At 40.2% G+C, this 72,089-nt stretch overlaps 1 long non-coding RNA gene and 1 pseudogene across 1 annotated transcript; one reads left to right on the forward strand and one right to left on the reverse strand.

The window, feature by feature from the left end:
• The first annotated feature begins 4,036 nt into the window (after positions 1-4,036).
• LOC109068525 lies at positions 4,037-22,144 on the forward strand. The gene is made up of 5 exons (XR_006154560.1): positions 4,037-4,543; positions 5,219-5,546; positions 7,974-8,059; positions 21,060-21,162; positions 21,259-22,144. It is a non-coding gene; the product is annotated as an uncharacterized LOC109068525 (long non-coding RNA).
• A 24,772-nt stretch (positions 22,145-46,916) lies between these two features.
• LOC109060956 lies at positions 46,917-49,818 on the reverse strand (annotated as a pseudogene).
• Between the last annotated feature and the right edge of the window lie 22,271 nt (positions 49,819-72,089).

The raw sequence follows: 72,089 nt of genomic DNA on the forward strand, positions 1-72,089 counted from the left end.
AACTGACACTAGTGATATTGGTTTGGTAGCAGTCTTGGCCCAAGATAGGAAGGACGACCGTTTGATCTGATCACGCAGCTCTAACCTGGGTATGTAACCACCCAAAACCATCTTCACATCTGATCTGATGGTCCATTCACCTGCAGGAGTTTGATTTCACTGTCAGGTATCATATGGGTCAATGCAACATTGTACCAGATACCCTCTCACACAGTTTTCCAGATACCTCGCCACTCACTATGCTGTCACAGGTAAAATCCCAGGACTCATCAACCACTGTCTCTGCATTTCCTGTTGAATGGTTTGACATTGCAAAAGCCCAACAGGAAGGCGCAGAAATTCAAAAACTCATCACAAAAGCCAAAATATCCATTGACCCAGATCCCACTCACATTCATTACTTGTTTGTTGGATTTCTGTTCCACAGCATGCCACAAGGACTGAAAGGGCCCAAACTTCAATTAGTAATTCCTACCTGCTTAAGACAAAATTTTCTCAACTAGGCACACAACAACAACCCTCTAAGTGGACATCTTGGCAGACTCAAAACTCTGTTAATACTTGTAGACATTTGCTACTGGACTACTCTATGATCAGATGCGTGGAAGCATTGTAAGGAGTATCAGGTATGTCAGCAGCACAAACCATCTATTACAAAACTAGCCGGCCATATGCAGTCTACACCAGTAGTGGAACCCGGACATATGCTGGGAGTTGGTCTCATAGGACCATTTCCCAAAAGTCCAAAACAGAATAAGCATCTTTTGGTAATTGTGGACTACTGTCCACTGTTGTGTGTCACAAAAGCTCCAAAGATCGCACGCATCCTGGTGGAAGACATCTTGGGGTACCCTGATGTATCTGGTATCTGACAGAGGTTCCCAGTTTACTTTACAACTTCTCTGCCTGGTCTGCAAACAATGGAGTGTCATTCAAAAACTAGTCACTACTGCACACCCTCAAACAAACCTAACAGAATGAGTAAACCATACTCTCAAAACCATAATCGCCTCATATGTTCAAGAACATCACTGCAGTTGGGATAGATGGTTGGCAGAGTTACGCTTTGCAGGAGAATTTAGGATTCACTCCAGCCGAAGTCATGCTCGGGCGAAAGCTGAAAGGTCCTTTAGAGAGAGCAATTATAAAAACACCTGACCCAGACAACCTAGCATACCAGTTCTGGAGAGGTACGAAGAGTTGTCCAGACCAAGATCCAGACCGTGCAAAGGAATGTGGAATTAGTTCAAGAAAAATGTCACTACAACAACCTAAGAAGACGACAAGCTCTCTTCCAGGTTGAAGATTTGGTTTGGATTTGTACTCATCCTCTGTCACGGGCTAAAGTGTTTATGGCCAAACTTGCAGCAAAATGGAAAGGTCCTGCCAAAGTGATCAAATGCCTTGGTCCAGTAAATAACGCTGTATCTTTTGTTGATGACCTTAATCATTTAGATTCTTTTCATGTTCAAAACTTAAAGCCTTTTGATTGCACTGTTGAAACTCTTTCCAATTAGTAATAAAGTAAAATGTAACAGTTGCCTCCTGTTACAAGGTTTATTTTGGGTGTTATGCTCATTCTGACCACTAGGTGACACAAGTAGCCTCACTTTTTTACTGTATAAGGACAGGAGGCAGTAGAGAAAGACGTAAATTATTTTCCCTGCGTTCCATTCAGAAGGGCTCATCCCTATGCCCTAATCCCTTCAAAGGATTTATTCTCCGGAGTGAGAGCTTCGAAGGGTTAAAGGGTGTATGGGACCAAACAACTGTTTCTTGAAGTGCCCTTCTGTGTCATCATCACGTGCCCACACAGAGACGCCATCATGATGAGAATGTTTTTTAAATTGGTTATTTGTAGTAGGAAATGTCCATCAGTTGTAGACTTCAAAAGCCTTCATTCTGAAGGGCCCTTTGAAGTGGCCAATTTTGAACACTTTGGTTTGGAACGACATTTCAATATGGCAGCCATGATTGTTTTCATTCTGAAGTGCCCTTCGAAGGGTGATATATCCTGTTTGGAAGGCACCGTTCTTTTCTCCCTCTTTTCCTTCCTTCCCATTAGTGCTTCACACTCCAGTCCAGTTGGTGGCGGTAATACACCATAAGTTAGCTTGTCAACCACCATTGAATCACAAGAAGAAGAAGCAGATTTCATTTGAATCCCTTATGGCTTCTTTGTTATACAAACAATCCTGGTCTGTGAAACATTTATTTTAATAAATAAGTTGGGGGTAGAAGGGAGGGTGTTTAACTGGATCAAAGATTTTTTGTTTGAAAGGAAAATTCAGGTAAAAATTGGGGTAGAGATGTCAAGTCAATATACGATTGAAAATGGTACGCCTCAAGGTAGTGTTATAAGCCCATTGTTGTTTATCATAATGATTAATGATGTATTTGTACAGGGACAAGAAGAAATTGGTAGATCTCTATTTGCTGATGATGGGGCAGTGTGGAAAAGAGGAAGGAATGTAGAGTATGTTATTAGGAAGGTGCAGGGTGAGATTGATAAGGTTGCAGAGTGGGGCTTGGATTGGGGATTTAGATTTTCAGTAGATAAGACAAAAACAGTCTTTTTCACCAGGAAAATAATCCAAGAAGACAAGAAGTTAAGGTTATATGGTAGAGAGATAGAACGGTTAAGCTCATTTAAATTTTTGGGGGTGACATTAGACTCAAGATTAACATTCGCAGAGCACATTAGGAGAGTGGAGGGAAAGTGCAAGAAGGTAGTAAACGTGATGAGATGTTTAACAGGAAAAGAATGGGGAGCTAGTTGCTCTTCTCTTAAAAGTATATATGTGGCGCTAATAAGATCAGTATTGGATTATGGTAGTATAGTGGTGGGAGCAGCGGCCAAATCCATGATCAAGAGATTGGAGGTGGTACAGACCCAAGCACTGAGAGTATGTTGCGGAGCTTTCAAAACATCATCAGCCCCAGCCTTACAAGTAGAAGTGGGTGAAATGCCGTTGGAGTTAAGAAGGGTACATTTGATGGCAAATTATTGGGTTAGTCTGAAAGGGCATAATGACAACCATCCCACAAAAGCATTATTGAAGGAGTGCTGGGAGAATGGTCGAAATGTAAGGGAAAACTTTGGGAGGATTGGAAATAAAATAGCTGAAGATTTAGATATAATTAATGTGAGATTAAGTCCTACAGTAGTTTTCCCAGCATTAGCTCCATGGAAGATGATATGGCCAGAGGTAGACTGGTTTGTTCTAGAGGAAAAAAGGAAAGCGAGGGAGGAAATTAATGTAGTGAGTGTATTTAAGAATCGAGTAGGAGAAGAATATGGTAACTTTATTCAGATTTATACAGATGGTGCAAAGAATCCAGAGACAGAAGTTACAGGATTTGGAGTAGCAATACCAGGTCAACAAATTGGAATTAGTAGAAGAACATCGGATAAGTTAGGGGTTTACACTGTAGAAATGTTGGCAGTATTGGATGCATTGCGGTGGCTGGAAAAGATGGGACAGGTAAAGGCGTTGATATGCTCGGACTCGTCTTCAGTTCTTGGAAGTTTAAGATCATTTATATCAAAAAGTAGACAAGATATTTTGTATGAAGTACTTCAGCTAAGCACAAATTTAGTCAGTAAGGGCAGTCAGGTCAAGTTTATGTGGGTTCCAGCACATGTGGGGATCAGGGGAAATGAGATGGCAGATAAACTAGCAAAAAGGGCATTATTGAAAAATACTGTAGAATTGCAAATTAGCCTTAGCAAAACAGAGGTTAAAAGCATAGTGTGGGAGAAAATAAATAAAATGTGGCAGGTAAGGTGGGATAGAGAGGAGGGGGGGGAGACAGTTATATCGTATTCAGAATAGTGTCAAAGGAAATAGGTTGGCAGGTGGAAACCGAAGAGAAGAAATAGTGATAACAAGGTTAAGGTTGGGTCATTGTTTGTTAAATAAAACTCTTAAGTTGATGGGCAAGCATCAAACAGGATTGTGTGAAGAATGTCAAGTGGAGGAATCAGTAGAGCATGTATTAATAGAGTGTCAGAGATATCTAGAACAAAAGAGGCAAAATGAGTATTGACTTGAGGGAGATGGGAGTACAGGAGCTCACTCTAAAAAGTTTACTGGGTGGTAATGGTAGTGCGCAGTTTAGAGTACTGATGACTTTTTTGAAGGAGACAGGGCTATATAGTAGGATTTGAGATAGTTACAGGGAAAGGAGGGAGGATATTTGATTGGATAAAGTAGGGTAAAGTAGAATTTGTATATAAAATAGGGTAAAGAAGAATATGTAGGAATTGTTTAAAGTAATGAAGTTATAATGGTGGTAATGTAGGAAAGAAAAGGGGGGTAATATAATTTTTTTTTTTTTTTTTTTTTTTTTTTAATATATATGTATATATATGTATATATAATTATGAAGGAGTGTAGGAGATTGAGAAGAAGAGAGTAGACCTATTATCAGGTCCACATTCCGGAACAGAGGGGGCGGTAATGCTCCATTAAGTTGGATGCCAACCGCCGGTAAAAAAGAAAGAAGAAGAAGAAGAACATTTATTTTGCAGCTTAACTAAGTTTGCTGTTCTGTTTTCACACTTTGCTATCTATATGTAATTTATGGCCACTTTTGTTAAGTTTAACCTTTAGTGGAGTTTACTGTTTTATGAATTATGTTTGTTTGGTTACTGTATGGACTCCTCATAGTTGTAATCTTTTCTAGATATTTTTTATTTGTTCCAATTCAGGCTAATGTTGAATGCTAACAACTATGAGGAGTGGATGTATAACTTTGGTGTTACTTTGAGTGTGTTATCACACCTCTCCAAGGATTATACCCAAAGATACCCGGCCTACCTCTGCAATTATTTCTACATTGCATCTGTCGTACCTGCTCATTTATTCTGGACATTGGGTTGTTGTTTTTTTGTGACTGTTTGCTAGGGGAATTTGTATATTTATGAAGCGTTTAATATGGTGTTTGTGAATATTTGGCATGGGTAGTTTAATACAGATTGTAAAAAGGATATCCCATGTCTTTTTTTTTTTGCCTTTATCAAAACTTTGTTACACTATTGGACCTCTAGCAAAAATTATTCCCACTTTTACTCCTATAATAGGCCCGGTTTCAAATAGTCGTAACAGTTATAGTCTGGCTTCAGCATTGACATTTACCCTGTGAAAGTTACACCGTGTAAAAATAAATACAGTTTAATCTATTTTTTTATTATTAATTCTTTTTTGTTACAGAGAATGGAGTAAACAGGTTTGTTTTCATCAGTATTAGCATGACCTGGAAGGATGCTCAGAGCTACTGCAGACAGTATTACACAGACCTGGTCATCATTCAGAATCAAACTGAGCAGAACCAGCTGAGTGTGATGAAACCATATACAAGTGCTTGGATTGGACTGTTCAGAAATGTGTGGAAATGGTCGGATGAAACAAATGTCTCCAGTTCCTCCTTTACTAGACTGCCTTTACAATCTGGGCTGCAGAGTCCTTGTGGTGTTTCAGATCCTGGTGGTATAATCAGTTATCAGGTCTGCTCAAACGTTCTCCCTTTCGTCTGCATGCAACGTAAGTTTCATATCTGGACCTTAGCTGCTAATTGTTCATTACGAGCATTAGAAATGAATTTTCTTCTGGACCCCATTTGGTCAGCAAGTGTCTTTAAAATATATATGTTAATTTGCCATCATGCTGCTTTAATCAGTTGTCACATCCAAAAAGTCTGAACATTACTTCCAGCTATTCCTGTTCCTAATACTGGACTGCATAAAAATGTTAAAAAGATTCAGCCTTAGCCCTAATCCAAAAATGAACATTCTGTCATCATTTACTTAACCTCATGTTGTTCCAGACCTGTGTGAGTTTCCCACATTCTTCAATATTATTCTTTTGTGTTGTGAAATAAACTTATACAGGTTTGAATAAACATCAGGGTGAAAAAATTTACAATTTTCATTTTTGGGTGAGCCCTGCATTTAAAAAGATCTGACTGCAAGGTGCATTCAGAAAGAGCTAAGAACAGATTTTATAAAAATATATTCATTAAAGATTATTATTAGGGTTCCCATTTTAATTAATTGATTCAATGTTTATTTAAAGTTATTTTAAATTAAAGACATTAATGTTGCTTTCTTCAAATGACCAGTGGCCAGGAATAAATACCACTTTTTACTAGTTAACTAATTAATCACACATTGTTTTCTAAACTTAATCACGATTAATCCCACATAACAAAGTTTTTAAATATGCTTTTATATTGCAATTTCGTATTCAATCTATAAATGAATGTAGAAACAATATAAAGACAGTATATTTTTAATATTTGTTTAACGGCATCTTTTTTGTATGACTGAAGGTGAGTATCGCTGATACCAACACTACAGAAGTCTCTAGGAAATTGTTCTTTTTTTTTCTAATATTTAACCATTGACTATAGCCATTTAACAGTACAGTTTAATGGAGACCTTTTTTAATCAATTGCATTTATTAGACTTAAAACAACAAAAACTTAATTTATTGAACTTAAAACAATCTTCACATAAACCCATTATAATAAATTATATATTTACCTGTGCCCTTCAGCAAGTAGTAAATATACAGTTATTTGGCTGCTTTTAAAGGGATACTCCACCTCAAAATAAATTTTTTGTCATTAATCACTTACCTCCATGTCGTTCCAAAACTGTAAAAGCTCCTTCATCTTCGGAACACAATTTAAGATATTTTGGATGAAAACCTGGAGGCTTGAGACTTTCCCATAGACTGCCAAGTAAATTACAGTGTCATGGTCCATAAAAGTTATGAAAGTCGTCGTCAGAATACTCCATCTGCCATCAGACGTGCAATCTGGGTTATATGAAGCGACGGGAACACTTTTTTGTAAGCAAAGAAAACAAAAATAATGACTTTACTCTATAATTCCTTTGTAAATGGTCTCCTCGGTGTCTCTCCATATCATGTATGCTGTGTATGCTCTTCTGTGTCATCCACACCACAAGGATGCACTATTTCTACATGTATTTAGCTTTGATTTGAAATAAAACAGCGCATCCTTGTGGCGCAGATGACATAAAAGAGCATACACAGCATACATGATATGGAGAGACACAGAGGAGACTGATGACAAAGGAATTATTGAATAATGTTGTTGTTTTTGTTTTCTTCGCTTACAAAGTGTTCCCATCGCTATATATAACCCAGATTGCATGTCTGATGGCAGATGGAGTATTCTGACGACGACTTTCATACCTTTTATGGACCTTGACACTGCTATTTACTTGGCAGTCTATGGGACAGTCTTAAGCCTCCCGGTTTTCATCCAAAATATCTTAAATTGTGTTCCGAAGATGAATGGAGCTTTTAAGGGTTTGGAATGAAATGGGGGTAAGTGATTAATGACAAAATTTTCATTTTGGGGTGGAGTATTCCTTCAAAGCCACTGCTGAACGTGACGCGAATCTGACACGCATGCTCATAGTTTCATTTGCACTTTAATATAAAATAATACAGGCTATAGAGGGCGGTATTTATAGTATTTATGCATGCAATTGACCCTTCACAAAAACCTGCTCTCCATAATTACTGTTTCTATGTCCAACAAGCATTGCCGCTCTCACACTACACATCATGTTATCAACAGTAAAAAATACATGGCGTAGCAAAGATTTCTGACATATGGTCTGATGACATATCATCACAGTACTGACACGACTCAGATTACTGATATGATTTCAGTTTATTCGCTCGTTTGACTAGCACCTGTCACTGAGGCAAAGTGAAGTGCACGTCTGAAAAGCCTCCCATTTGATGTGGTCATAAAGACGTTCTGCATTAAAATAAATGCAAGTCTTGTAAAGAAAAAAAACTGGAAAAAGCCAACCCTAGATCCGGCCCTCCATTAACTGCTTTAAATATCTTTAACGGCATTACATTGGAAAATGAATCATCTGCGTTAAAACTCTAATTTTGACAAAAATACTTTTTATATTCTAACAGGTGCAAAGAAACAGATTGTAAGACTGAGGGTCAAATCTGGTCAGAATCTCAATGATCCTGCAGTGATGATTGTTATCTTACAGAAGGTAAGTATTAAACAATTTCTGTTAAAACAGATAATGGATATTCTGGAGTTTCACATTTCAAACATATGATACTGTACAATGTAGTGCCCTATGAAGTATTAGTGGCACGTGTCCTATGTTATTATCTGACATAAAATTAACCATAATTTATAATTAATGTAATTTATTTTATTTGTCTGAAGGATTTGTAAGAATTCAGGTGCCTAGTAGAGCCTTTGATCACTAACACAAGAAAGACACAAGTGTAATAAAACTAACATGATTTATTAACAATAGACATGCAAGATGTAAATACCACAACTATTAGTGATACTAATAAATGCATAATCACTGCTGACAGATAATAAACAAATAAACATGAAGAAAGTTACTAAATTAAATCACAGAAGCAAATAAATTATATGAACACAGGATGGATACATGCAATGCTTGTTAAAGAGCAGGTCATATGGTATTTTAAAGTGTCCCAATATTGTATTGGAGTCCCCTACATCAGGTTTAAATGCATCTAAGGTCAGAAAACATTGTAATTTTCTCAGAATATACATTTAATTTAGAGTCATTTGCCAATGATTAGGAAATGATTCGGAGCAAGCCCCTCCCTTCCTCAAGCCTACTCTGCTCTGATTGGTCAGCTGGCCAAACCTGTTGTGATTGGCACAGAGATGAGTCCTTGAGCCAGTTAGCCAGCGCTACCATTGACAAAGCACCTTTACATAAAACAATAATATAGTCAATCCGTTCTTATAATGACATAAAATACAAAAACACTTATGCAAGCTAATCGTGCCCACAGCTTAAGTTTAGCTGCTAAACTGTGAACACTAGGTGGATACGTTAGCCGAGTGCTAACGTGACTAACTGATTAAACAATACAGTTTGTAAACCAAAATATGTCTACTGTAATGTTTGAAGAACGACAGACAAAAGACGCTTGGTCTTAACTTTTAATCAGAACGCAGAACAGTTGTATCACTGGAGCACCATCCGAAATCACTCATCTCTCCCGCATTAACCCTGTAACTGCCAGTGCAGCACAATAAACAGCAATTTCACAAGTTATTATAAAGTCTGTGTGCTACACTACATTCTTTATTATTAAACAAAGTAATTAGAACAACGTCAGTCTACAATAATCTACATATTCTTAGGTTCACTGCGAATTTTTAGAACTACTTCAGTAAGACAGTAATATCGTGCTTTACCTGGAAACCTAAAGCTGCACTAGGTATACATCACATATTGGCACAAAAAAATTATATTTTGAGCACTCAATTGAAAATGTACACCTAATGTATCAATCGTACTACTTACTGGTCGTGGTTCAGAGAGCTTGTTAGTCCAAATTAAGAAGATAAGAAGCCAACGAAGATAAAAGCCCAGATTAGAGAAGCAGTTCTTGATAAAATGACAAGCACACAACAAAAGGCTCGAATTGTATTTCTGTGGTATCCTTGAACACCGCGTCTTCTCAATATGATGTAAACGCACTGGAAAAAAAAAAAAAATATGATGTAAACGCACTAATAGCCTCTGTTCGTATTTCGCGAGCAGGTGGGGATTATGCAAATGTGTTACCCAGTGACGTACACCGGTAACAGGCAAAGAGTCGAAAATATAACGACTCGTTACGGCGATTCAGAACCGACTCTCTCTTTTGAGAGACAATATCTTTATTTATCATGCACTTTTTTGATTAACAACTTTGCAGATTGTTTTCATTTAAGGATAGCTACGTTATAAACTGCAAAAGAGAGATTTTTCAAAAACCCATATGACCTGCTCTTTAACTGAATGTAGCCATAGAAGAGAATTGTGTGGTAATGCTTCTTATGGGAAACCACTTTTTTGCTTGGGCAAAAATTGATAATAAATACCTGCTTATTTATCTTTAAAAAAAAGTATTATTGCTACTATTTGTAACACTGAGCCCAGGTAAATGAAATTGTCACAGTTATCAAATCAAATCACTTTTATTGTCACATCACCACAGCACATGTGCCTTGGTGAGTGAAATACTTGGGAGTGTGCTCCAGACAGTGCAGAAACAATTTACATATAGACATACAGACTTATTCAGATGACAATGTGCAGTATACATGTACTCAGTAGACAAAGTGTAATATTAGACATATTTACAGTTAGCAATACACATTATACACAGTATGTACACATTCTACATGATGTAGACATACAGGTGACTCTCAATTAATTAGAATGTCATGGAAAATTTAATTGATTTCAGTAATTCAACTGAAATTGTTCTTTTAATTGTGATTTGTGATGTGATGTGATTATGGCTCACATTTAACAAAAACAAATCTCAACAATCTCAACAAATTAGAATACTTTATAAGACCAATAAAAACATTTTTTTTTGTGAATTGTTGCCCTTCTAGAAAGTATGTTCATTTACTTTACATGTACTCAATACTTGGTTGGGGCTCCTTTTGCTTTAATTACTGCCTTAATTCGGCTTGGCATGGAGGTGATCAGTTTGTGGCACTGCTGAGTTGGTATGGAAGCCCAGGTTTCTTTGATGGTGGCCTTCAGCTCAGCTGGATTTTTTAGGTCTCTTGTTTCTCATTTTTCTCTTGACAATACCCCATAGATTATCTATGGGGTTCAGGTCTGGTGAGTTTGCTGGCCAGTCAAGCACACCAACACCATGGTTATTTAACCAAATTTGGTGCTTTTGGCAGTGTGGGCAGGTGCCAAATCCTGCTGGAAAATGAAATCAGCATCTTCAAAAAGCTGGCCAAAATTTCTTGGTAAACGGGTGCAGTGACTTTGGTTTTCAAAAAACACAATGGACCAACACCAGCAGATGACATTGCACCCCAAATCATCACAGATTGTGGAAACTTAACACTGGACTTCAAGCAACTTGGGCTATGAGCTTCCTCCAGACTCTAGGACCTTGGTTTCCAAATGAAATAAAAAAAACTTGCTCTCATCTGAAAAGAGGACTTAGGACCACTGGGCAACAGTCCAGGGCCCGGTTCCCCAAAACGTTCTTATCGCTAAGTAGTTCTTAACCTATTCCTTAACCTCTCTCTTAATGTTATGGTACGATTCCCGACACGTTCGTACGCTAAGTATATATTCTGTAAGTCACACTTTCGTAAGGTTGGTCTGGACCATTCGTAAGCTCTCTCTTAGCGTTGTTTGAGCTCGAGACGCTAGTCGCCGCCATTTTGCAGCAGTCTTTAGAAATCAGCGCAGCGCAGTACAAGTCCAACTACGGTATGTTGACAATGTTGTGGCTCAAAAATTATTTTATGTTATGGACATTTTAAGACTAATAATAAAATATGTTCGCAATGGATACAGGCCCAGGGGCGTGTCTAGAGCATTTTAAATGGGGTGGCCAGTCTGGGGCAATTGGTCAAATAGGTTGTCGGGGGGGACACCTGCATATTTATGTGGGATTCGCTCTCGAAGTAGCAGTGATTGACACAATGATGACCAAAGCAATAGACGGGAGAAAATATGTGAAAATGGGCATTAAGACCAGAGCACCCTCACTAATTTTAGAAGCACCATCAGTGATTATTTCTGGAACCTGGTTAATACGCTTTTATTGCAAAACTATATACAAAAAATAAAAATAAAAAAGCACTTAATAAAACAATTGAATAAATGCATATTTATAAGTTAAGCACTTAACTAAAATAAGAAGGCTATTAATAAAATAAATAACTAAGGCTGACTATAATCAGCTTGCTTCCATTTAATGAGATAAGCCTACTCCTCATCTGAATTAGAAAAAAGGCGCTTCTAGTCTTCAGTGATGCAAGAACGTTTGAGCATACACGTAATCACTGAGCAAAAGCAGATCCAATTCATAAAAGAACAATGTATATTTAAAAGCACACATCCAGTTTTGTGTGAGTGAAGGAAATCCACTTGCGAGTGGAGATTCGTGCTCGCGCATTACATGGATCACGTAACATTATGCGCTCTAGGTATGTCAAATATCACGCTATAGAAACAGCCTAAAATTAAGTATAAAGAGGAGAAGAAAGCGGCCCTAGGCAGCTACACATGCCAGGATCCGCCACTGCCAGATGCAGTTAGAAATTTACTAAAAACAAGTCTATCGCAAGACATCTGGTGGTGGTAAAGTTGGGTGTGGTGACCTGGGGTGGCCAGCCAAATTTCAGGGGGGGCTGGTGCCATCCCTGGCCACCACGTAGACACGCCTCTGTACAGGCCTATTTATGAAGTTGACTTTATTTGGTATCAGAACTAATATGGTGGTAATTAGCCTATAGGCTATTTCGTAATGTCATTTAAGCGTTTAAATTGGCAATCACTTTTGATAATTAAAATCTGGCAAACAATTTGGCTCTAAAGATCTATAAATGGGTAAGCATGGTGGTGTCCAGTAAGCGACCAGCTATGGCAGCGATCTAACGTGTCCTTGTATTGAATCAAAGACGGCGCTGGCCGCGGAGCCGTTTGGTCCATGTCAATTTTTTTATTCGGCAAAACTTAAGCCCTTTTGACATTTTGACTGACGTGCTATATTTAAAAAAATCGCCTCCCAAGACAACTCATTATGGAGCTGCTGGACCTTCTCAGACTTGCGGTTGCCAGGCTAACGCGGGGCGGAATTTTGCTTTAAGCCCTGAAGTCCAGCTGCTTGCAGCGCTAAGGTTTGGTTTTTTTTTTTTTTTTTTGCTACAGGGAGCTTCATCGAGGGCGTGGGAGAGGGCTAGGGCCTAAGCAAGACCTCGTGTGGAGGTGCGTCCACACTGTCACCAACGCCCTTCTGCGCCATGCAGGGGAATTGGGATTGTAGAGTACCTTACCATTAATATAAAAGTGTATTACATAATTTTTAGAAGTCGTTATACCCATGTCAAGAAGCGGCACAAGTGGCACAACGGGATAAGGAGGGTGGATGATTAGCGAGGGATACCCGGTTCTTCTACCCGTCACAACATATAGTGTAAACATATTACTGACAATTTGATTATTTAATTAATAGTCTATATTTTACGGATAACTTAAACTGTTAAAATAAATGTTACTGGAATAATTTGAGGAATGTTTCATTTGCATAGAATGTGTTGTCTTTCTTAACGCCGTAATGCACCTTCGCGTGAAGTTGAAAATCGATTCCTGAGCAATCGATGCCAACTAATTCAGCACCTTCACTTGGGACAGCGCCTTTGTAACGTCGGACGTAAGAAGCAGCGTGTAAAGAAGCTTCCTAAGGGACACTTCGGGGAACACACTTAGGAACATAAACAACTTTGGTAAGATATATCTTTCGAGTCTTCTTACCGCGCTAAGAGTGAGCGTTATCGGGAAACCGGGCCCAGTTCTTTTTCTCCTTAGCCCAGGTAAGATGCCTCTGATGTTGTCTGTGGTTCAGTAGTGGCTTAACAAGAGGAATACGACAACTGTAGCCAAATTCCTTGACACGTCTGTGTGTGGTGGCTCTTGATGCCTTGACCCCAGCCTCAGACATTTCTTGTGAAGTTTACTCAAATTCTTGAATCGATTTTGCTTTACAATCCTCATAAGGCTGCGATTCTCTCGGTTGGGTGTGATTTTTTTTTCTCCCAGACTTTTTCCTTCCACTCAACTTTCTGTTAACATGCTTGGATACAGCACTCTGTGAACAGCCAGCTTCTTTGGCAATGAATGTTGTGGCTTACCCTCCTTGTGAAGTGTGTCAGTGATTGTCTTCTGGACAACTGTCAGATCAGCAGTCTTCCCTATGATTGTGTAGCTTAGTGAACCAAACTGAGAGACCATTTTGAAGACTCAGGAAACGTCAGGCATGTCACCATATTCTAATTTGTTGAGTGAATTGGTGGGATTTTGTTAAATGTGAGCCAATATCATCACAATTAAAAGAACCAAAGACTTAAACTACTTCAGTCTGTGTGCATTGAATTTATTTAATACACGAGTTTCACAATTTGAGTTGAATTACTGATATAAATGAACTTTTCCACGACATTCTTATTTATTGAGATGCACCTGTATATACACACAAAAAATGCAAAGGTGCAATGGATTATAAATGAACTAGATACATAAAATGTCATGGATGTGCATTGGATGGTATCAAGTGGTAGCAGACAGATTATTGTTTTAGGTGCAGTGTGTACATATAGTCCAGTATTGAACTGTGTTGGAGTTAATGTGCAGTGCGTGGCATACTGTATAGTGGGAGTATGCTATAGGGTGCTGTAGAGTATATTAGTTCTGACTGTTCATTAGTTTGATAACCTGAGGGAAAAAACTATCCCTCAGTCGGCTTGTGCAGGATCGGATGCTGCGGAGACGTCTTCCTGAGAGCAGCAGAGAGAGAAGTCTGTGGGACTGGTGGCTGGAGTCTCTGATGATCCTCCGGGCTTTCCTTATACACTGCCTGGTGCTGATGTCCTGGAGGAAGGGAAGCTCACCTCCAACAATGTGGCAGGCAGTTCGCACAACCCTTTGCAGAGCTTTGCAGTTGCCAGTGGTGCTGTTTCCAAACCAAACGCAGCCAGTCAGGATGCTCTCCACAGTGCAGGTGTAGAATGTTCGGAGGTTGCTGGGACTCATCCCAAACTTCCTCAGCCATCTCAGGAAGAAAAGGTCTTGATGTGTCTTCTTCAGCACTGCATTTGTGTGAGCGGACCATGTGAGATCCTCATTGATGTGAACGAGGAACTTAAAGCTGTTTACCCGCCCCAAAGGTGTCTTGTTGATGGTGTTGGGTGTGTGTTCTCTGCTCTGTCTCCTGAAATCCACCACCAGCTCATTGGTCTTGTTAATGTTGAGTGAGAGATGGTTCTCCTGACACCATTTAGTCAGGGTGCTCACCTCCTCTCTGTAGGCAGTCTCATCGTTGTCAGTGATCAGGCCTATCACCTTGTGTCGTCAGTGAATTTGACGATGATGTTGGAGCTGTGTGTGGCTGCACAGTCATGTGTACAGGAAGTACAGGAGTGGGCTGAGGACACAGCCCTGTGGAGCACCAGTGTTGAGGGTCAGTGGGGATGAAGTATTGTTGCCCATTCTGACCACCTGACTTCTGCTTTGCAGGAAGTCCAGGATCCAGCTGCACAGAAATCTGTTTAGTGCCAGAGTCTGGAGTCTTGCCGGTGCAACAAGTGTGGCAGGCACTATGGTGTTAAATGCTGAGCTGTAGTCAACAAACAGCATTCTCACAAAGTTGTTCTTATTTTACATATGGGAGAGAGCAGTGTGTAGGGTGACAGCAATAGCATTGTCTGTGGAACAGTTGTACGATATGCAAATTGTAGTGGATCCAGTGAGGCAGGCAGCACAGAGCAAATGTAGTCTCTGATGAGTCTCTCATAACACTTGAAGATGGGTGTCAGAGCAACGGGCCTCCAGTCATTCTAATATGTGATTTTATATTTTTCTTTGGTATGGGCACAACGGTGGATTTTTTTGAAGCATGAGGGAACAACAGACAGAGAGAGGAAGAGGTTGAAAATGCCTGTGAAAATCCCAGCTAGTTGGAATGCGCATGCTCTGAGCACAGAGCCTGGCATGCCATCAGGACCCGCAGCCTTGTGGATATTCACCCATCGGAAGGATCAGGTTACATCTGCGACAGAGACTGAGAGTGCACTCACCTCTTCTGCAGCAGCCGCGGGAGCGCTCTCTGTGCGGGCAGTTTTGTGAGCCTCGAAACGGGCATAAAAATTAAGCTCATCCGGTAGAAAGGCAGCAAGGTTCACAATTGCTGGTTTATTCCCTTTAAAATCTGTCATGTTAATGATACCCTGCCACATGCCTCTTGCACTGTTGGTGTTGAATTGTTTTTCAACTTTGTTTTTATATTGCCGTTTGGTGGCTTTGATAGATTTCCTGAGATCGTAACTCTGAACTTTACTCAGCCCACCATCAGTGGTGTGGTTTTGCCATGGGTCCTTCAGTCTCCATCGGCATTGTGGCTAGATGATCCCTTGTCTCCACCTCCAGCCTATGAGTCCTGTACTCCGCCTCGCATTTGAAAAAGCAACATGCATCATAAAAAACATGAGTTTTTATGAACCTCTTGTCCCACAGAATACCACATTTAATAACATGGTTTTTATTCCAAACTTACTTAGCATTGCATTATAAATGTGCTTTATTATAATGAAAATTATAAAAAAGAACTTAATAAACCATATATTGTTGTAGTGCCTGTGTTTCTTAGTCACACTGAATCAATGAATCTGAAACAGTTAAATTTTCTGTTTCCTGGAATGACCTTACCTTTCTTCTGTGGGGCATATTTGGAGTTTCAGTGCGAGAGTGCCGTCTGGCCTTCGGATGGAGATTTACTATTTATCACAGAACCGTGCTTCACTTTTGCGCAATCATGATTGCAATTTAATTTCGATTCATCGTGCAGCCCTACTGCAGTCTGGATTCCACCTGGCTCCTCCTGCTCCCTGTCTTCTCCCTGGCTTCTCCCTCAGTCTTTATCTGCCGTGCTTCCTCCTGATTCCTCCATTGCTCCTCCCTCTGTCATCACTGCACTGGCCATCTGCCTGTCTCTCTTCCTGCCCTTTGACCTCCACCTCGTCCTCCTCCCTCCCTCGCTCCATCCCTCCTTTTGTCCGTCCTGCCATGGCGTGAGGTTGTGCCTTCAGGATGGGGGGAGTCCTGTCACTGTTATGTTCTGTTTGTCTCTGTCTTCATGGTAGAAGACAGCACACAACTTGTAGTTCTTCATTCCTCATGTGTTCCATTGACCACAGTTTCCTGTTTGTGTGTGATTATGTCATTTAGTTCAGGTGTGCCTTGCTTATTGTCCTCATTTGGTCTGTGTAAATAAGTTCCTGTCTGTTCAGTTTGAGTTTATTAGTTCTCGTTGATTGTTACATGTGTTACTACCTTCCTCTATGTGGATTACCTATCTGTGGAAGACTGTTAACCTTTTATTGTCATGTCCATCATCCATCCATCTTCTACTGGTGATGCAGATTGTGTACAGTGGGGAGGGTACAGAGTTGCGTTCCAGTAGTCAGTGATACACTGACCTGGGTGATGCTGAACTTCCATTGTGCCAAGAGCATCCTTACTATATGGTCCAGGCATCTGGGCCAGTTCAGAAACTCAGAACTTGGTGTATCTGTTAATGTCTCCTTACCCATTAAGTTGGAAACACAGAACGAAGCACAAAGACTGTGACCTTTGAAATCTATCAAAATTGGATAGCAAACACTTCTCTAAGATTTCAACAACCTTACAAAAGAGAGCATCAGACTTTTATGACTGAAGTTTGATGATGAAGACTCGGTTGACTAAGGCCTATATCACTGAAGCCTATATCAAGCAATACAGTTGCCTGACAGTCATTGCGTAAGACTAACTGACAGACTGCTGATGACATTACCAATTATCTCCCTGATAAGGTGCCAACCATCAGCAACCAGATCTCCTCAACACTCACTAACTGCCAACCTCCACCCACACACGTTCCACTCTTCTCTTCCTTTTTTTCACTAGTGGATAAACAAGGTCTCCAAAGTTCTCTGTACCAGCCATTCTACAACCTGCCTCTTAGTCCCAATCCCCTTCTACCTACAACAGCAGATCTCATCAATACTGCTGCCTTCTCTGACTCACATAATCAACATTACTACTGACAATTTACCCACTACATTTAAGCAGGCTCAGACAACCTTATTGTTTAAAAAAACAACATGCAATGTTGTCTTATCTTAAACCTGTTTAAACCTGAGTTTTGAAAGAGCTTTTCTCTCACAGAACAACCAACTTGACAATAACCAGTCCGACTTCAAAAACTGACATTCTGTGTAGACTGCCTTGCTGCCTGTTGCTAAAACACTTTGACCATCATCTGTCCTGATTCTGCTGGACCAGTCTGCTCCCTTTGACACTGTGATCTTCCATTGACCATCGGTTCCCCCTGTCCATCCTTTCTGACTTGGACATAACAGGTGTTTTGTGGATTCAGTCATAACTTGCATGCATATATTTCAAGGTTTCACAGAGAGGAGGGGTGTCTGAATCACATCAGCTAATCACAGGGGTGCCTCAAGGTTCAATTCTCACTCCTCTTCTTTTCTTCATTTACATAACCTCACTGGGCATGATTATGAAGACACATAGCTTCTTCTACAATTGCAATGCCGATGATACACGGCTATATCTGTTGTTTCAACGTGATGACCCACTGCTTCAGTTCATGTCAGGATCTGCCGTTCAAGCATCTCAACTTGGATGAAGAAGTGCCATCTCTAGCTCTTGTGAAAACAGTGCTTCTTGTAATCCCTGCAAGCCACAACATTACTGTTCAGCTGTGGGTCTACAACTTTAATGTCAAACAGGACAGCAAACAACCTGGGGTTGTGTTTAAAGACTCACTGCTTTTACATTTCGAAAATGGCTCTATCTAGTAGGTTTGTGCTTTACAAGATTAGGAAAATTAGACCCTTCCTGACAGAATATGCAGCAAAGCTCCTTGGTTAAGCTCTCATCATTTCAACACTGGACAACTACAGTGCTCTATTGGTGGGCCTTCCAATCATCGTGACCAGGCCAATGCAGTTGATCCAGAATGCAGTAGCATATTTGGCCTCGACTCCTCCTGATGTCACTCCAATGGCTCCCAGTTATGGCCAGAATCATTGTAAGGCTTTGACAGTGGCTTTCAGGACTCCCACTGGAACTGTACCTTCTCATCTCAATTCACAAGTGCATGCTCTCTCTCACCAGCTACAGTCAATGAACAAGCAGCACCTTGTTCTTTCCCAAAGAGGCACAATGTCATTTTCTAAAACCTTCACCTTCTCTGCTTCTCTCTGGTGGAATGAGATGCTAACCTATACCCAAACTGCTGAAACCGCCACAACTTTTCAAAAAGCAGCTAAAGCAACAGCTTTTCAATCAGAATTGAATGATTCTGCAATCCTAAACCAATGCAATGCAATTTATCTTTTCTGCATTTCTTCTCTCCTACGAAAAACTCATTTAAAGTGCACAGCTGGAGTGCTGTCACCAGAGACGCAGAATGTGGCCGAACAGGGACAGAGAGGACAAAGTCAGATATATATCTGCAGTCTGACACTGTTCTCCAAATTAGTCTGTCCTACGGTAGACAGGAGAATATACTGTATGATTCAACATGAGAGGCCCAACGTGCTGCATGGGGACAGACCCTGTTGTAACCACAATATTGTGGTTGTGTGTATTATATATAAACCACTATTTAGTTTTAAAGAGAGAGTTCACCCAAAAATGAAAATTCTGCCAATAATTACTCACCCTCAAGTTTTCAAACTCGTTAGACCTTTGTTCATCTTCAGAAAACATGTTTTTGATGAAATCCAAATGTGCAGAGACTGGAACGGAAGAGCAGGAATCATTGAATGAAGTAAATTTTTGTTCTGTTTAATTGCACACAGAAAGTATTCTCAGATTTTATCAAGAATATCTTTATTTGTGGGGAGATCATGTGACTCTTCGACAGCGGCACACGCACGGTCCTTCACTCTGCTAATTCTGATAGTAAATTTTTAACCACTTTCTACTACTTCATCATGAGTACTTCAACGGTCAAGGACAATCGGAAAAGAGTGATTAAGCAATCGCCAATAAAGAAAAAATTCAAAGATTCCACCATCACTAAAGAGCTCGACGGCACCATTGCTAACGGTATCAAGCTAGCACTTAAAGAGCAGCAAAGTACTTTGGATTTGGTTGTGGCCTCGACAGTAAAAGATGCGAATAACTTACCGATAAAGTGACGAACATGGAGGATAGGAGCAGGAGAAATAACATGTGACTGTTGGGTTTGCCAGAGGGAGTGGAAGGCTCCGATCCAGCCAGCTTTCTCAGAGCTAATCTTTCCAAGTGGATTCCTGCACTGGAAGGACGCGATATTGAGATCAGCTCACTGCCACAGAAGAAGCATCTTAACTGCCCAGGAGAGGAGAATAACAAGGTGGACATGGACACTTAAATTCCTGCTGTGATCTTCTATCCTGCAATTTTGTCTAGTGACTGATAAGCTTTGAAATCTTTTTTTTTTTTTGTAGCTAATGTAGAGAAGGTTTGAATAAGTTACTAGCTCTTGACACTGGGCGTTTTGGGGACAGGTTTTGCACTGGTGTGGATCGGTCACGTATCCAAATAATTTGTATTTATTTTTTTCTCTTAGGCGGCACTATATTCTCGGTAAAGTGCGGTCTGCTTTGGTTCAGGCTCAAAGTTGTTTGTCGTTCCTTTTTTGTGCTACTTTTATTTTATACAACAGACATTAATATCTTTATTTATTTCCTTTGAATTTTAAAAGGTTTGCGAACTGGGGTGGTCTGGTATATAGAGTTAATTTAAGAAGATCTCATTTTGTGCGGGATTGTATTGTGCCATCTTCTGGTCAACCATCTGTTTCCTCGGTGTGTGGTGGAATTGTTGATTGCATTGCAATGCCTTTTCTGTCAAATCTGTTTGGAGTTGGGAATTGTTTGACCTTAATTTATCTGTCGACTTCAGTCCTCAGTTTGACCTCTGAAAACTCGGCTCATCGTCTTATATATTTCAGAGTTATTCGTGGAGCATGCATAGTGGCTCTGGGTGTGTGGATGATGCCTGTTGTTGTTTTGGTGTTTTGTGGTGTTTGTTGTGTGTATAAAAATAAATAACTTGATCACAAAAAAAAGAAAATATTTATTTGTGTTCTGAAAATAAACAAGGGTCTTACCGGTTTGAAACGACATAAGGGTGAGTAATTAATGACGAAATTTTCATTTTTGGGTGAACTATCCTTTTAAACTAGCTGAGTGACCCCTTCATTTAAGATTTTTTTCCCCCACATGCTGGCAAAATCTTATAAATGTTGTATGTATTGTTGTTTACTGCTAGAAAATTTAAAGTCATAAGAATCACTGTTTTACTTAAAGATTTAAATGGTATTCAGATGTCTGTCATTTTAGTAACAGTTTTGCAAACCATAGAGAAAATTAAAAGAAAATAGCTCATCTCATATTTGATTTTTCTTTAGATAAAACAGAAGCTGAAGGAATGGGGTATAGAAAAGGAAACAAAAGTGACATGGAGAGTTCAGGCAAATGGATATGTGTTTTCACGAGTTACACATTTTTAAGGTAATTTATCACATTATTAGAATTTGCAAGAAATAAGTGTGATGTTCTTCTCTGTAATGGATTTAAACGGATTACACTCTCCATATGTATCCCTAGTTTCTGCAGCAGCAGTGATGGTCATGGCTCACTTTAACTCCAGCTGTGTGCTCAGAAGTGTCAACCCTGTGGCAGGACGTATAAAAGGAGTAATTCTGTGCTGGTTGTGAATATCAGCAGTACATGTAAAATGTGTTCATATGATTGATATTGTAAACTGTCAACAACCTTAAAAGCAGTTTAATGCAGTTTTTATTTAAAATATTTAATTTAAGGTTTATTTTAGCACAGTTGTGATTTCATTTAGTAGGGGATGCAATTCTGTTTCCTAGTAAAAAAAAAAAAAAAAAATCTTATTTTATTATTAAATGACTAGTAGTGTTGTGAAAGATACTTTTCTTTATACTATTCCATAAATAAATCACTTACAGCAATCTTAATACCAAGTCCCTTTTTACAGATGCAGACCTAAATTGGGCAAATTCAGAATTTAGGAATTGGCCTCTCTTCGATTAATGAGTGTGAATTAGAGCTGAACTGACCGCAACACACAGGATGTTGAAGTGTATAATACTCTAGAAAAATAAGTGTTCTCTTAAAAGTAAAATAAATATGAAGAAATTAATTACACACACAGGCCTTCATATAAAACAATATACTGTAAGTTCACTCAGTTCTATTCGTTCCTGTTTATGATTTGAAAAAAAGGTGGAAAATTTCTGAAACTTTCTAGATTTTTTTTTTAACTTTCCATGATTTTTTAGAAGCTTTCGAAAAATGTCAGGAGGCTTCTGTAAATATTTGTGTCACATCAAAACTTTTTCAATCTTAAGAAAATACATATTGTAGAAAGGTCTGGATGTCAAAAGTCCATATTTGGTGTGTTTTTTAGTAATGTTGCGAAAGAAATTTGTGACTGGAAAATGCATTAAAAAAATCAGTGGAGTTCAGGTGTCATCTGGTGGCTATTTTTGGTATACTGGCTAAAGAAAAAAATCATTTGTTCATTTTTTTCCTCATTAATGTACATACACCACCCCATATTGACAGAAAAACACAGAATTGTTGACATTTTTGCACATTTATTAAAAAAGAAAATCTGAAATATCACATGGTCCTAAGTATTCAGACCCTTTGCTTAGTATTTAGTAGAAGCACCCTTTTGATCTAATACAGCCATGAGTCTTTTTGGGAAAGATGCAACAAGTTTTTCACGCCTGGATTTGGGGATCCTCTGCCATTCCTCCTTGCAGATCCTCTCAAGTTCTGTCAGGTTGGATGGTAAACGTTGGTGCACAGCCATTTTCAGGTCTCTCCAGAGATGCTCAATTGGGTTTAAGTCAGGGCTCTGGCTGGGCCATTCAAGAAGTCAAGTCAAGTCATCTTTATTTATATCGCGCTTTAAACAAAAAAGATTGCGTCAAAGCAACTGAACAACATTAATTAGGAAAACAGTGTCAATAATGCAAAATGACAGTTAAAGGCAGTTCATCATTGAATTCAGTGATGTCATCATGCAGCTCAGTTCAGTTTAAATAGTATCTGTGCAATAATTTGCAATCAAGTCAACGATATCGCTGTAAATGAAGTGTCCCCAACTAAGCAAGCCAGAGGCGACAGCGGCAAGGAACCAAAACTCCATCTGTGACAAAATGGAGAAAAAAAACCTTGGGAGAAACCAGGCTCAGTTGGGGGGCCAGTTCCTCCTCTGACCAGACGAAACCAGCAGTTCAATTCCAGGCTGCAGCAAAGTCAGATTGTGCAGAAGAATCATCTGTTTCCTGTGGTCTTGTCCCGGTGGTCGTCTGAGACAAGGTCTTTACAGTGATCTGTATCTGGGGCTCTAGTCCTGGTCTCCGCTGTCTTTCAGGGCTGTAGAGGTCCTTTCTAGGTGCTGATCCACCATCTGGGCTGGATACATACTGGATCCGGGTGACTGCAGTGACCCTCTGACTTGGATACAGACTGGATCTGGTGGCTACGGTGACCTCGGAATAAGAGAGAAATAGACTAATATGAGCATAGATGCCATTCTTCTAACGATGTAGCAAGTACATCGGGTGTTATGGGAGGTGTTCCCGGTTCCGGTTTACCTTATTAATGCAGCCTAAAAATCCTTTAACGGAGTTGGATATTAGAAGTGTATTAGTATGTTATGTGTAAGCCAGGTTAAAGAGATGGGTCTTTTAATCTAGATTTAAACTGCAAGAGTGTGTCTGTCTCCTGAACAATGTTAGGTAGGTTATTCCAGAGTTTGGGCGCTAAATAGGAGAAGGATCTGCCGCCCGCAGTTGACTTTGATATTCATGGTATTATCAAATTGCCAGAGTTTTGAGAACGGAGTGGACGTGGAGCTTGAGAGAGAAAGGTAATGGATTGAAATGAGAAGGTTTTAGAGGATTCTAATTGGAATTTCTATCATATTTTGGAACCGTTCCTATAGGATTCCGATAGGAATAGTCTTATAGGACAAGACCTAAATATCCTGTAGGATCATTCCTATAGGATTTTAATGGGATCCAGTTGGGTGACTGTTTATATGGGATTTCTATTTTTTTATTTTATTCCAAAGGTACACTTTTCCATTGTATTTGTTTTATGAACAAATAGTACTTGCAGTTTGTTTAAACTGACCCTGATGTAGACATTGTTAATTGTATGTTGCACAACCTTCAGTAACATTGTAAACAACATGAGAGGTGATTTGTGCAGCAAACAGCATTAGTGCAAAAATTTCTAAAGCACTGATAATGGATTGATCTCACACACACACACACACACACACACAGTATGTAGCACTTGTGTCTTCCAATGTAAATATCCCCATGGACCAGTTCTAGACTCTAAAGGAGTGAGGAGGAACATATAAAGCGTATACAGGAGACCAGAAATTGAATATAAAAATTACACTTTACTGTAGCAATAATAATAATAATAGCAAATACAATCACAACACAGAACAATAAAACATCAAACAATATGTAGAATTTGATATAGTAACTCAGTTTAAATTCCCTTTGAGGTGTAAAATACTGTTCCTTTCATGCAATAAATGTAATAAAGTTCCGTTTGTGTGTAATGTAAAAAGAGAGAAAAAACTGAAAAATATTGTATCAAATATATTCCAAAGCAATCACTAATGCTCTGTCAATTGAACATATGCACGATTACTTCCTGGTTTTAGATAAGCCAGCTCAGTCATTTTCGGTCAATTGTACTGTGCTTTAAGGGGAGTGCCCTTTGCTCAGGTTTCTCTACAAAATCCATTCACAATTTGAAGAACATTTTTGTTTATCTATGAGGACCAAACTTCCACATTTACCATTTCAGGAATGACAAACACGGGTGTTAAATGTTACGCAGGTAAATCTGCTAAATTGTTCTGGACTCATTGCTATGATTGACAGTAATAACGGAAGACAAGCCAATGTCAAAATAGAGCGGTCCATTAAGTGATTCAGACCTAAATTCAGCGTTGCAAAACTACAACAGTAACAAGTCTGTGTTGACTGAATATATTTAGCATCTTTTACAGTTAAAGATAAAACTTTAAAAAATGTAGTTACTAAATTGAATCTAAAAATATTTCAAAATATTTAATGCATTATTTAATTGTTATACCATTAATATTTAACTTATTTCATTTGTAGTTCCTTATACGCTGTCTGTGTCTGGGCATTATTTTTTATTAAATGACATGAGACTTTGTGATTCCTGCACTTGCTATACTTTATACTTCAGTACAATAAAAGTAGACAAATTTGGAGTTAAATTTTTTAAAGTGAATTGTACTGCACAACTATAGAGTTGAGAGGGCAAATATTATAAGTGTTTAAAATGTGTTCATGACTATGAAGGTAAGTAATTGATTATCAATCATACCATTATGATGTCATTTGGGAGATTGCATCTCTAACATTAGCCTAAACCAGTGGTTCTCAAAGTGTGGTACGAGTCCCTCTAGTGGTACACAGAGGAATCACTAAGTTAATTATAGACCCCTTAATCGCCTACGTCACTGTGACATCACCGCTCTAGCTGGAGGCAAAACATAAGGAAGAACTCATAGCAGGCGCGCTAAAAGTTTGAGGTTTTGACTTTAAAATGTCGTCTTGTTGTGTTTTTGGCTGCCAGAATAGAAGGAACAGCACTTTTGGTTCAAAAACTAAAGTTTCACCGGATCCCGGCCGACATTCCTTCACAGAAATCAAGAAGACAATTGTGGTTGAATGCAATACGGCGTACAGACTAGACAGAGACGATCATAAATAATGCTCGTGTTTGCAGTGTACACTTCATATTAGGTAAAATAATGTATGCATATGTACTGGTGTGTTGGTTTTATCTAGTACAAATCAGCAAGTTTATGTTTTATAGGTGAAAAGTCGCCAACCTTCAGCGCACTAGCTAGCTTAAATGTTAAACAAACATACAGCGATAGATCTGTGTGCCATCCTTTGAATGGCCTCTTAAAATAATCCACATTGCTAATCATTTTTTGTTGTTGTGTTTTTTGCTTTAGACAATAAGCCTTGACAAAATTCCCCAAACCACCCGAAAGTAATTCATATGTTGTCTAGGAAATATCCAAAACCTGGTTTAAAATGTTTCCAATGAGAACAAGATACAAGAACTACACCAGGCTTAGCTAAAAATAAATAAATTAATAAATTAGGCTACCGTAATGTTATCCACTCGTCATTATATTTTGGTCAGATAACCAGTTTGGTCAGTGATCTGAGTGATCAACTGAATTAATTGATAAATGTATGCTAACTCCCACTTTATTATTATTATTATTTTTTTGTCACGGTCCCGCAGAGTCAGTGACTGTACATATTCGGACAGTTCCGAACCTTCTTCTGCATCCATGTTTAATAAATCCCTCCTAAAACGTGCTAGTTTACGATTGTCAACATTGCGTCCGCGCCTCTTTTTGCCTCCAGCTAAGCCCCGCCCACCCGGAGACGTTGCAATGTTTACAAACTTTTAAGGGGTCTATAAATTAATGTTAAAACACAATACATTTCATCTTAAATGTAAAAACAACTTTATTCAAATAAAGATTAAGTACAGTACAGTTTTTATTTAACTTTTAGGTACAACACATTTTAATTTAATCATTATTTACGTTTTTTTATTTACCTGTATGTAAGCACAGTGCAGTGTTAATGTTCAAACTGTATATTTACAATGTTGAAGTGGCTGACAACAGTAAATATTCTTATTAGGAATAAAACTGTCTGTTTTTTTGTTTGATGGTTTTTTTGTTTGTTTTTTTTTTACTGTGCAGAGCTGTAGTTGAATAGTTAGGCCTACTATGCTACTGAATCTTAATGCTGGTTAAGTTTGAGCACCACTGGCCTAAACAGTTACTATAGTGTTTAGTTGTCAGTATTTTAATGTCATTACATGTCTAGGTAATCACCTGGGATTACCAGCCTCGGCATATAAAAGTATTTGTTGTTAAATAACATAAAACATAATGCCATCATCTATCATTATTGTTATGCTATCATTATTTATCATGTTGCAATGTTTTTTTTATTTTTATTTTTTTTTCAATTTCTAAGAACTAGGCAGGAGAGGTTTCTGTACCTATAAACCACAACATTAAATCAGCTTTACCGGAAGTTTATGAGCTGGCCTATCTTTATGCGGAAGTTATAAAGAGCGCTCAGTGCACATGGTCAATTGGTTACCAGGCAACGCAACAGGTCCTCTCGCTGACAAAAAGGCTCGCCATATTATTCTCTTGTCATGCGCGTCTTCTCTATGTACACACACACATATTACGGGAGAATTGTTGTCCCATGTCAAACTTATTAACTGGAACATAAAACCTGACCTGGACAACAGAACATATTACTCCATTAATACAAATAATTAAAGTATAGCGCTACACAAAAACGTAAACCACAATTCAAAACAGCTCAAAATGGTGTCAGAACAGGCATTTTGTACTCACTACTCCAGTGTTTTATACAATTAAATTTTATTATAAACAGCTTACATTAATATTTCATTAATATCAGTTGTTAAACAATTTTGCTATGTAATGGCAGACTCCTATACTAATCAGCAGATACAGTAACGAGATCATCAACTCACCAACAGATATAGTTAATTCACTCAAAATTGTTTGTTTAGGATGCAGCTCAGATAAGTATCGTTATTTCTTCCTTTTAACCGTCTTTAAATAAACTTTTAACGAGTTAAACAACGTTAATCACTCGATTTCTCAGCTTCCTCTCCTCTTTGACCGTTACTGTTCAAAGTATGCGCGCTACAGTTGCACGCGCACTACATTCGGATTTCTTAAAGGGGAAGCGTACCATTATAGATGTTTGTGTTTCTATGAATTTTTAGTCACATGTAATACACTTATTCGGACATTATGAAATATCATATTTATTATTTTTGCCTTACTGTATTAGGAATTTCAGTTTTTATATTTGTGTATATTCATGTAGGCTGCATTTTTATAGGTTACAAGCACACACACACACACACACACACACACACACACACACACACACACACACACACACACACACACACACACACAGTGTTACTCTAAAAAAGTTAAGTTACTCTTAAAAAGTAATTAACAGAATCAAATAAGATCCTGCAGGACAAAGTGAATTTCCATTTAAAAATACAAATCAATAAAAGATCCTACATGAAAAATTTAAATCCCATTAAATAAAACACAATGTCCAATAAGATCATCACGAGCATCAAATAAAATCCTACAGGACACAGTAAAATCCCATTAAAATAAATCAGAATGTCCAATAGGATTCTAAGAATCAAATAAAATCCAATAGGACAAAGTGAAATTCCATTAAAATGAATCAGAATGTCCAATAGGATTCTAAGAATCCAGTAAGATCCAAAAGGATTTAAACTGAAATTCCAATAGGATTTTTTGACAAGGGGGAGGACTATAATGTAACAAGAGCTCGTTCAAATACTGAGGTGCTAAACCATTCAGGGCTTTGTAAATAATAAGCAAGATTTTAAAATCTATATGATGTTTGATAGGGAGCCAGTGCAGTGTTGAAAGGACCGGGCTAATATGATCATACTTCCTGGTTCTAGTAAGAACTCTAGCTGCTGCATTTTGGACTAACTGGAGTTTGTTTACTAAGCGTGCAGAACAACCACCCAATAGAGCATTACAATAGTCTAACCTTGAGGTCATAAACGCATGGATTAACATTTCTACATTTGACATTGAGAGCATAGGCCCTAATTTAGATATATTTTTGAGATGGAAAAATGCAGTTTTACAAATGCTAGACACGTGGCTTTCTAAGGAAAGGTTGCTATCAAATAGCACACCTAGGTTCCTAACTGATGACAAAGAATTGACAGAGCAGCCATCAAGGCTTAGACAGCGTTCTAGGTCATTACATGCAGAGCTTTTAGGCCCTATAATTAACACCTCTGTTTTTTCAGAATTTAGCAGTAAGAAATTACTGGTCATAAAGTTTTTTTATATCGACTATGCATTCTGTTAGTTTTTTAAATTGGTATGTTTCGCCGGGCCGTGAAGAAATATAGAGCTGATTGTCATCAGCATAACAGTGAATGCTAACACCGTGTTTCCTGATGATATCTCCCAAGGGTAATGTGTAAAGCGTGAAGAGTAATGGCCCTAGTACTGAGCCTTGCGGTACTCCATACTGCACTTGTGATCGATATGATACCTCTTCATTCACTGCTACGAATTGGTGGCGGTCATATAAGTACGATTTAAACCATGCTAATGCACTTCCATTAATGCCAACAAAGTGTTCTAGTCTATGCAAAAGAATAGTGTGGTCAATAGTGTCGAACGCAGCACTAAGATCCAATAGCACTAATAGAGAGATACAACCACGATCAGATTATAAGAGCAGGTCATTTGTAACTCTAAGGAGAGCAGTCTCAGTACTATGATACGGTCTAAATCCTGACTGGAAATCCTCACAGATGCCATTTTTCTCTAAGAAGGAATATAATTTTGAGGATACTACCTCGTAGAAACTACCTTGCCACTCTGCCATAAAGCCCTGACTGGTGGAGGGCTGCAGTGATGGTTGACTTTCTACAACTTTCTAGAACAGTCACGGAGTTGTTGTGAAGCCACTCCTTCGTAATTTAGCTGTGTGCTTAGGGTCATTGTCTTGTTGGAAGGTGAACCTTCGGCCCAGTCTGAGGTCCTGAGCACTCTGGAGAAGGTTTTCGGCCAGGATATCCCTGTACTTGGCCGCATTCATCTTTCCCTCGATTGCAACCAGTCGTCCTGTCCCTGCAGTTAGAAAACACCCCAACAGCATGATGCTGCCACCACCATGCTTCACTGTTGGGACTGTATTGGACAGGTGATGAGCAGTGCCTGGTTTTCTCCACACATACCGCTTAGAATTAAGACCAAAAAGTTCTATCTTGGTCTCATCAGACCAGAGAATCTTATTTCTCATCATCTTGGAGTCCTTTCATATGTCTTGCACTGAGGAGAGGCTTCCATCGGGCCACTCTGCCATAAAGCCCTGACTGGTGGAGGGCTGCAGTGATGGTTGACTTTCTACAACTTTCTCCCATCTCCCGACTGCATCTCTGGAGCTCAGCCACAGTGATCTTTGGGTTCTTCTTTACCTCGCTCACCAAGGCTCTTCTACCCCGATAGCTCAGTTTGGCCAGACGGCCAGCTCTAGGAAGGGTTCTGGTCGTCCCAAACATCTTCCATTTAAGGATTATGGAGGCCACTGTGCTCTTAGGAACCTTAAGTGCAGCAGAATTTTTTTTGCAACCTTGGCCAGATCTGTGCCTTGCCACAATTCTGTCTCTAAGCTCTTCAGGCAGTTCCTTTGACCTCATCGTTCTCATTTGCTTTGAAATGCACTTTGAGCTGTAAAGTCTTATATAGACAGGTGTGTGGCTTTCCTAATCAAGTCCAATCAGTATAATCAAACACAGCTGGACTCAAATAAAGGCGTAGAACCATCTCAAGGATGATCAGAAGAAATGGACAGCACCTGAGTTAAATATATGAGTGTCACAGCAAAGGGTCTGAATACTTAGGACCATGTGATTTTTCAGTTTTTCTTTTTTTTTAAATCTGCAAAAATGTTAACAATTCTGTGTTTTTCTGTCAATATGTGGGGTGCTGTGTGTACATGAATGAGAAAAATGTTTTTTAGCAAATGGCTGCAATATAACAAAGAGTGAAAAATTTAAGGGGGTCTGAATACTTTCCGTACCCACTGTAAAAGTGTGGGAGTTGGGAGGTGACAGTTAAGGGGTTAAGCACAACTGATGAAGCTAATTAAGTCCTTCAGAATTATTTGGGAACTTCATGATGTGTGTGCTGAAGCAGGTTTGGAACTAAACTCTGTAGGGCTGTAGCCCTAAAAAAAACTGAGTTGTGCCTACTTTAGAATCTTTCTACTAAAAGCCATAAATAAAGTATGTCCCAGTTCAAGCACAATAACACAGCCAGCATAGGCAGCGTTTCATTCCCTCATCTCAAAGAACCAAAGTTATGTAAGTAAAAGTAAAAGTTACTTTCAGATTTCCGTTCACATGAACATATACATGATACTTTACAACCTTGTTGAGAGCAATGCCATTGCTGGTGTCTCTCACAGATTACAGCAACTTATGAGTGAACAGGTAAGTCGTTCAGTTGGTTCTTTTTGGCAGAAAATTACACATTACCTGTAATGTTTTCTGCGCTACTATAAACCACTCAGCAAAGCCCTCTATAGTGTCGCCAAAGTGGCCAGATTGGTTTAAAGGGGAGACTAGGAGGACAATCATCTTGCAGACTTTCATCTCTGTCAGGTTCAGGACAACAGGGTTCCCGATGGCGAAGCCTATCTACTTCACCATCATAGTAGTAGCAAGCTAAGTTTATAGTGCTGCACAGCTCACAAAAAACTGAGGCCAGTCCCATCAATGGTTTTTAGAAGCTTGGCTTAATAAACTTCTAAACACGGACATCGTGCTTAAAGCTAACTTCAAACCTTGTTGTCTTTCTTTTTCCTTTGAAACATCCACTTTGTCAGATCAATATAAATAAAAGATGTAAAATGAAAATTGTATTTATGGAATGAAATATATAGTTTGAACTAAATAGTGTCAACATTGAACTGACTCAAGCTAAATAACAAACAACATTGCTGGTTGAATTTATCTCATATCAAAATTGCTGAATTTCATATCTCCACCCCTTTTCACCAAAGCAGTGGATGTGAGAGTAGACCTGCGCAGCGCCAGAGATAACGAATATTGGCAGATGTACTATATGCTGAGTATAATGCTTTAAATAATGCTATATGAGTAATTACTTTATTAGTGAGAACTTGGAATGATAATGCATAATAATAAATTATTTAACAAATATTATAAAACTGGATAGCATATCCTGTCAGAATTTTATAAATATTTGTAATAAGTGACAATATTGTTTTGCAACTTAAAATGAATTTGTTTAATTTAAAATATTTCACATATTAAACATACTAAATCCTGTATTTAAGCATTGCACATTTACATTTAGTCATTTAGCAGACACTTTTATCCAAAGTGACTTACAAATGAGGATAATGGAAGCAATCAAAATCAACAAAAAAGCAATGATATGCAAGTGCTGTAACAAGTCTCGTTTAGCTTAATGCAGTACATGTAGCAACTATCAACTATTGTTTCAAAATTATTATATTGCTGCCTTAAAATGGGCTGGAAAATAAAAATCACACACAGATTTATTACTAGTGGCAACAGCAATAATCAAAAGATAGACATTTATTATTAAGCAAGAACATGGACAAAATACAAGACAATTTGAATTTATTTGGGTGAATACAGCATAAACTCATTCAACAAGCATTTTAGAAATAAATAATAACATTTAAAATTAGTACTTTAATTTAAGTGTATTCAACTGTTCCCTATCTGTCTGTCACTATGAGTTATGTCGAACGACATATGGGGTCTCACTTGGGAGGCCAATCATCTCTGAGTTTAAGAGAAAACGCCAATGAAAATTGGCTAGTGGATTTTACATACCTGAGCCACTCCCCGTGCCTACGGGTAAAAATAGGCGTCAGGTGCATCCAGTCATTCTGATTTTTGCTTCGGAGCAGAGTAGTCAATGTCATTATTCGCTACAAAGCCATTTAATCTCGTGGAACTGTTCCTGGTTGATGTGACGGCACAGTACAGCGGTGTCCCTGCAGCGGTGAGTCCCCTGGTCGCTTCGGCTAAAAGAGCAGTTTCTTTCCTAAAAGAGTCACGGACGATTTGCATCTTTTTCAAGATGCCGTTTCGTCCGTGTCCTTCTGGATGCGATCGTTTCCTGTCCTCGGTTGACGGTCACAAGCATTGTCTGCAGTGTCTGGGTGTCCAACGCACTGAGGCAGCGCTCGTCGATGACACATGCATCTACTGTGGGCATATGAGCATGGCATCGCTGCGATCCCGTCTCTCACTCCTCAAGGGGAGTGCAGCAGACCCCTCTGTTGCCACCCATCCCAGTTTCTCTGGCTCGAGCAGGGGACCGCCAGCTGGTGCTCTGGGAGATCTGAGGGTGACAGTGAGAGCTTCTCTGCCAGGCCACGCCCCATGGACCTCTCATTCCTCCCGCAGCGCATGTCCTGTGCGGCTGGCGATTGATTCTGCTGGGCCGTCACACGGCCGCCCCATCGTGTCTTTCGGTGTGAAGCCCGAGGATCAGATGTCGATTGCAGCATGGGGGATGGGCTATCGGCCTCTGAGGATGAGGATTCGGCGGGGCTGTCCCCTTCGGGTGTTGTCGCTGCTGCCGAATCTGACTTAAAGTTGTCGGCCATGCTTGCCCGGGCAGCCGTGAGCATCGGGCTGGAGGTGACTACACCGCCCAGCCCTGAGCGCTCTCAGCTGGACGATTGGTTTCTCGGCATGGAGCGCGGCTCACAACCGCGTTCTGCTCTGGTTCCTTTCTTCCCGGGGGTGCATGAAGAGGTGAGCGGTGAGAGCGGCGCCCCCCGTGTCACATCCGGCCGCGAAATCCTCTAGGAAGACAAAAAAGTGGCCCTGACACGGGCAATTCGGAGATGTGGGAGACTGTTCTTCAGGAGCTGGCGGAGACAGCGCCACTCCTTCCCCTGGAGGAGGGCCGGGTGGAGAATCTTCTGTTTTTTCTTTTCTTTTTGTTCCCACATTTTCAATAAAAGAGCAATTTCCCTTTTCTCCGAGTTGCTAGTCTCGTGGGTTGACAATGAGTGACGCACTGCCTCCTCATTCTCACCCACGATGCCCCCTTTCGCCAGTGGTCAATGCGATGCCTTCTGGGCCATCCGACACAAATCCCCATCGCTGCACCACTGTATGTCGACTGTCCTTTTGGTGCCACTTGTACGGAGTTTGGGAGCTGCCCAACCCGTCGCACTGGCTCATTCGGATGGTTTGACTCGGTTACGCGATTCAGTTCGCCCAGTGACCTCCCAAGTTCAATGGCATTCTCGAGACTTCGGTGGCAATCCGGGACACCTCTGTCTTGCGTAAGAAGATTGCTGTCCTGCTGGCGAAGGATGCAATCGAGCCGGTCCCTCCAGCTGAAATGAGGAGTGGGTTTTACAGTTCTTACAGTACCCAAGAAAAGCGGTGGCCTTCGACCTATCCTGGATCTGCGAGTCTTGAATTGGTCCCTGCACAAGCTCCCATTCAAGATGTTGACGTGGAAGCGTATTATCCAAGCCCAGGATTGGTTTGCAGCGATCTACCTGAAAGACGCGTACTTTCATGTCTCGATCCTCCTTTGCCACAGACCGTTTCTGCGGTTTGTGTTCAAGGGTCGGGCATGGCAGTACAAAGTCCGCCCCTTCGGGCTCTCCTTGTCCCCCCATGTCTTCACGAAGGTCGCGGAGGGCGCCCTTGCCCCACTCTGGGAAGTGGGCATCAGGATCCTCAACTATCTTGATGACTGGCTCATCATGGTCCAGTCCCGAGAGGAGTTGTGCAATCAAAGGGACCTGGTGCTTCGGCAACTCAGTCAGTTGGGGCTTCAGGTCAACCGAGAGAAGAGCAAGCTCTACCCTGTGCAGAGAATCTCGGTATGGAGTTAGACTTGGCGAGGATGATGGTATGTCTCACCAACGAACATGCCTAGTCAGTGCTGAACTGCCTAAGTTCCTTCAGATATAGGACAGTGGTATCACTGAAAAATTTTCAGAGGCTCCTGGGGCATATGGCATCCGCAGCCGCAGTCACGCCGCTCAGATTGCTTCATATGAGGCCACTTCAGCACTGGTTGCACTCCCGTGTCCCAAGATGGGCATAGCGCCGCGGTACACATCGTGTCACCATCACACCAATGTGTCGCCGCCTATTCAGCCCCTGGTCGGACCTTGCCTTTCTACGTGCCGGCGTGCCCTTAGAACAAGTGTCCCGGCATGTTGTTGTCATGACAGATGCCTCCAACACGGGCTGGGGTGCAACGGGCAAGCAGCTTCAGGGTCCTGGACAGGACCTCGACTGCTTTGGCACATCAACTGTCTGGAGTTGCTGGCAGTGGTGCCTGGACCCTCACCCTTTTGGTCCCCTTCGGTACCAAGGTCAGGGAATTTGCGATGGGGCTTTGGGAAGGTTACGACCTTAAGTGTAGCTTTGTGACATGCTGCGGATTGTCGACAATTGCAGCGCCACAGGGTTGTGACGGTGTCGCAGTGACCAACAGATAGGGAACGTCTCGGTTACATACGTAACCCTCATTCCCTGATTGAGGGAATGGAGACGTTATTTCCCCATGCCACAACCTTGAACCAATTCACTGTTGACAGGACACGTTCTCGGTTCCTCAGCGTAAAACCTGAATGAGTGGATGCACCTGTCGCCCATTTATTCCCGTAGGCACGGGGAGTGGCTCAGGTATGTAAAATCCACTAGCCAATTTTCATTGGCGTTTCCCAAGTGAGACCCCATATGTCGTTCGACATAACGTCTCCATTCCCTCCATCAGGGAATGAGGGTGTAAGGAAATATTAGCTCATTTATTTTGAGAAGAATCGAATCTAAAGATTCAAATTGCTCTAATTGAACTGATTCCAAATTTAATTAGTTTATACTTCACCAACGGTTCGTCCAGCAAACATAAAATTCAGTATATCCTTTCAATTCTGTTTATATTATTTCGTGGCTTAATGAGAATACAAACAGAATGATCATTTATAAACTACGAGCTAGGTAGCATAGGATCTGGGGAAAGTTTAATCTTAAAATACACCACACAAGACAATACTTCTTTTATAAATGAAACAAGAATTTATTGAGCTACTCTATTACATGGATCTAAAACCTAATGGACATACACATACATACATACACACACACACACACACAGTTACTGAAGAGGATGATAACGGAATTTGAATGAAGTCCCAGGAGTAAGTTATTCGTTAGATTGCACCAAGAAAATCACAAAAGCAGAGGTGTGTCTTATCTTTACTGCTTAAGATCAATCTGCACTTATTTCAGCAAGAAATGAAGTTTGTTTGTTTTACTTGCATTTGCGCTGAAAAGCGGAGTTGGAGATTCGCTTGTTGCCCCGTCTCAGGGAATCCCCGCACCTCGGATTGGTTGCAGATCTGTCGTTTGGATGACGTCTTTTGGGAAAACCCTCCTGGTGATTGGTTGGTTGCCTGGTTACGTAGAAGCTTCGATTTCTTCTGAGAGTTTCGCTGCTTGCAAGACTTCGAAGATTCTTGGCAGTCACGAAGTTTCAACGGAGTGTTTTGAGTTCTGGATGACAAGAACGCTAGCAGTGTTGGAGTAGGTAGTTCAAGCCATGGCGAAGAAGGAAGTGTGCGCTGAATTAGTTCAGGCATTGGGGTTTTATCCAAGCAGATTTGGTCCATCCCACGACGCGATCTTCCAATGGGATGCTGTTGCAGAACTTAGACATGCCCCGTACTGTTTCTCTTTGTACATTGATTAAGCATCCTGTGACATCGTCATGTGAGATGAACTCCATTGTGGAACTTTGGTTAATACCTTATAGTGTCATAATATGCACCCAATACAGAATTTGGACATTTCATTAGCTCCAAGTTTAAGCAAATAACGTGAGCTTTCGTTCAACACTAAACTTTCCATATCTTATACACAGTTAATAGCACTATCTGCTAAAACCAGTAAAACATTGGTTACAGTTGCACCAATTACATTTGAACACATCAAACATATAAGACATAAAACATATTATTTGTGAATATAATTAAACCTTCAGATTTTTCAATGGTTGTCCTTTTGAGATTATTTATTGAAAAGTTCAGTTTGTAGAAAACTTCACAAGCAAGTAGGAAGCAGAGTCATGGGATGTATCCTGTATGGACCCTTTGTGTTGAGGGCCATTAATTATTAATGATTCCTGTGGGGCCGCAGGGGTTTCCATACATTCATGAGATGATCATGAGATGCTTCTTGATACACAGGGTCCTTGTATCTTGTGAAAAGAGTTAATGTCGTCAACTCTTTTAATTGGAAAACAACAAGGCTGACAGGAAACCAACTCAGTATATCGATGTCACATGATTAGTTTTCTGATGAGCGGGACAGACGTCCTCTGTTGTAGAATCATGCTATCACTTTGTTTAAATGCTGAGATACAACTGAGCATTGTTTCCCCTTTAGTTAATCATTAATGGTGTTCAGATTGTGCAGATGGGAGGAAATATGCTCTTTTAATTCCTTTGTCAGAAGTAGCCGATTCTGCAGTTATTGGTGTGACTGTTCACTGAGGTCCTACAGTCCCCGTTTTGCACGGTGATGTTCCTGGTGCGAACATCGAAGGGCACTGGAACAAGAGACAGACAGAACAGGCACACACAAGACACAAACAAACATCTCCATGACTTGCTGAATTCTGGTGCAGGACTTGGGTAACTTGGGATAGATGGTTAGGAACACTTCAACTGACATAGGGGTGTGTTGTTTAGGATTAGTTGTAATTGGGTTTTCGATCGATCTAACTGTCAGTGGTTCAACGAAGCGGTATGGGCGTAATCTCACTCAAGTTGATTGGATTCTCCAATTCGGGTTCTTGGTCAGTTTTATCATGTCGGAAAATGCACAGGACGCCAGACGTGTACTTACTGAAAGCCTCTTGTACGTCGTTTACTCGCTTGTGGAGGAGGAAGGCTAGTATCAAGGTCACAATATATTCTACGATAGTAGAGATGTGAAGCGCTGTGTCAGCTACAGACCAAGACCGAATGATTGACTCACCAGTGGGTGGAAGGCGAGCTATAGCTTCTAAGGCTGTATTCACAGGAGTCAAATCAATAAGTTGCATTCCTTACTCCCTGATCCTTTCTTCCGGTTCTGGGTCAAGGACGAAGGAATGCTGTTTGAAGAACGGAGAGATTTCGAGTTCAGCCTGATACTCGTCGTCGATGAGGTGATACAATGCTAGATTGTCAATATGGAGGATGGTAGCAGTATGCACTGGGGTGTTGACTAGCCATTGTTGTCTGACAATTTTGGCTTGGATTGCCTTAATTTGGATGATGATGGCTTTTCACAATGATTTACTAAAAAGAAATTGGGTGAAAGGAGTCAATCCTTTCTAGACCTGGATTTAAAGTTGAGTCAAGGGAATTTCCTGATGAGGACTAGAAGGGAAAGGAAATTATAGTAAGGGAAGAAAAGGAAAAACACAGAGAGAAAGAGAAAAGATAAACACAAAGAGACACAAGGACACTGACTGAGGTTAAGAATGTAAACCGAGTGTCACATGTGTGGAGGACTCCTCTCCACTAGGGGTTGGTCCTAGCAGTGCTGTGGAGGAGCGTGTGTAGGTGTTGTGTAAAACCAAACTATATGTTGCCTTAAAGGATAGTTGTATTTAGTGTGTTACAGAGCATGGGATTGTTGGTCTGTGTCAGTCAGTTTGATCCTCCCCCTTTTCCGGTCGGTTGGAGCCCTGGTGCCTCTTTATCTGGTTTCTATGGACCCATCGAAGGAGTGGCTCACTGCGCCCTCATCTGATTTTGATCCGATAGACAACAGGTGAGAGCTTGTCCACAATCTCGTGGGGTCTTGTCCAGTGAGGTAGGAATTTCTTTGACAGGCGATGAGGAGCATTCTGCCTTGGCTGGGCGAAGCTGTAGTACCATACTTGGTCTCCTACACCGAGTTCCTGGTGAGAGGCCTTTTGGTCGTAGTAGGCCTTCTGACCTTCCGCGCTTTTTTGGAGGTTTTGTTGCGCGAAGGAGAAAGTCGCTTTCAGGTGCTGATGCAATTCTTCCAGGTACTGGTAACGAGGTTCAGGTCACCCGGTTGGTACAGCAGGTGTAACGGTAGTGTCATTTGCCGTCCTGTCATCATTTCGAACGGGGGTACTCCGGTAGACCGGTGAGGGGTGGCCCTGATGGCTATCAGTACCAGAGGAAGCTTGACATCTCAATCCTTTTGACTGGTGGACACATACTTCTTCAACATGCTTGCCACTGGAAATTGGGTGATGGCTTATATGAAGCTTGGCCTGTATGCCCAGGAGTTTCCATACTTCCTGCATGACTTTGGCAGTGAAGTGGGTTCCTCGGTCAGAGTTGACTCTTAAAGGCAGTCCAAATCTTGAGAAGATGTGGTTCATTAACAGGCAGGCTGTTGTTTCTACTGTATCGTTGGGAGCTGGGAGACACTCTACCCACTTTGTGAATTCGCAAACCACGGTGAGGAAGTATTTGTATCCCCGTGTCGACCGTGGCAGGGGTCCTACCCAATCTATTTGGAGGTCCGACCATGGGAAGGTCATTCCTTTCCGTTGTAGTGGTGCTCAGTGGTTTGGGTTTGCCGGTTGGAACTGGCAAAACACCAGGCATCCATTTACGTATTCTGCCACGTCTTGCTGCATGCCAGGCCAGTACGCCACTTGCTTGAGCGTTTCATAGGTGGCCTTGGCACCATGGTGTCCAGCGCATGGTGCATTGTGGGTGTGTGTCAGCATCATCCCCCTTTGGCCCTGAGGACCTACGAGCTTTGGCGTAGTTAGGGGTTCAGGGACATATGTGAGAACACCGGCTTTAAGATGCAGCATGTGCTTGATTGAGTGAAGTTGGCGGAGATCAGATAAATTGGATAGGTCAGAGGTGGAAATGGTATGAGTGAGTGGGTAGGAAATGTGAGTGGCAATGGTTTGTAGCACTGGATTCGATGCTTGGAGGGTGAGGAGATCCTCAGCGGTGAATTAAGGTTAGAGTTCAATGTGGGAGGAGGTGGGGGTTTGCGCGCCAGTGGCGTGCTGGCGGCGGGTTATGGCTGCCACTGATGGGGTGGGTGGGAGTACAGGAAAGTCCAGGACTCTATGTGTAATGCACCTGCTTTGGCGAGGGCATCAGTTTGGTCATTGAGATCGTTGTCTTGTCCTGGTTGACGTGAGTGACCTTGGACCTTTTTCCAAGTCAAGTCATCTTTATTTATATAACGCTTTAAACAAAAAAATATTGCGTCAAAGCAAATGAACAACATTAATTAGGAAAATAATGCACAATGACAGTTAAAGGCAGTTCATCATTGAATTCAGTGATGTCATCATGCAGCTCAGTTCAGTTTAAATAGTATCTGTGCAATAATTTGCAATCAAGTCAACGATATCGCTGTAAATGAAGTGTCCCCAACTAAGCAAGCCAGAGGCGACAGCGGCAAGGAACCAAAACTCCATCAGTGAGAGAATAGAGAAAAAACTTGGGAGAAACCAGGCTCAGTCGGGGGGCCAGTTCTCCTCTGACCAGACGAAACCAGCAGTTCAATTCCAGGCTGCAGCAAAGTCAGATTGTGCAGAAGAATCATCTGTTTCCTGTGGTCTTGTCCCGGTGGTCGTCTGAAAACAAGGTCTTTACAGGGGATCTGTCTCTGGGGCTCTAGTCCTGGTCTCCGCTGTCTTTCAGGGCTGTAGAGGTCCTTTCTAGGTGCTAATCCACCATCTGGGCTGGATACTTACTGGATCCGGGCGACTGCAGTGACCCTCTGACTTGGATACAGACTGGATCTGGTGGCAACGTGACCTTGGAATAAGAGAGAAACAGACTAATATGAGCGTAGATGCCATTCTTCTAACGATGTAGCAAGTACATCGGGTGTTATGGGAAGTGTTCCCGGTTCCGGTTTACCTAATTAATGCAGCCTAAAAATCCTTTAACGGATTTGGATATTAGAAGTGTATTAGTATGTTATGTGTAAGCCAGGTTAAAGAGATGGGTCTTTAATCTAGATTTAAACTGCAAGAGTGTGTCTGCCTCCCGAACAATGTTAGGTAGGTTATTCCAGAGTCTGGGCGCTAAATAGGAAAAGGATCTGCCGCTCGCAGTTGACTTTGATATTCTAGGTATTATCAAATTGCCAGAGTTTTGGGAACGGAGCGGACGTGGAGGACTATAATGTAACAAGAGCTCATTCAAATACTGAGGTGCTAAACCATTCAGGGCTTTATAAGTAATAAGCAAGATTTTAAAATCTATACGATGTTTGATAGGGAGCCAGTGCAGTGTTGACAGGACCGGGCTAATATGATCATACTTCCTGGTTCTAGTAAGAACTCTAGCTGCTGCATTTTGAACTAACTGGAGTTTGTTTACTAAGCGTGCAGAACAACCCCCCAATAGAGCATTACAATAGTCTAACCTTGAGGTCATAAACGCATGGATTAACATTTCTGCATTTGACATTGAGAGCATAGGCCATAATTTAGATATATTTTTGAGATGGAAAAATGCAGTTTTACAAATGCTAGAAACGTGGCTTTCTAAGGAAAGGTTGCTATCAAATAGCACACCTAGGTTCCTAACTGATGACGAAAGAATTGACAGAGCAGCCATCAAGGCTTAGACAGCTTTCCAGGTCATTACATGCAGAGCTTTTAGGCCCTATAATTAACACCTCTGTTTTTTCAGAATTTAGCAGTAAGAAATTACTCGTCATCCAGTTTTTTATATCGACTATGCATTCCGTTAGTTTTTCTAATTGGTATGTTTCGCGAGGCCGCAAAGAAATATAGAGCTGAGTATCATCAGCATAACAGTGAAAGCTAACACCGTGTTTCCTGATGATATCTCCCAAGGGTAACATGTAAAGCGTGAAGAGTAAGGGCCCTAGTACTGAGCCTTGAGGTACTCCATACTGTACTTGTGAACGATTTGATACCTCTTCATTCGCTGCTACGAATTGATGGCGGTCATATAAGTACGATTTAAACCATGCTAATGCACTTCCATTAATGCCAACAAAGTGTTTTAGGCTATGCAAAAGAATAGTGTGGTCAATAGTGTCGAACGCAGCACTAAGATCCAATAGCACTAATAGAGAGATACAACCACGATCAGATGATAAGAGCAGGTCATTTGTAACTCTAAGGAGAGCAGTCTCAGTACTATGATACGGTCTAAATCCTGACTGGAAATCCTCACAGATGCCATTTTTCTCTAAGAAGGAATATAATTGTGAGGATACTACCTTTTCTAGTATCTTTGAAAGAAAAGGGAGATTCGAGGTGGGTCTATAATTAACTAGTTCTTTGGGGTCTAGTTGTGTTTTTTTGATGAGAGGCTTAATAACAGCCAGTTTGAAGGATTTTGGGACATACCCTAATAACAATGAGGAATTAATAATAGTCAGAAGAGGATCTATGACTTCTGGAAGCACCTCTTTTAGGAGCTTAGATGGAATAGGGTCTAACATACATGTTGTTGGTTTAGATGATTTAACAAGTTCATACAATTCTTCCTCTCCTATAGTAGAGAATGAGTGGAACTGTTCCTCAGGGGATCTATAGTGCACTGTCTGATGTGATACTGTAGCTGATGGCTGCATGGTTACAATTTTATCTCTAATAGTATCGAGTTTAGAAGTAAAGTAGTTCATAAAGTCATTACTGCTGTGATGTTGAGAAATGTCAACACTTGTTGATGCTTTATTTTTCGTTAATTTAGCCACTGTATTGAATAAATACCTGGGGTTATGTTTGTTTTCTTCTAAAAGAGACGAAAAGTAATCATATTTAGCTGTTTTTAATGCTTTTCTGTAAGATAGGTTACTTTCCCTCCAAGCAATACGAAATACTTCTAGTTTTGTTTTCCTCCAGCTGCGCTCCATTTTCTGGGCTGCTCTCTTTAGGGTGCGAGTGTGCTCATTACACCACGGTGTCAGACTCTTTTCCTTAACCTTCCTTAAGCGTAAAGGAGCAACTGTATTTAAAATGCTAGAAAAGAGAGAGTCCATAGTTTCTGTTACATCATCAAGTTGTTCTGAGGTTTTGGATATGCTAAGGAATTGGGATACATCAGGAAGATTACTTACAAAGCAGTCTTTTGTGGTAGAAGTGATGGTTCTACCATACTTGTAACAAGAAGTGGAATTTACAGTTTTAGCTATATGAAGTTTGCACAAAACTAAATAATGATCTGAGATATCATCGCTTGGCTGCATAATTTCAACACCATCAACATCAATTCCATGTGACAGTATTAAATCTAGAGTATGATTTCGACAATGAGTAGGTCCTGAGACGTGTTGTCTAACCCCAATAGAGTTCAGAATGTCTATAAATGCTGATCCCAATGCATCTTTTTCATTATCAACATATTATCAACATATTAGATATTAAAATCACCAACAATTAAAACTTTATCTGCAGCCAGCACTAACTCGGATGTAAAATCAGCAAACTCTTTAATAAAGTCTGTATGGTGCCCTGGTGGCCTGTATACAGTAGCCAGTACAAACATCACAGGGGATTTATCATTAACATTTGTTTCTCTGGATAATGTTATAATAAGCACCAATACTTCTAACGAGTTATACTTGAAGCCTGCCCTCTGAGAAATCCTGAAAACATTGTTATAAGTTAGAAGCAACACCTCCCCCTTTACCTTTTGGACGTGGCTCATGTTTATAACAGTAATCTTGGGGTGTAGACTCATTTAAAATAATGTAATCATCAGGTTTTAGCCAGGTTTCTGTCAAACAGAGTGCATCTAGATTATGATCAGTGATCATATTATTTACAAAAAGTGCTTTCGTAGAAAGGGACCTGATATTCAATAAGCCAACTTTATCATTTGTTTATCCGTATTGGATCTGTTTTTTATTTGTTGAACCTCAATTAAATTGTTGCTCTTAAATTGGTTTGGACGTTTTTTGTATTTTCTAGCCCGGGGAACAGACACAGTCTCTATAGTGTGATATCTAGGTGAAAGAGTCTCTATGTGCTGAGAATTAACTGACTTCTGTGACTGGAGGCGGCTAGCAGACGGTCGGTTTAGCCAGTCTGTCTGCTTCCTGACCTGGGCCCTAGTTAGTCAAGTACAAACTCTAAGACTATGTGCCATATTTCTAGAAAGAAGAGCTGCACCACCCCAGGAGGGATGAAGACCATCTCTTTTCAACAGGTCAGGTCTGCCCCAAAAGCTTGTCCAATTGTCTATGAAACCTATGTTATTCTGCGGGCACCACTTAGACATCCAGCCATTGAGTGATGACAATCTGCTATGTATCTCATCACCACGGTAAGCAGGGAGGGGACCAGAGCATATTACAGTGTCTGACATCATGCTTGCCAGTTTACACACCTCTTTAATGTTATTTTTAGTGATCTCCGACTGGCGAAGTCGAACATCATTAGCGCCGGCGTGAATAACAATCTTACTGTATTTACGTTTAGCATTAGCCAGCACTTTTAAATTTGTTAAGATGTCAGGCGCTCTGGCTCCCGGTAAACATTGGACTATGGTGGCTGGTGTCTCTATTTTCACGTCCGTACAATAGAATCGCCAATAACTAGAGCACTTTCATCAGGTTTCTCAGTGGGTGCATCACTGAGTGGGGAGAACCTGTTTAATGTTTTGATCGGAACAGAAGAGTGGTGTTTAGACCCACGACTATGCCGCCTCACAGTCACCCAGTTGCCCTGCTGCAAAGGCCCTGTTACCGGAACCGAACAATGTACAGGACTCCCTGAGATAGACGCATCCAAAGCCATATCTAGAGCCCTCACATTCTTACTGTCCTAAATTAAAGTTTGGATGCGTGTCTCTAATTCTGAAATCTTCTCTGTCAGTCTAACTATTTCCCTGCATTTATCACATGTGAATCCCTCATCACCGACAGAGATAGATAAACTATACATGTGGCAAGCAGTGCAAATAACAATAGCAGGAGAAGCCATTACTCAACGTGCTTGATGAAAGATTCTTACCACAGTTGTTTGATGAACTTGTGAAACACGGAGAGAGAGAGTAACGAGAGAGAGGAGAGGAGGAAAGAAAACAGCCATAGGCACAAATGGAAACGCTAATGACAAGCTAACGAGTGCTAACGCGATGCAGGTGCACTGCACTCACGGATTTAAAATAAAAGTGAACGATCAAATTAATCAGATTAGATTGATAGATAATATCAGAAATATGGTGGGAATTAAGTTATATTTTATCACTTTAAACAACAGAGAGTGATAGTAATATAAAGATTCTACAGAGAAAAACAAAGCTACACGGAGCTACGATCACAAAACAGCAGCACGGCAAGCAGGAAGCAGGAATAACACTGTCCAACAGCGACACCCACAGGATTCCAATAAACGATCATGTCATGTTCGGTGACAATGGTATCGCATGCTTGGAAGAGTTTCTGATGTTTGACAGGCTTGTTGTTAGCTGTCTTGAATCCATTCTGTTTCCATCCATTTAGACGGACATAGTTGGAGTCGGTACAGATGAGGAGTTCTTTGATGTTGTGGATGCAGCAAGTTGTAGTGTGATGTGGATGGCTGCTTTTTCTGCATATTGCGATGAGTGAGGGCCCAATTTGATTTTTTGCGGTGGGCGAGGGTTGTCGTTGAGCCATACCACAAGCTTTCAAGTTGCCCTGTTGATTGTAGGAACAGCAATTGACAGATGCTGGGGGCATGCCTTCACACACATTCTCCTCAAAGTACCTGTAGTTTGTCAGCTGCAGTTGTGCCGGTTCTTTTGGTTCTGCTGATGTGTACAGCATGTCTGCTGAACAGTTTTGGCAGACTGCTAGCCCGTTACCTTGAGATGATTTGTGGTTTTGGGCATGTCTTGCCTCGACGTCCCGTCCTTGGAGCGTCATTAGCCATATAGCTATTGGTTACCATGCTATTCCTGATTCGTTGGGTGTTGAGGAATGTCACTGGCTGGTGACACATTTCTATGATGACTTTTTGTGCTCCAATGTAGTTGGAGAAACGCTTGAATGGCCCATACATTGTAAAGCAACGCTTTTTCACAGTCTGAGTATTTGCATTCTGGGGGATGCAATGTTTTGCTGGCATAAGCGACCACTCGTCTTTGTCATGGAGCTGGTAGAGGCCTGCACTGAGGCAATGATTGGAGAATCCAGCTTCCAGATAGAATTCCTTTTTTGGGTCCGATGAGCAAGCCAACGTAGTTTACCTTAGTTTTACACCACTGTCCTTTGTGAAGGGAAATTTTAGCTCCTGCTGTTGTCAGCTGGTTCAGGACGTGGTCAATTTCTTTGAGGTGGTCTGCCACATTTGAGCTTTTCATAAGGACATTATCCACGGAAACAAGGTTGCCTCTTGCTCTGGCGTCAGGGCATGCTTTGTTTAGAAAGATGTTGAATTCTGCTGGTGAGTTGGCATAGCCGAAAGGGCACCGTGTGAAGGTGTACTGTCGATTGACAAAGGTGAATACCAGTTTGTGTTGGTCATCAAGGTGGACAGGGATCGTCCAAAATCCTGAGGCGATGTCCAACGTGGAAAGTATCATTGAGCCTTTGATTTTGGGAATTTCTTGGTCCGACTGAGTCATAGGCCATCGCGATAAGGGAACTTGTTGGTTCAACTTGTAATAGACGATGGTGGGCCACCATTTGCCTTTGGGCTTTAGGACTGGCCATATTGGTGCAGAGTAGGTGCTGTTACAGGGCCGGATGACCCCCTTTTCCAGCATGGAGTCAATGATCTCTTGAAACGATTCGTATGATGCTATCGGAATTTTGTACTGCTGCACAAATGTGGGTGGCGCATTTGGATGTGTTGGGATGCGCACCGTGTGGATATCAGTCAGGCCACAGTCCAGTGAATCCTTTGCGAACGAGTCCTTGTATTTGCACAGAACCTCTTTAAGTCCTTGGTGATCCATTTCGCTGGGGAGGGCATCTGCCTCGCTCAGGATTTGTTGGACTTGTGCATTGAACCCGGCGTAAGGTTCCTCTATTGAGTCATTTGAGGGACTCTGGGCCTTGATGGTCACCTGTGCAGGTGATTCTGTTGCAGGCTGTGTTGAGACAGCATAGAACTTAGAAGTCTGTTGTTCCATCGTAGGTCTACAGTGCAAACCATCTTGGAGGTAGCTATGGTTGTTGACCATGGACTGAGAGGGAAGCGGCTGTGCTTTGAGACGTGTGGTAGGCTCTGACATCTCTGCTTCGAAGTTTTGAAGAGCTTTAAGCTGATATCAGAGTTTTCAGTCCACAGGGCTAGTGCTGCATCAGACACTGGTGTGTCTTGGACGTTTATGGCAGTCTTGATTCGAAGAGAACCTGAGTCTGAGTCAGACGCTTGCAATGAGCAGAGGAAAGGGTCTTGGTTCTTGATGCTTGGAGTTGAGCTTGCTTTTTGCTTTGACCTTGCATTGTCAGTCAGTGAATGGGGGGCAGTGTCTGTTGCTTGACACTGCGTCTCGTTGGGGTTTACTGACTGGAAAGGCAGAGGCTTGCGGACTTGAGTCCAGATCTTCAGGTGCTTGAAGTCTATTAAATGTTCAAAGCGATTGAGCAGGTCTTTCCCAATGAGGAGTGGATGTGTGTTGAGTGGTGAAACGTACACTGGGTGGATGAGATTCATTGGTCCCACGGTTAGGTGAATTGGGGCAACATGTTTTAGTTGTAGGCCTGTGTTGGAATATGCGTGGAGGCTCAGCTCACACCTTTGAAGTTTGAGGGTGCTATTAGACCTCTTTGTTCTTTCTTGGACTTCTTCAAGGAGTTCGGTCGACATTAGAGTGATGCCGGCTTCTGTGACGAGAAGGGCTTCGACTTTGATGTGGCGTTCAATGATGATGGAGAGGTAAAACTTTCTTGCTATACCGTTCTCAATGAGGTCACCTAAGAGCTGAGGGACTGGAGTCTGGGAGGAAACAGGTAGGATGTCAGGACTGATCTGGTTTTCTTTGGAGGTGTGGCAGACAGCCAAGACAGCACTTTCAGGGGCTTGAGAGGTTTCATCAGCAGGGGTTTGCTGGACGCTGCTGTGATCTGGAGCATCAGGTGTTGAGTTAGGGACTAACTCTGTTGCTGGGTTTTCAGGTAGGATTTCTTGTCCATCTGAAGTTAGGGTAGTTACAGTTCTCTAAGAGTAAGGTGAAGGAGTGCTGTTCTCTGTGGTTTGTTGGGTCAGGTGGTCGCTGTCTTCTCGTCCGGCTGATAGTCAGGCTGAATCTGGTTTCTCTTTCTTTTCCCACTTCCGGTCCTCCTCCTTTTGTTGGAAGAACTCTTTCATCATCATCATCATCATCATCAGTTCTTGTGAGTCAAAGCACGGTGAAGTCTTTTGTTCTTGCATGGATTCAGTTTGGGCTCGATAAGCTTGGAATCTTTGTGAGTTTTTTTGTCGATTCCTTGGGCTGGTTGCTCCAGGGTGTGTTTGTCATTTTACCTTGGAGGCTACATTGAATTCCCATGAGCTTTTTCCTATTGAGTTTCCAAATGAGCTTGCCTGGTTCCACGATCTTTCCCAATGTCTCTCATGAGGTCTTGATTGGTCCCATGAGTTTTCCCAGTGATGTCCAGGTGAGTGTTGTCGTCCATGCGGTCCATCCCAGTGATTGTTCCTTCGTTTAGGTCGGGTACCCACATGGGAGTCCCGTTCTCTGTTGGATGAGGATGCATTCCACTCTTTGGGTGTTGGCTTGGCATGATCTTGACATTGGGCGCCCTCTAGGGCCAGCCCCTGACTCTGAGTGTTGAAGTCCAGAACTGCCATGGTTTTGATGCTCTTTTCTGAAGCCATCTTCTGTTTACAGTAGGCCTTTTGTGCCAAGTCTCACAGTTGTTGAGCACTCATTGTGCGTGGACATGCAAGGACCAAGATGGTGGCTTACTCCACGGTGAAGATTTCTCAGAAGGAGAGTTTTAAAATTTATGTCTTCCTCCATATTCTGTTCATTGCGAGTCCCGAAGTACGCTTGTCTGAGCCAGCTGTAGAACAATTGAGAAGATTCCTGATGACCTTGTTTCATCTCCAGGGCAGCCACTAGTCCTTGTTCCGACTCAGGGTCAGCAAACTCTTTGATGAGGGCTTCTCTGAGCAGGTGGTAATCAGTCTTTGTGTGGGCCAGCTGTCGGTCCAGGAAACTGCGAACCTCTGAGCTGGATGTTGCTCGGATCAAATAAAGTCTATCTTTGTCGGTGGCACTGGGATTCATTTCCAGATGAAAGTCGACATCTTGCAGATATCCTTTGATCTCTTGACTGCCTGGCACATTTGGGGTAAATTTTCCAATGTTCCTGGCGAGTTTGTCGAGGTCCTTGAGGTCCAGACCATGTGATGATCTGTGGCTGGCTGGAGCAGTTTCTTTTTGCTTTGTCGTGACATAAAGTTCTTCGAGGGGAGCAGGTGGGTGTTTCAGCACTGCCCCCTCCCCCTTTTGATCATGTGTCAGTCCAGGAACAGGGGACCCGGGCCTGCTTGGCAGGGGTGAGACTGGTGCCCGTCGCGTTCCTGGTGGTTCAGAATGCAGCTCTTAGGCATGTCTGAGTTCTTCTCTGAAGCTGTCTGACTCCTCTTTGATGTAGTCCAGCTGTCGTGTTAGGCGGCTGATCTCATTTCTTGACTCACCCAGGTGAGTTTCAAGGGCTTTAATTCTGCTGTTCTTGTCTCTGAAGTCGGCCTTGGCCTTTTCCAGGAGCTGTTCCGCATACTGTAGCTTGTTGGAGAGATCAGCGTAGTCTTCCTTGACTTGTTCCATTTTTTTTGTAGTAGCTACTAGTGTCTCTTTTAGCTGGGTTATCTCCTCCTCTGCGCCTTGTTCCACTTCATTGGGTCCTTCCCGTCATTCCTGAGCCTCCAGTTCTAGCTTTTCGACGCGTTGTTGTGCACGTGTTAGCTCCTGCTGGAGATGGGAGTTGTGCCTTTCTCTCAGCTTGAGGGTGGCGATGAGTGTGTGGCTTAAGGAGCCGGTGATCTTGGCTAGTTCTTTGTGACTGTAGCTCTGACTTGGATCTTGTCTTGTGAGGCTTGTTATGTTTTCATCCAGCTGGTCCTGTGTCTGATGCTTCAGTGTTTCAGCAGCCTTAGGTAGGAGGCTGTCTGTTGCGACACTTAGCCAAGTTTCGAGGTCCTCCCAGTGGCCAACAGGGTCTGTTGTGCGAGACATGTTTTGACGCAGTGAGGGAGATCTAGAATCTAGACTGACACAGACCTTGAAGAGGAGAAAACAAAACAAGACAAAACAGAGGTGTAAATGTGCAATGTGGGTTGATGTTGAGTGTGTAATGGGCAGGTGAGTGTAGTTCTCAGCAACTGTGAATCTCTGGTGGGCGTGCTTCTAATTTGTAGTCTCTGTGGGGAAAATTAAGAAGCACACACAGGTAGCACAGCTAGAGAACAGAGGGAGAAAAGAGTGGTTATAATTTGTGGTATGAACAGAATAATATTTGGCTGTTTCCACTTTTCCTATAAAAAGAAAGGTTTTTTTGTAAGGAAAGATTAGAGCCAATGGTTTTTTCTGGTTACAGAATGAGTACAATAAAATTTTCTTTCTTCTTTTTTTTTATTTATTAATTTTATTTTTGTTAAGTTTGATTTAGAAGGATGCTTCTAGACAGGGCTTTGGTAATGGGGATTTCTAAATACCAGGACTGTGATTGCTATTAAAATTCTTCCAGGGCGGATGAAAAACAATAGCAATGACAGTATTGGTTTCTCAGCTGGTAGGATTGACAAAAAAACACCAATCAGAGCTTTTCTAGCTGCGTGTTCAATATTTGGCGGACACCTATAGGTTCCTTTGTTGGCCTACTTTAGCCTTAGGCGGGTAGGATCCCAGGGTGAGAAGGTAAGGTAGGATGAGAGTCAGACAATTTTGAAACGAAGTGTTCAAGTTTCACAAAATTTCGTTAAATGTTTCTTAAGTTCTCTGCTTTTATGATTCTCACAGGTACAAACCCAAAACGGCAACAGTAGTCAAATCAGAAGAAGACAGCTGAGAGTCAGAAGAAGAAATGTTTTGCTCCCAATGTTAGGAAAAATGACAAAGTGGTGGGGCTGTTGAGTCGATACACCTAGGGGTTGGTGTTGCTGTGTTAGCAGGATAACACTACTTAACCTAAGTATTGAGGAAAACCCTAAATTTTCTTTTGGGGTTTGCCACTGACAGGCTTAAGCCAAATGGGGAAACCTATGAAAATTTGGGTTGAGTTAATTAAATAACTGACGGAGAGAGAAAATAAGGCCTAACCGGTAGAACCAAAACTTAATTGCAAATGAAATTCAAATTTCAACTTAGAAAAGTATTTCCTGTTTAAAATTAAATTATGTTATCCTTAAAATTGCTAAGAGCAATTCAGATTAACTTAATAAGTATCTTGAAACAGGGTAGCCTAAACTCTGTTTAACTATGGAATAAATTAACATTTCTGAGCAATATTGACAGTTCAAGGATTAAAATCTCTAATGTTGTCATGAGATTATAAAAGCAATTATAATTCAATTATCAGCAAATATTGTTGCTATGTGAAAGCAGGAACTGAACTTAATTTATGAAATTAAATAAAAATTCAAAATCTGTAATTAATTATGAAATGAAATCAAAATTTCAAAACCATAATTAATTAGATTAATAATATCTGCTGATGTCATTAAAATTATAAAAGCAGTTATAGCTGAATTAATCACAATGTAACATTAAAGTAATGAGGATGAGAACCATCATTAATCATTAATAAAACAACAGCGTTTCAACTGATAAGAGTAAACAAGCTAATGTTTAAGTTTGCATCAGTCAATGTTCTTTTCAGCGGGAGGAGAGGAGAAGAGAGAGATTAATAAATGTAAAAGAGAGAAAGAATGAGGTGAGAGTGAGTTAAAGTTCAGATGTAACAGATGTAAAGTCACTTCAACACTTCAAATACTTCAAAAACACACTGCATTAAACACACAGAAATGCTATGCGCTAACCACTAGCCTTCAAGGCGACTAGTTTTGCATATGCTTCAATGCCAAGGCATTAGCTTCAGTTGTGTACAAATAGCTCAAATTACCCCGGAAAAGGTCTCTTGGAACTTCCGGGTTATGGTTGTTACTATGGCAATGTATACTGCCCTAAGCTGGCATGTGTTATGCATGGCTTATGTGCTTTACATGAAATGACGGCGCATCTCATACTTAACAACCACAAAGCACTATTTAGATTTTTATCTTTTAGCGCTGAACTATCTCAGCTCGTTAGAGTGAGGTAGATTGATCTACAGATTTACTGTAATTAATAAAATACAATATTGAGATCTCGGCGGATCTCAGCACTTGTTTTAGTCTACAGACAAAAACACACATGGATTTAACCACAATTCTACTTGATCAAGATTTCACAATTCTAGATTAATGTCTCAAACCGGGGAGATACATAGATGAATTTGATGTGAAACTCGCACAAACAAATCGAACTATGAAGGCCATATTTGAAAAGAAAGGAAAATGAGGAACACGCTCGCTTCTTTCTTATCCGCTTTAGGCAACTTATTTTGTCTCTGCAGACAATTAAATGCTTTACTGCAGTTCAAACAACAAACAACAACTCGAGTTCGGTTCATTCATTCACACACTGGCATGCCATAATGAAAGTACCCAGTAGCACAACAAACTGTTTCTCTGTCTTTGATCTATTCTTCCGGATAAAATAGAACAAATACAACACAAAATGTCTTGGCATTATGTATTTTTAGGTCAAATTTGCCTGCATTAATTCTCCACCATATATGTAAGGAAATATTAGCTCATTTATTTTGAGAAGAATCGAATCTAAAGATTCAAATTGCTCTAATTGAACTGATTCCAAATTTAATTAGTTTATACTTCATCAACGGTTCATCCAGCAAATGTAAAATTCAGTATATCCTTTCAATTCTGTATATTTTACTTCATGGCTTAATGAGAATACAAACAGAATGATCATTTATAAACTACGAGCTAGGTAGCATAGGATCTGGGCAAAGTTTAATCTTAAAATACACCACACAAGAGACAATACTTCTTTTATAAATGAAACAAGAATTTATTGAGCTACTCTATTACATGGATCTAAAACCTAATGGACATACACATACACACACACACACAGAGTTACTGAAGAGGATGATAACGGCATTTGAATGAATGATCTTATCTTTACTGCTTAAGATCAATCTGCACTTATTTCAGCAAGGAATGAAGTTTGTTTGTTGTACTTGCATTTGCTCTGAAAAGCGGAGTTGGAGATTCACTTGTTATGTACTTGCTACATCGTTAGAAGAATGGCATCTACGCTCATAGTAGTCTGTTTCGCTCTTATTCCGAGGTCACCATAGTCACCAGATCCAGTCTGTATCCAAGTCAGAGGGTCACTGCAGTCACCCGGATCCAGTATGTATCTAGCCCAGATGGTGGATCAGCACCTAGAAAGGACCTCTACAGCCCTGAAAGACAGCGGAGACCAGGACAACTAGAGCCCCAGAGACAGATCCCCTGTAAAGACCTTGTCTCAGACGACCACCGGGACAAGCCCACAGGAAACAGATGATTCTTCTGCACAATCTGACTTTGCTGCAGCCTGGAATTGAACTGCTGGTTTCGTCTGGTCAGAGGAGAACTGGCCTCCTGACTGAGCCTGGTTTCTCCCAAGGTTTTTTTCTCCATTCTGTCACCGATTGAGTTTTGGTTCCTTGTCGCTGTCGCCTGTGGCTTCCTTAGTTGGGGACACTTCATTTACAGCGATATCATTGACTTGATTGCAAATTATTGCACAGATACTAATTAAACTGAACTGAGCTGCATGATGACATCACTGAATTCAGTGATGAACTGCCTTTAACTGTCATTTTGCATTATTGAAACACTGTTTTCCTAATTAATGTTGTTCAATTGCTTTGACAAAATCTTTTTTGTTTAAAGCGCTATATAAATAAAGGTGACTTGACTTGTTGCCTCGGATTGGTTGCAAATCTGTCGTTTGGATGACCTCTTTTGGGAAAACCCTCCAGGTGATTGGTTGGTTGCCTGGTTACGTAGAAGCTTCGATTTCTTCAGAGAGTTTCGCTGCTTGCAAGACTTCGAAGATTCTTGGCAGTCACGAAGTTTCAACAGAGTGTTTTGAGTTCTGTATAACAAGAACGCTAGCAGCGTTGGAGTAGGTAGTTCAAGCCATGGCGAAGAAGGAAGCAGGCGCTGAATTAGTTCAGGCATTGGGGTTTTATCCAAGTGGATTTGGTCCATCCCACGACACGATCTTCCAATGGGATGCTGTTGCAGAGCTTAGACATGTCCCGTACTGTTTCTCTTTGTACATTGATTAAGCATCCTGTGACATCGTCATGTGAGATGAACTCCATTGTGGAACTTTGGTTAATACCTTATAGTGTCATAATATGCACCCAATACAGAATCTGGACATTTCATTAGCTCCAAGTTTAAGCAAATAACGTGAGCTTTCGTTCAACACTAAACTTTCCATATCTTATACACAGTTAATAGCACTATCTGCTAAAACCAATAAAACATTGGTTACAGTTGCACCGATTACATTTGAACACATCAAACATATAAGACATAAAACATATTATTTGTGAATATAATTAAACCTTCAGATTTCTCAATGGTTGTCCTTTTGAGATTATTTATTGAAAAGTTCAGTTTGTAGAAAACTTCACAAGCAAGTAGGAAGCAGAGTCATGGGATGGATCCTGTATGGATCCTTTGTGTTGAGGTCCATTAGATATTAATGATTCCTGTGGGGCCGCAGGGGTTTCCATACATTGTGATCATGAGATGCTTCTTGATACACAGGGTCCTTGTATCTTGTGAAAAGAGTTAATGTCGTCAACTCTTTTAATTGGAAAACAACAAGGCTGACAGGAAACCAACTCAGTATATCGATGTCACATGATTAGCTCATGATTAGTTTTCTGATGAGTGGGACAGACGTTCTCTGTTGTAGAATCATGCTATCACTTTGCTTAAATGCTGACATACAACTGAGCATTGTTTCCCTTTTAGTTAATCATTAATGGTGTTCAGATTGTGCAGATGGGTAGAAAATATGCTCTTTTAATTCCTTTGTCAGAAGTAGCCGATTCTGCAGTTATTGGTGTGACTGTTCACCGAGGTCCAACAAGGGTTACGTACGTAACCGAAACGTTCTCTGTTATCACTTTTTACAGAAATAGTGCTAATTCTTGTGTGCTAATCTGAGCAGGTAAAGGGCTGCTTTTCGCAGGGGAACTGCAAACTTTAGACCACTGCCTCGTGTTTCACTCATAGCTGAAAGATGCCGTCACTGACTCAATAACCTGCCCATAAAGAAACAGCACTGAGATTAGAGAACATATTTTAAAATCAAGTTAAATTAAACTCAGTATTATAACAAATAAAATCCATTTATGTTATACAAGGCAAAAGGCTTTTCCATCATGTGAAACGACCGCTGCAGACACAGCTGACTGACCCAGGTTCAAATCTACCTTATGGCGAACTTTTTTTCTCCCTTTTCAAATTTAAAATCACATCAGAAAAGCATTTATTTTTAATCAAAATTAAAGAAATAATTAAACAGCTGACAATAAAGTATTGGGTAGGGTTAAGGTAGATCTAGGGCTTTTGTCCCAATTAGGTGGTATCCATTTAATAATTTGAATTAAATCAATATATTTATTTGAAATAAATCAACAAGTTATTATTGCATACAGTTTTATAATGTATTACAATGCTAAGGTACAGATAATTGCCACTATTTGCAATAAGTAATTAGCAGAATATCCTATTTCATATATTTAATATATATCTATTTCAACATAGTATAAATAGAATCCAGCTATTTGCACTTAGTGTAAATAAGCATTTATTGCTAAGAAAATATGCAATTTTCACTTAGTGTAAATAGGCTCTATCGCGTGAACCCTATACGTGTACAGCACCCCCAAACCCTTTATTTTGCTGAAGAAGTGCACCAAATTGGCAGCAGCGACACTTGACGCAGTGAACAGCTCTCTCTTGTAGTGGACGCAAAATGCCTGCGATGTGACTGTAAATCAGCAGCTGGGTTGTTTCTTTTGAGACAGGCTTAACCCAGCGGTTGGGAAGAAAAAAATAACCCAGCACTAAAAATGACCCAGCAACTTGGTTATAGAAAAACTACCCAGAACCTGGATTAAAAAATATATAAAACCAACCCAATAAAATGACCCAATAGGCTGAACCCAGCATTTGTGTAAAAAAAAAAAAAACCTTTTCAACAATCTTTTCAACATCACACAACGTTTTCACCATTACGAATGTTTAATAGTTCAATAAACTGTTCAGTAAGCAAATACAATATTATTACAGGGCTGTACATTAACTTTTTTTTCACATAGCAATGGTGCTACAGAGGTTGAAAGTTTTGTAGCACAAGTATAAAATGTCATTTCTGAAAACAAACGCAAGTAATGGAGTTCATCACAGGCACTGATGTTCCATACAGAGCACAAAAAATACAAACCATCACAAAAATTGTTTTTAGACAAAGTTTTCTTAATTTGCTAAAAATGGAAGAGTGCAGAAACATAACACCTCTTACACATTAACAAAATATAAAATAAAAAAGAATGGCAGACATTTAGGCCAAAGTGAGCAAGATAAATATCTTTGTTCTTATTTTCTAATAACAAAGATAAAATAACGACAAAGATATACATTACAAATACACATAATACACAAATAAAACAAACAGTGCTTTATTTTTCAGGTACAGTATTTAGCAGTAACATTCAAGAAATTGAATGAACAAATATTAAAATAAAACACTATATACATCAATTATACTTTTTTAAAGTGACTGATGATAAGATTTTTTAATGCATCAGTCAAGAGCAGTGTGTGATTTTTCTCTGTTTTGTTGTTTTATTAAAATTAAAAGAATAGTTCTGTCTTTCAATTCTGTCAAAGTGTTTCATTTTTATACCATAATTTACTCAAATTGTTTTAAAACTAAATTCATTTTTTTTTTTTTCTGTTGAACACACAGTAGGTGGACAACAAGAATGGGTAATACCGTTGCCACAGAACTACCGCCAGGTGGCGCAAAGGAATGGATTGCAAACTGATTGTAATTGTAAAATGTTGGTTTGTAAACGGAGATGAAATGACAAAGTAAAACAACAATAACATTATAATATAACATTTTAACATTCTTAAAAACCATTAAAATTTTTTACAGTGAGTTAATTTCAAAACGTGGGAGTCTGAGTCTGAGACTACAGTCTACACATCAAAAATTAAAAGAAAGACCTTTACACAAAGGCGCCTACTGCATGCTGTTGTTATTAAACAGTCTTTACATATATATATATATATATATATATATAATATATATATATGTGTATATATATATATATATATATGTGTGTGTATATATATATATATATATATATATATACACAGATTAAGAGCTAAATGTCTTCATTTCGGTTCATTCTTGGTAAAAAAAAAAAAATTTCCTACAGGCGCCATATGCAGAAAGGTCCTGCATTTAGAAATAATTATTATTCTTGATTTTTCAAACTGCTAACACTTTGCCTTTACTGTGTGGCAAAAAATGGAGTATTATCTGTTTCAGCTGTTTGATCGTGCTGGTGCCTCACGCGCACATATATATTGGAAACAGCGCAGCCGTTCGCCATGCCATTCAGCGTGATCAGCGGTCCACTTTGGCATATTTTTGCTAATTATGTTTTCTTTCCATCGATACTGAAACACGCGTGAACTACAAAGCCTATTTTACCTAATGAATAATAGTTAAGCTTCAAATGGGCAACATCACGAATATGGAAATGTTTGGACTTGTCCCGAATGAGAGAGGTAAGCCCAACCTTTCCTTATGGTGCGCTTTAAATTATTATTATTTTTATAGCTAAGCCTATATTATTATATACTGCAATTATATTTATCCATTAGAATTATATATTTTTAATTCTTGTTCTGTTCTGATAGTTAAATTTAAAGTAGGCTATTTGTTGTGAAGGGAACTAAAAATATCCTATAGTGTTTATAATGTTGGTACATTATAACATTATTAGGCCTGCCGTTATTATTTCTGAATGTAATAAAATGTGACTTATACATGACTTATAATTTTTTGTTTTTAAAAAGCATACAGCAAACAAAAATAGGCGATTAATCGGTTGAAATTTGTTACTGTGGGTTAACAAATTTACATTATAGTATACTTAGCAACAGAGTCTTGGCCTAATCTATGCTATGTTGTTAACTATTTACAAGATTTGTGTATGTTTTTATCCAGTTTTTATTTTTTTTATTGCATCTAAAAATTACTTTAAGAAACAAAAAAAGCCTTTGGTATATGTTTGATATAAAGGTTGCTGTATCATTTTATACAGGATTTGTTCATTTTTAAAAAAAAAATACAATTATATTGTTAGTTTCATGGTAACATGCAATCAAGGTCTTTGGATACTAATGACGATACAAGTTCATTTAGGCTATTTAACATGCACTGTGACATTTTCACCCGTTTCAGCTTATAAACTCCTTGAGATTTTAAAGTCAGTTTAATAGTATTGAGATTCAAGTTGAATCTTGTAGAAAATAAGTTTAAGAAAATAAGGGACAGAATAAGGGACGATCCAAATATTTGTAATGTACAATAATGTAGGCCTATATCTGACTGCAGTTAAAAAGTTATCAGAAATAAGCATATTTGTTTTGCTTCACCCGTTTATGTTCAATTATTCTAAAAAAAAATGTAATGTTATACAAAAAATGCAATTGGCCTGAGTAAATTTTACCATTATAGAATTGTGACTTTACAAGGTACTGTAATTTAGGAGGTGAAAATACTGTGAAATTACAAATGGCATGGAATTTTAAAGCATAACAAGGTCTATGAAACGTTAGTCAATAAAGCATTTTTTTAAACAAGGGCACTTAAAGTTTTGAACTAAAATATTATTTCAACCATATAGCCTGTGAATAAATAAAATTCATACTTTTCAATGAAAGAACACTTAGAGAGTGTAGGTTGCTTCTGGTGGTGGATTTGTACATCAATATGATGAGGTCCAAGTTTAAGAATAGCCTACACTAGTTTTTTTTTTTTTTAACTCTCTATTTAACAGCATTAACTTAAAATGAAATATGTCTTCCTTCAGGTAGATTGAATGTTTTCCTGCCTTGATAAATGTTGGACTCATGATCAATAAGTTGCATTCGCCCAAACTGATTTTGTAAAATCAAAACTTGCGGAAACTTCTTGGAGGAGTTGGATGTGTTACTATCAAACTTTCCTGAGGATGGTACTCCTCTGGTACTGCTTGGTGACTTCAACATCCACCTAGATAAACCCCAGGCTGCTGACTTCAACACTCTGCTTGCCTCATTTGATCTCAAGCGAGCATCTACTACAGCGACTCACAAATCAGGCAACCAACCGGACCTCATCTGCCTCCACCTCCTCCTTCATCGACTCTTACAGCCGACGACTTTGCAGTTTTCTTCACAAATAAGACAAGAACCATCAGTGACCAATTCTCCACACCGCAGACAGATAATAACTTCATAACAACTAATACACACTCCCTCTCCTTCTAAATGGACGTTTCCAAACTTATCCTGTCCAGTCATCATACTACTTGTCCACTCGATCCTATTCCCACTCACCTCCTTCAAGTGATTTCTTCCTCAGTAATACCTTCTCTTACTCACATTATCAACACCTCTCTTCACTTTGGTACAGTTCCCTCAGCATTTAAGCTGGCTCGGGTAAGCCCACTGCTTAAGAAACCATCTCTAAATCCAGCACTTCTGAAAAAAACTGACAGACTATCCCTTCAGAATTAGTGCTTCCATTCCTTGCAAAGACACTTGAGCAGTGAGTTGTGCAGCCATTTTTGTGTTTAACCAACTATCTATGTTTCTTGTACAGAACAACATCCGGGACAGCAACCAATCTGGCTTCAAAAGCGGCCACTCAACTGAGACTGCCCTGTTCTCGGTTACTGAATCCCTGCGACTGGCAAGAGCAGCTTCCAAATCCTCTGTACTCATATTGCTGGATCTGTCTGCTGCTTTTGACACAGTTAATCACCAGATTCTACTGTCCACCCTCAGAAAGATGGGCATCTCTGGAACCGCACTCCTGTGGCTTAAGTCCTACCTCTCAGATAGATCCTTCAGGGTGTCTTGGAGGGGTGAAGTTTCTAAGTCACAACTTCTTGCTACTGGGGTTCCTCAAGCCTCAGTACTTGGACCACTTCTCTTCTCCATCTACATGACGTCATTAGGATCTGTCATTCAGAAGCATGGCTTTTCCTATCACTCCTATGCCGATGACACTCAACTCTACTTCTCATTCCAACCAGATGATTCGATGGTAGCTGCTCGCATTGCAGCCTGTCTGAGTATCATTTCTAGCTGGATGAATGACCATCACCTTCAGCTCAACCTTACTAAGACAGAACTGCTGGTGGTTCCAGCTAACCCATCGTTACATCACAACTACTCTATACAGCTGGGTTAGTCAACCATAACCCCTTTCAGGGGTTGTGATGTATCATCAGTTAAGCTTCACAGACCATATTGCTACAATGACCTGGTCCTGCAGATTTGCCTTATTCAACATTAGGAAGATCAGACCCTTCCTGTCAGAGCAAGCCACCCAACTTCTTGTCCAAGCTCTTGTTCTCTCCAGACTGGACTATTGTAATGCTCTCCTGGTGGGCCTTCCTGCATGTACTATCAAGCCTCTACAACTGATCCAGAATGCAGCAGCGAGGGTTGTCTTCAGTGAGCCAAAAAAAGCTCACGTTACTCCTCTCCTCATCAGGTTACACTGGCTACCAGTAGCCGCTCGCATCAAATTCAAGGTACTGATGCTTGCCTACAAGATGACCACTGGCACGGCATCAATATACCTAAACTCACTAGTTCAAACTTATGCGCCCTCCAGAAGCTTGCGTTCTGCAAGTGGACGGCGCCTTGTGGTGCCATCCCAAAGAGGTTCAAAATCACTCTCACGGACCTTTTCCTGAACTATGCCCTGCTGGAGGAATGACCTCCCAATCTCAATTCGAACATCCGAGTCTTTACTCATTTTCAAAAACATCTAAAGACTCATCTTTTTCGCCAGCACTTGACCAACTAATACTAGCACTTACCTTTTCTTGTCTATCCTATTCTTAAAAAAAAAAAAAAAAAAAAAAAAACCTTGCTACGGGTTCTGTGCTAGACTAACCGAGACTTGTCATGGCACTTGTATAATGCTGTTGTTCTCTCGTTGGTCTGATTGCTTCTATTGTTCTCATTTGTAAGTCACTTTGGATAAAAGCGTCTGCTAAATGATTAAATGTAAATGTAATGTTAATAGGTCAGCCCCCCCACATAAGATTGTTCTAGTTACTAGAAGTTGTTAATTTAAGTCGTTATTCAACTAATCGCACGTTTATATTAAATTAACATCTACAATCCATAATGAGCCTTAATATATTCCACGCTCAAGCACACGCATTAAGTTTGCCACAAAGCACAGGCAGAAGTAGCCTAATAATTGTGAAAAAGGAGACATTTTAATTATTTATTAATAAACTAATGTTTTCTTGTCGGCTGCAAGATGAAATTCACAGTACTCACAGTCATCTCCACAGTACTGGTCACGCCTTTAAAGAGAAATGCAACCTTCACAGATTACATAATGCTTTCGTTTTGAATTGGTTCGTTTAGAAGTAGACATTTCAGGCTTTCTGTAGATATATTTCTCATGTATGTGAGACATCCCAATTTTAAGTTATTTCATTATCAGGAAAAAATTCAAGTGATCGAGAGGGCGCCTCCCTGTCACGCATGCGCATTAATAATTTTCACACAAACACTTGAATATGAATAATAATAGAGCACATTTCTTTTTAGGTTACAGTATGGGATCCACATTAAAAATAAATCTTCACAAGTCTACAACCGAGACAGATGCAGTTATAACCTGTAAATTGAAGGCTATTTGACGTTTTAAAATGATCTAATGGCTGATGACGCTCCAATTCGTTGATCATTAGTTGTTCTTGATCAAGATTAAATGGATGCATGACTCTTATAAACTTGTTTTAATAAATCTCTTTTGCATTAAATAATAAAGATATAAAGCAGGTTAAGTTAAATATTATTGTACAAATAATTATAAAATGCTATAGACTGCACTTCATAAGATTGCAGTTTCACATTTTGCATATGCATTACAAAGTTAAAAATTTTTTTTTACATGCAATTATCCAAAGTAAAACCAAACTGTCAGGGACCTGGCAAGCTTGGTCCCAGCCAATCCACAACGCTCACGTTCCCCTGAGTACTAATCACCCTCACCTGTTCACCATCAGCGATCTCATCAAGGCACTATAAAACACTCACCCCAAGTTCAGTTCGCCGTCAAGCCTCCAACAGGAACAGACCTCATGATTCCATCCTCAGCCTGCCTCTCATCCGAAGAAGCTCCACGACGTAACATATACGTACTTTTGAGAACTAACCTCTGTGTCCCTTTGCTACTGTCTCCAGGATTCCTGAGAAACCTTTGTTCCCTGATTCCCCTTCGATCTCTGGTGTCTCGAATGTGCTGGGCAAGTTCGCTGAACGTATCTTACCCTATACTAAAGGAAAGGACGAACATTAGTCACCCAGGATTGTGTGGCATTGACCTTTCGTCTCAGAACGTACTCACCTGAACCTCACCGCTCACGGAGTGATCGTCATAGAATCTGCACCTGATATCACCTGCTATTCACCTTGCACTAGTATTGTGAAAAATAAACTTGGTGTTGAATTCACTTACCTCTGCCTCGTGCCTATCCTGACACAAACAAGATTTGCAATGAAGATAAAATATGTAGACAATGTAAGGGAAACAGGTCAATTTAGCTCAAAGGGAATCATTTAAGATTTTAAAGGGAATTTGAACAGAATCACTGTTTCACGGCTGATCACTGAAACGGCCAGTGATTCACTGAACGAGCCGTTTAACATCAAATCTGCGCTGGATATTAATATCCAAAGTATAGTGAAAATACTATTAATTAGCACAGTAACAAGATCGGCAGTTTAAGACATTAACTTGTAAGCACAAAACACAAGATACTTCTCTTTTCAATATAAATAAGGCTTTATTAGATAAATCTAAGACATATAAACTAATCTAACACATAAGCACATGCACTCACACATTCACACAAGTTGCAGGAAGATAGAAAGTTAGGAAATAATGAGTTTAAGAGGATGAAAATGTGAAATCCCAAGTTTACAGCAATACGTGAAATTGCATAGACATGAACAACCATTAATCACTTAATTAACCCTCGCACTGAGTTCCTCAATGAGGTTAAAATTATATTAGATAACACCAGTACAGATGTGAGTCTGGAGGTTACTTGCGTTGCCTGTTTAATGGGGTTTCCTTTGTTGTCGCTGAAAAGGGGGTTTCCCGAAGTTGCTGATTGGCTGGAAGTTCAGTAGTCGTTGAAGCGACGTCTTGGGAAGCCCGTGGTTGGGCGTTGGCTGACAATGCAGAGTTGTGGGCTGGCTGAAGTTTCAGACGGGCACTCGAGGTCAGACTCGGAGACACGGCGTTACAAACCTTAACTCAGAACACGAAACTCTCAAACGGAAAAATAAAAGAAACTAAAGTAAAAGAACAGAAGTAAAGTTTGACGAGACTAGGTGGTGTTTCTTCTCATCGTGGCTAAGTAGCAGCAGGCGTGCAGGCCGAAGCACGCTGGAACGGCGTTCAAAGAATGCTAAAAGTGATGACAAAGCATGACTAAAAGCAAAGGCTAAAAGCCGGCATGACTGATAGCAAAAGCTAAACGCAAGCTAAAAGCTAAAAACAATATTTGATGGTGTCCTGAGTATTTAAACTGGCCTTTTGGCCACACCTCAAATGTTGTCTTGACCAATTAGATATTGTCTTTTCTCTGGGTGTTGCATTGTTTGTCCCACCCATTCATAAATCATATGTTATCTTATCAAGCACGTGGTCCGAATTTTCCCGCTTCTGCAGGGTATAATTTGGACATGATTCCCTATAACAAGAATATGATACATTTGACAAATAACTGATGGTCAGAAACGAAGAAACGAAGATTCGAACACACACATACTATCCCTTAAGCTATTCAAGAGTTATTTAAAAAGACATACACAATAAGTGATTAGAAACATTATAATCAAATGTGTCGGTTACATGTATGATATGGAGTTAAGCAATGGACTGATATCCATTTAGAAGTCATTTTTGAGTTCATTTTGGTGCATATATGCATTGAAAGGCATTCTCTGTGCCATTCTGGGGAGTAAGGATATGTCCTGTGAAGACCAGAGGGGTTAACAGGTCTCCTTAGAAATTTTAGTCTGGTTCTGCTAGGTGGGGCGAAGTCAATCCAAAGATCTTGTTTACTCTCATGGCTTTACATGTGAGGGTCAGACTGTCCATCTCTTCGATTACTTGCCCCAAATTAGACAATCTCTTCTTCGAATTGAAATGGTCAATAATTGTTCTAATGGTGTTAATGTTAAAAACTGTTCTCTGAAAGAGTTGGTTGGTTATCAGACTGTGGTGCTAGGAGTTGATTTACAGCCTCCTGTTGCCTTTCCGAGGAATTTGGCTTCTCTTGTTTCAACCATGCTCACGATCGAATCTTTAATTTCTCTGGTTCAGGCCTCATACGCTACAACAAATAAGTATAAATGCTGCGCGTCCCACTCAGCATCATGTATTTGTGACAAATATAGGCAAATATTTATATTTTGCATATAAATCCATGTAGCCTAGCTCACTAAAATAGGCTACCACTTTTAATGCTCTGATGAAAAGTAAACCACAATTTCTTTAGGATAATATAAAACATAATTCATATTATATAAATAAAACTGCACACCTATTAAATGTTTCAAATCTAAAATATGGTGTAGTACTGTTTAGCTTAGAGAAAATATAACCACAGGCTCATAGGCTTGACATTTATCCTGCTTGAATTTCGTTCTAAGAACGAAACTTCATAAGTACTAAACTTTCATCTGTGAATATTCAAGTGTTTTTCTTTCATTTTCCCTGACTGCAGCCATCAAATGTAACACATTGGCGAGGCAAAGCTGGCGGCTATTTGCGAAAATGTGCTTTGATGCGCTTGTTTGATAACTTGTGGTTAAAGCGCCACTCAGCAGTCAAAAGCTGCAAATGCACTTTGCAGACGCGGCGGCGGCACTCGCGGCGGCAAAAAGCTCATTTTGGTTGGCCACCTACTGTACAAGTTATTTTTGAAGAATATGGGTTACCAAGTAGTTGCTGGTCCACAGGGAGTTCCATGGTATTTTTTTCCTACTGTCCATGTCAATGTGGACCAGCTACTGTTACCCACATTCTTCAAAATAGAAATTAATACAGGTTTGAGACAAAGTGTGAGTGAGTAAAAAAAATTACAAATTACATTTTTGGGAGAACTATCCCTTTAATGTCAGTGGCAGCATGTTTAATAGCTACTGTCTGCACGCGGTTCTCTCTCAACTGTTTACTTTCATTTTAGAAATAACCAACTGTGTTTATATGGAAACCTTGTGTGTTTTTGACAGTATTAGACGCAAAATCAATCTGACGCGAAAGACAACTTAGTCCAATAATCATGCGCTCTCTGACAGGCTCTCAGTGTGAGCGCGGTTCATGAGTACGTGCTCAGAAAAAGTGCATGCAGAACAGCATGTGAATTAAATGGTTAACCGGTACGGCTTTAAAGCAGATACAAATCATGTAGTTTTGTGATTGCACATAAATCCAGTGTCCCGTGAGAATAACTCTACCACTGAATTAATATAATGTACAATGCCACATGCTTTCACATCAAATGTTGAGATGGAAGCGCCAGAACTACAGTTGATAGAATGTGCGCTGTAGCATGATACTACGATATCGTCCACAATCAAAAATCGTCATATCGCACACCCCTAACAACCGAGTATAATAATTCTCTCACACACAAACAAGCACAATGAAATCACTTCATACTATTAGCCAGTAGCCATATCACCCTGCAGCCCAAGACTGGTTGCCCACTAAAGCGAAGCAGGGTTGAGCCTGGTCAGTACCTGGATGTGAGACCTCCTGGGAAAACAAAGTTGCTGTTGGAAGAGGTGTTAGTGAGGCCAGCAGGGGGTGCTCACCCTGTGGTCTGTGTGGGTCCTAACACCCCAGTGTGGTGATGGGGACACTATACTGTCAAAAAGCACCGTCTTTCGGGTGAGACGTTAAACCGAGGACCTGACTCTCTGTGGTCATTAAAAACCCCAGGATGTCCTTCGATAAAGAGTAGTGGTGTAACCCCGGTATCCTGTCCAAATTCGCCCATTGCCCTCTGACCATCATGGCCTCCTAACCATTACCATCCACATACACTGATTGGCTTCATTACTCTGTCTCCAATACTTCAATACTTCATTACTCATACTCCAGGCAATATGGCTGCCGTGTCATCATCCAGATGGATGCTGCACACTGGTGGTGGTTGAGGAGATTACCCCCTTCTATGTAAAGCGCTTTAAGTGCCCAGAAAAGCGCTATATAAATGTAAGGAATTATTATTATTATTATAAAGAGGCTGTGTTATGAACATGCAAAACTGTATCGCATGCATGCTACAGTGTCAAGTCATCTTTATTTATATAGCGCTTTTAATAATACAGATTGTGTCAAAGTAACTGACTTTTTTCAGTCTTTGGAAAAAGTCTAACTAGTAAAATGTTTACTCGTTATGTGAAAAATAGTACAAGTATATAAATAAATAAAAAGAGACTTACTCATGTTTATGATCTCTGCTGAATAAAGTGCTTCATTCTTTTTTTCTGAGGAAATCCAAATCTCAAATCCTCAATCACATCACATCTTTTTGGGGTGAATTAATTAGGAAAATAGTGTCTCAATAATTAGGGATGCTCCGATCCGATATTTGTATCGGGTATCGGCGTCGATATTGAATAAAATTCTAGATTGGGTATCAATGACAACTGGCCCAATCTGACATCAAATTCCTTCAAGGTGATTTAAAAGTTTACGGAGACGTTGGCTCTTGAACGCTTTTGCATCGCACGGCTGTGCTGGGCGCAGCATGTGACATCATGCACTAGCAACGTACTCTGCAGGCGGGTAAACAAGCTAGCATATGGAGCATAGAGCAGCTAAGAGCATGGAGCGAGCTAAAACATCCATGGTTTGGAAGTATTTTACAACAGCTATGCCAACAAGTTCCACCTCAAAGTAAATGTTCTGAGGGTGGTGATTCCTCTCATCGCGAAGCAAACAGTAAAATAAAAAAAAACTTGAAGAACAATCTTGCTGCGTTGTCTTCTGTTGTGTGGGCGTATTCAAAAGCCGCACGCTTCAGTGAAACATTTGAATCTGAAAAGCGTGCTCGGCGCAGGGGCGTGGTCACATTAGAAGATAATGAAGGGAGACGTGAAAAACGGACATCGCGTTGTTTTCATATGGATTACTTTATCACAGAATATTTGTTTTCAGCAGCACCTGTTTAGTTTAAAAGTAGACATGTCAGACTTTCAATAGATATCTCTCTCATGTCTCTTCGTTAAGTATTCACTGAGTTACAGTTCATTTTAATGACGCATTTGTAACTGAAGATCAGCGCAGACAAAGGATGCAGACAGCACACCTTGTTTGTTATCTTTATTTTATAAGTGCACAAAGTTTTGTTGTTATTATGTCTGTATACAAAAAAAAAGTAGACCCTTTACAGATTCGATTGATGTATTGCTCTTATCTGTACGATCAAAACTGAAAGTGTAATTTAAGTTCTTTTCGGGGTTATCAGGAGAAAATACCCCAAAACGCGTATACGCGTTAATCGACTGCAGAGGGCATTTTAAACATCCTCCTCTTGCATATTTCCGGCTGCAAGATATCCAGCTCGAGATGAACATGGATCCAAAACGCTTCCAGCTAGATGTGAGAACAAGGTGGAATAGCACCTATTTCATGATAGAGAGTCTGCTGGAACAAAAGCGTGCCTATGGTGCTGACCATGACCTACCCACAACACTCACGGCAGACCAGTGGAACTTGCTTGAAAAAACAAAGACCTGCCTTGAACCATTTGAGGAGTTTACTAGGGAGGTGAGTTCTGCCACTGCCTCTGCTACTGATGTTATCCCAAGTGTCACTGTTCTCAAACGTGTCCTCTCCATGGAAACCGAGGCTGACGCTGGGATTAAAACCATGAAAAAGACCCTCCTAGAGGCCATCGACAAATGCTCCAGCACAGTGGAAGATGAACCTTTTATGCACTTTCAACACTGCTGGACCCAAGATACAAAGACAGGTAAGACTATGAAAAATTAATAATTATTTTACAAACCCGATTCCAAAAAAGTTGGGACACTGTATAAATTGTGAGTAAAAAAGGAATGGAATAATTTACAAATCTCATAAACTTATATTTTATTCACAATAGAATATAGATAACATATAAAATGTTGAAAGTGAGACATTTTGAAATGTCATGCCAAATATTGACTCATTTTGGATTTCATGAGAGCTGCACATTCCAAAAAAGTCGGAACAGGTAGCAATAAGAGGCCGGAAAAGTTAAATGTACATATAAAGAACAGCTGGAGGACCAATTTGCAATTTATTAGGTTAATTGGCAACATGATTGGGTATAAAAAGAGCCTCTCAGAGTGGCATTATCTCTCAGAGGTCAAGATTGGCAGAGGATCATCAATGCCCCAATGCTGCCACGAAAAATAGTGGAGCAATATCAGAAAGGAGTTTCTTAGAGCAAAATTGCAAAGAGTTTGAAGTTATCATCATCATCTACAGTGCATAATATCATCCAAAGATTCAGAGAATCTGGAACAATCTCTGTGCGTAAGGGTCAAGGACGGAAAACCCGTGATCTTCGGGCCCTTAGACAGCACTGCATCACATACAGAAATGCTACTGTAATGGAAATCACAACATGGGCTCAGGAATACTTCCAGAAAACATTGTCGGCTAAAATTCTACAGGTCCTTCTCAAAAAATTAGCATATTGTGATAAAAGTTCATTATTTTCCATAATGTAATGATAAAAATTAAACTTTCATATATTTTAGATTCATTGCACACCAACTGAAATATTTCAGGTCTTTTATTGTTTTAATACTGATGATTTTGGCATACAGCTCATGAAAACCCAAAATTCCTATCTCAAAAAAATTAGCATATTTCATCCGACCAATAAAAGAAAAGTGTTTTTAATACAAAAAAAGTCAACCTTCAAATAATTATGTTCAGTTATGCACTCAATACTTGGTCGGGAATCCTTTTGCAGAAATGACTGCTTCAATGCGGCGTGGCATGGAGGCAATCTGCCTGTGGCACTGCTGAGGTGTTATGGAGGCCCAGGATGCTTCGATAGCGGCCTTAAGCTCATCCAGAGTGTTGGGTCTTGCGTCTCTCAACTTTCTCTTCACAATATCCCACAGATTCTCTTTGGGGTTCAGATCAGGAGAGTTGGCAGGCCAATTGAGCACAGTAATACCATGGTCAGTAAACCATTTACCAGTGGTTTTGGCACTGTGAGCAGGTGCCAGGTCGTGCTGAAAAACGAAATCTTCATCTCCATAAAGCTTTTCAGCAGATGGAAGCATGAAGTGCTCCAAAATCTCCTGATAGCTAGCTGCATTGACCCTGCCCTTGATAAAACACAGTGGACCAACACCAGCAGCTGACATGGCACCCCAGACCATCACTGACTGTGGGTACTTGACACTGGACTTCAGGCATTTTGGCATTTCCTTCTCCACAGTCTTCCTCCAGACTCTGGCACCTTGATTTCCGAATGACATGCAAAATTTGCTTTCATCCGAAAAAAGATACTTTGGACCACTGAGCAACAGTCCAGTGCTGCTTCTCTGTAGCCCAGGTCAGGCGCTTCTGCCGCTGTTTCTGGTTCAAAAGCACACGCACGTGCACGGTGGCTCTGGATGTTTCTACTCCAGACTCAGTCCACTGCTTCCGCAGGTCCCCCAAGGTCTGGAATCGGTCCTTCTCCACAATCTTCCTCAGGGTCCGGTCACCTCTTCTCGTTGTGCAGCGTTTTTTGCCACACTTTTTCCTTCCCACAGACTTCCCACTGAGGTGCCTTGATACAGCACTCTGGGAACAGCCTATTCGTTCAGAAATTTCTTTCTGTGTCTTACCCTCTCGCTTGAGGGTGTCAATGATGGCCTTCTGGACAGCAGTCAGGTCGGCAGTCTTACTCATGATTGCGGTTTTGAGTAATGAACCAGGCTGGGAGTTTTTTAAAAGACTAAGGAATCTTTTGCAGGTGTTTAGAGTTAATTATTTGATTCAGATGATTAGGTTAATAGATCGTTTAGAGAACCTTTTCATGATATGCTAATTTTTTGAGATAGGAATTTTGGGTTTTCATGAGCTGTATGCCAAAATCATCAGTATTAAAACAATAAAAGACCTGAAATATTTCAGTTGGTGTGCAATGAATCTAAAATATATGAAAGTTTAATTTTTATCATTACATTATGGAAAATAATGAACTTTTATCACAATATGCTAATTTTTTGAGAAGGACCTGTATGTCATTTTTTTCAGATTCTTTACCAGTGCAGAGTCTGCAAAGCATGGAAAAGATGCACTGGCCAAAGAACTGGAGGAAGACTTGAGGACCACCACAGATTTGGCATCAGAAATTTTGGAGCCACCAGAAAAAGCCTCCCAGGCAGAAACAGCAGCAGTTTTACTTGTGCAGTTTTACCAAGCTAGGGAAGCTAAGTGTTTTAATCATCTGCTTCTGTGTTGGATGTAAAATTTTATTTGCACTAAAGCATTACAAAGAGCTGACTCCTGTTTATTTTGAATATCTACCAAGATCCATTTGTACACGTTTACCAAGATAGTAAAGCTGTTGTTTTATTCAGCTGCTTTTCTATTAAATGTTACATTCCTATTTGCACTTTAATTTTGAATGTTAAGTGAAAGCTATTGAAGCTGTTGTTTTAAACCTCTTTTTTTGTATTGGATGTTACATTCCTATTTGCACTTTAATTTTGAATGTTAAGTGCAAGCTAGTGAACTTTTATTAACACATTTTGCACTGGTGCTGGTTTAATAAATAATTCACTAAATTTGTGTTTGTTATTTTGTTTTACAAGGTTAGAATTTTTTTAAGTCAAACCTGATGCCTTGCACAATGATCCATACTGTTTATTAGGGTAATTCAGCACTTTTAATATTTTACTTTAGTATCGGATTGGTACTCTGTATCGGCCATTACTGAATCTTTGGTATCGGTATCGGAAACAAAAAAGGCGGATCGGAGCATCCCTATCAATAATGCAAAATAACAATAATAAACTCTAATTTTTCAGTTAAAGGCAGTTCATCATTTAATTCAGTTATGTCATCATCCAGCTCAGTTCAGTTTAAATAGTATCTGTGCAATCAAGTCAACAATATCTCTGGAAATCAAGTGTCCCCAACTAAGCAACAGCGGCAAGAAACCAAAACTTCATCAGTGACACAATGGAGAAAAAACCTGAGGAGAAACCAGGCTCAGTCAGGAGGACAGTTCTCCTCTGGCCAGATGAAACCAGCAGTTCAATTCCAGTCTGCAGCAAAGTCCCATTGTGCAGAGGACTCAACTGGCCATCTGAGACAAGGTCTTTACAGGGTAGCTGGGTATCATCTAGTTGTCCTGGTTTCTGCTGACTTTCAGGCTGTAGAGGCTCTCTAGGTGCTGATCCACCATCTGGGCTGAATACGTACTGGATCCAGGTGACTGCAGTGACCATCTGATCTGGATATAGACTGGATCTGGTGGCAAGGGTGACCTCGGAATAAGAGCGAAACAGACTAATATTAGTGTAGATGCCACTCTCCTAACGATTTAGCGAGTACATCAGTTATTATGGTAAGTGTTCCCGGTTCCAGTTGACCTAATTAATACAACCTACAAATCCTTTAACGGATTTGAATATTAGAAATGTGTTAGTTTGTTATGTGTAAGCCAGGATAAAGAGATGGGTCTTTAATCTAGATTTAAACTGGCAGAGTGTGACTGCCTCCCGAACAATGTTAGGTAGGTTATTCCAGAGTTTGGGCACTAAATAGGAAAAGGATCTGCTGCCTGCAGTTGATTTGGATATTTTAGGTATTATCAAATTGCCATAGTTTTGAGAATGCAGCGGACGTGGAGAACTATAATGTAACAAGAGCCCGTTCAAATACTGAGGTGCTAAACCATTCAGGGCTTTATAAGTAATAAGCAAGATTTTAAAATCTATGTGATGTTTAATAGGTAGCCAGTGCAGTGTTGACAGAACTGGGCTAATATGGTCATACTTCCTGGTTCTAGTAAGAATTCTAGCTGCTGCATTTTGGACCAGCTGGAGTTTGTTTATTAAGCATGCAGACCAACCACCCAATAAAGCATTGCAACAATCTAACCTTGAGGTCATAAATGCACAAATAAACATTTCTCCATTTGACAATGAGAGCATAGGTCGTAATTTGGATATATTTTTGAGATGGAAAAATGCAGTTTTACAAATGCTAGAAATGTGGCTTTCTAAGGAAAGATTGCTATCAAATAGCACATCT

Source organism: Cyprinus carpio, chromosome B4 (genome assembly GCF_018340385.1).
Source record: "Cyprinus carpio isolate SPL01 chromosome B4, ASM1834038v1, whole genome shotgun sequence".
Taxonomy (NCBI): Eukaryota; Metazoa; Chordata; class Actinopteri; order Cypriniformes; family Cyprinidae; genus Cyprinus; species Cyprinus carpio.